Genomic DNA, 72,089 nt, shown 5'->3' with positions numbered 1-72,089 from the left:
GATATTTAGCAGTAATCTATAAGTGTTTCTGACATTACTAACGATAAACCTACCTGTATCAATTTCCTGCTTATGTGGAATCAATATCTCAAATAAAATTTGAAGGGAGGAAACATCCAACAAAAACAATAGCGACTTAGCGGTTCCCAGTCCATTGCTACCTCGCTATTGCTCCAGTGTAGCATTAGACTGGGTATGAGCTGGGGGAGATATTGTTACTACATAGCATTAGACTGGATATGAGCTCGAAAATACTGTTACCTAACTTTAGTAAATGACCGACGTTCATTGTTTCAGCGAAAAATGAAAACGCAGGATTAAAAAACCCAACAACAATGTTACATTACATTAGTATCCTGGTGGGATACTGGATTATTGAAGACTGGTATCCAAAAATAAATTCTGGTATTCCCAGGATATCGGGATACCGTTAATCTCGAACACTGCACATGCGCACTTATTCACAATAGTCCCATGAGATATTTACATCTGTTAAAAATCATGCAATGTGCGGAGCTGTAGTTAGTCTGGAAGGAGTGTCAACTACACCCTAGCCATTAAATTACCTAAACTTAACTCTCTTGTTTTTTTTAAATCATTAAATATTATTTCTAGTTCTACATATCATAAAAGGGTGGGTTTTTTTAGACGATCTGAATGTAAAAATGTTCTCGGAAATAACATTTTAGTACTTAATTCTCCATACTATTTCCATCCCGAGAAATATAAACTATGTCCCTGTGTTTTAGGATATTCCGATACCAGTACAGTCCCAACATACACTGATAAAACTATCTCAAACAGCATTTGCACGTGCAACACGAACAACTGAAATAGACAGTTGCACTGCTCCAGGACAAATTCAACAAAATGTGAGGCTCACAACGTCTCGTCCACGTTATTTTCGTTTCATTATTTACTACTTTCTAGTTATTGATCGTAATTGTCATAGAACTAATATCATAATTTAACTCGACCTAAAGTGAGGTATACGTCAGTTATACCCACACTTACTCAGTGTATCGATGAATATCCCAACAGGTTTGGTCGTGAGAACCTCCACGGCTTCGCCTCGGAGGCTCCACGACCAAAACTGTAGGGATATTCACCGATACACCTCGTATAGTGTAGGTATAAATATTACATGTTGTGCACCTTATATCTTCGTTTAACTGTTTGTTTGTTTGTTTTGGGGTTTTTTTTTTTTTAAATCATAGGGAAGACTGACTGATGAATATCAAGTTTGATATTGTTATAACATAAAATGCAGTTACTGTGAGAGAAAATGTGACTTATTTTAAGGAAAAATTATCAAAAAGTGCCATATCTGGTGGTTGTTTTGTTGGGGGGGGGGGGGGGTTCTGAACCTTATTACAAGCATCAGATTCCTATAAATGTCTTGCAACATATCCAGTTCCAAGAAATACTCTGCAATATTAATCAATTCTACAAGTTAAGAGTACTTACTGCATCAAATAAGCAAATATTTCAAAATATTTTTTTCACACATTAAAGCATTTACGGGGTTAATTCAATTTGTTGTGCAGCATTCTAACAACTACAACATCCATTTCCCAAAGCTAGACATCCATTCGGTTCAAATGAGACCAATTTCAACTTCTTGGTCAATCTAATTTTGAGGGACCACAGACATAGTTTTAAAAAACAAATCGGTAACTTTAATATTTTTTTCGCTCATCTATTTAAAATAGCACCAATTTGAACAATTTTAATAAATTCACAAATCATGGATGAAATATGCCACTAATATATGTCACTGTGGTCATCAATATATAACTCGATAGAGAGCCGCGCAAATTTTAAGTTGTGCATTTACACAAGTGGTATGTAACTAACCTTTCTAAAATACCCTAAAACGTACTTTGGCGTTTATTGTATTTTACAGTTTGTTCTAGCATCGTTATAGCTGTGTGTTCAATTAATATTTGCTCAAATCTAGTCCAGTGTAATTCAGTTCTGATATCATAGTATGAAAGATCCGTTAGGCCTACATTTAACAGGTGGACTTCGAAATCTAAGTAAATTGGTAAAATTCCAATAAATCACCTACCCTATTGCAGTAGTGTTGCCCATAGATTATAACTAGTAATTCATATTACTGATTATTTTTGTTTCACACATTTGAAAGGTACGTGAACCAATTGTATATGTCTTTCACGTCCATTTGCATTGGAAAGCGTTAATAATAGACGACATCACATGTAAACTCGTTATATACATTACAGTTGTGTTCTAGTATATTCACTTAGACTTAACAGGTTTCAAAACAAATGTACTTATATTGTGACAGTTTAAAACACCAATTTATAAGATATGCACTAAAACACATGTAAGCGTAGTCATTTTCAACAATGTCTCAAGTGAAAAGTATTTAGATCATGTTAAAACCCAAAGAGATATATATTCATAATATATTGTAAATTATGATACAATCATTATATTCAGATTTAAAACAGCTTTATTTTAGTGATATGCACTGGTTTATTGAGAATGAGTGTATATACACATTGTCAGCTCAATATCTCAAAGCATTGTGTAATTTTTTGAAGGAAAACTATATGTGGGACAGACAGACAGACAGAAGGACGGAAATGAAACATGGTTCCCTCCAGTTGGACAGATAGGGGACTAATAATAGTAAAATATGTGCGATAATTTAGCCATATGTCTAATACGATGGTGTAGTCACGTGAGTGGAAATTGACTTTGTCAAATGCCTTAATTTCCTCACTGGCGTTTTACGTTATCACTTGGGGGGTATTTGTCCTTCTCAACACCCCTTTCTTCTGTTAACAAAGTCCAGTTATTGTTTGTAAATGTTCTCTCTTGTCTTTTGTTGTTATTTGTCAATTTAACTTTGTTTCAACCCTCAGTGGTTTCATGAATAGTTCAGTCTTTATTTAACATTAGCAGCATTTTCTGTTTTAAACTGGTGGATTTGAAACCCCTACGTTGACGGTGAGGACAATAACATTTGTATCACGCTTTGGTGTCGATCCATTTGATTTTACCCAAGGTGTGTCCCATAGTTAGTCCACGGGCGTGTCTAACCTAAATTTTAGAGATTGCTGAATGTTTGAAGAAAGTTAGGCCTACAAGTCGCATATAGTTCAGCAGGAAGTAAACTTCGAAATTATTTATTGTACCTATAATAACCATAGATCTAACTAATCGTCTGTCATTTTCTTCATATAGTTTAGCGGGAAGTAAATTAGAACATTGTTTTAAAAAGTAACACTTTTACTAACATTAGTAATACAGTTACAATATAAATTTGTGAAACTAAAATAATTATTTTCTTCAAAACCCCCACCACAAGCCGGCCTCGGTGGCGTCGTGGCAGGCCATCGGTCTACAGACTGGTAGGTACTGGGTTCGGATCCCAGTCGAGGCATGGGATTTTTAATCCAGATACCGACTCCAAACCCTGAGTGAGTGCTCCGCAAGACTTAATGGGTAGGTGTAAACAACTTGCACCGACCAGTGATCCATAACTGGTTCAGCAAAGGCCATGGTTTGTGCTATCCTGCCTGTGGGCAGCGCAAATAAAAGATCCTTTGCTGCCTGTCGTAAAAAAGAGTAGCCTATGTGGCGACAGCGGGTTTCCTCTAAAAAACAGTGTCAGAATGACCATATGTTTGACGTCCAATGCCGATGATAAGATAAAAAATCAATGTGCTCTAGCGGCGTCGTTAAATAAAATAAACTACTTTTTTTTAAAACCCCCACAAATGAACTGAAATTAAATATTATTAAATAGTTTCGCTTCATTTCCCATTACATTATTGATGAGCTGCAACATTTAAAAAGGACACGTCCAGTATTCAGGGAATGTAGCTGAGATTCCTTTTGTCCGGTTGCGTTTGCGGCTCCGTTTACGACTCCGTTTGCGGTTGCGTTTACAATACGTTTTGAGTGAATCCATTTGACGGCAAAGTATACAGCCTTTTGGCAGAAAGTCATCATGGCGTCAACAATTACCGCACGGCGAAACGGATGAATCGCCCCACGGAGCGATTGAAATAAGCGCATGCGGTTTCGGATAACTAAACGCAAACGGACCGCACTAATGGAATCACTCTCACCTGGAACAAGCTGGCTTGATTAAACCGCACCGCACCGCAAACGGAGCCGCATACGCAACTGGACAAAAGGAATCTCAGCTTTAGCAGCGTTAAAAAGGACACCTATAGCAACCGCTATGAGGCAGGGGCCTGCAGATGTCATGGCAAACCACCCACTTTTCTCTGTCACTCTGTTCAGGTTTGAAATGTCATATTTTAACACATACAATTAAAAACGTTCTTTGGAAAGCATGCCCCCCCCCCCCCCTCCACACACACACACACACAAAAACCCACAAAACAACAACAAAAAAACATTACTTGAGGTGACCCCAAAAACCAAACAAAAACAACAACAAAAAACACACACAAAAAAAACACAGCAAAAAACAAAACAACAGAACACAACACAACACAACACAAAACAAACAAAACCCCAACAGGTTCGAGCCCACAAATACATGCATTTTCATCAACAGATATTTGCTTCACTCCACCCCCATTTTTAAATACACTGCGAGCCCTATATATATATATATATATATATATATATATATATATATATATATATATATATATATATATATATATATATATATATATATATTAGCAACGTGATTGGGACAATGAGGTTGCGAACAAGCTTCATGCTATCAAGCCAGTCTTGGGAGAGTGGCAGTCCTTCTATAGACAGTGCAGGAAGGATGAAATAGTATTGTGTCGTGCCCGCATTGGACATAGTTACTTGACCCATTCATTTATCTGAAAGAAAGATCCTCCACCTCAGTGTGAGCACTGTCAGTGTACTCTGACTGTGCGTCACATTTTGGTGGAGTGTCAGTTTCTGAAAGAAATTCGAAAAGATATATTTGGACCAAGAACTGTGATGGAATCCTTTCGATTCCATCCAGAACTTTTATTGCAATTTTTACGTGATACTGAGTTTTACTCTAAATTTTAATTATATCGATCTGTGATATTTGTATTTTTACACAGTCCTTTACACTGTGTTTTTATTTAACTACTGAATTTTTATATTGATGTTGATCACATTTTGTGTTGCATTTACCATAGTTTGACACCCAATACCCGATGTATTTTTCATGCTGGGGTGTCGTTAAACATTCATTCATTCATTCATATTGCAGTGGAGGTCAGCTTTCAAAAGTGTGTGAGGGTCACCAGAGGTCACTAAAGGTCAAGGGGTACAAATTTGAATAAAACATTAAATTTTAATGTTCTTTATAAATATTATATTCATAGTCCTACATTTTATGTGGGATTACTTATAAACAAATAACACAATGCATTAGCCAAACTGTTGCCTTAATTTTTTTATTTGCATAGTATTCAATAAGAAATGTCAACTTTAGCGTCACTTTTCTCAGTTCGATTGATTTTTGATTTTTTGTTATTAAAAAAAGAGAATTTCAAATAAGATATTGTTCTACCAGAGAGTCAAATGAATGAATAAGTGAATGAATGTTTAACGACACCCCAGCACGAAAAATACATCGGCTATTGGCTGTCAAATTATGGTAAATGGAAACAGTAAATGATGATCAACATCAATATAAAAATTCAAGATTTAAATAAAAACAGTGTAAAGGACTGTGCAAAAAAAAAAATATCACAGATAGAAAATTTACAATAAAAGTCAGTATCACGTAGAAACTGTAATATAAGTTCTGGATGGAATCGAAATGATTCCATCACATTTCTCTGACCAAATATATCTTTTCGTGTTTTACCAGACAGTCAAAGCAACTCTGCATCATATTCCAGTGGAGATTAGCTTTTACTTTGTTTCATAAATATACTCTGCCAAAAACGAAACGCATAGGTGATATGGAAAGAAGTGTTTGATTTTACAGAATATCGTGTTTTTTAACAATGTTGCTGAATGACCATGTTTGTTAATGTTCCTGGAATGGGACAGCATGCCCAAATGCACCCTAAAACAAATTTAACGCACGTTGTGGCATGTTGTGCGACAATTGCAGGAAATAGGCGTGAAATTGTCAGATTTTGGCGAATGCACGTGAAACTCGGGGAAACAATTGAGGTAGTGATGGGTATTTAAAGGTGCAATGCTCGCAATCATGCCTCTCTCCATTTCGACGTAGACGAGTTACAAGATACCAAGACTAAGCCTGCCGAATCGAAACATTGCAACAGGCCGCCTCCAGTTAGGTGAATCGCAGTCAGCAGTCGCATGCCACATGAACGTCCATCAGAGCACCATTTCACGTCTCTGGGACAAGTACCAGCAGTTTCAATCAGCTGAAGACAGGCCCAGAAGTGGAAGACCTCACATAACAACTGCAGCACAAGATTGCTACATGCGTCACCGAACTGCCACAGCAACGAACACTGCTGGAGGCATACCTGGTTTGAGAAGGGTGTCTGCACAAACGATTCGGAACTGACTTCGAGAAGCTGGTTTACGAGCTAGGAGGCTGTATGTTGGCCCCGTCCTGCGACGTCAACATCGACATTTACGTGTTCGCTGGTGCATGAATGTACAGGGGTGGAACTTAGGAAACTGGCGGCGAGTATGGTTCAGCGACGAGTCACGTTTCCTTCTACAGCGACGTGTTGGACGACAACATGTTTACAGACGCCGCAATGAACGTATTGCCAACAACTGCGTCACCCATGTTGACAGATTCGGTGGAGGGAGTGTCATGATGTGGGGAGCCATCTCAGAAGTGAACTTGTGTTCGTACAAGGCAACCTGACAGCTGTATGCTACTGGGATGAAATTCTTCGCCGTGACATGCTTCCCATTATGGATCGACAGAACTCTTTCAGCAGGACAATGCCAGGCCGCATACCGTACGTGTAACAATGGATTTCCTACAGAATGAGAACATTAATATGCTGCCATGGCCATCAAGATAGCCAGATCTCAACCACATTGAACATCTATGGGACCCGCAACTGTCACATGCACAGCAGGAAGAATGGGCTAGGAATCCACGTGCCCGGATTCAGAGACTCATTCAGTCTATGCCAAAGAGATGTCGCAGTGATTGCTGCTGCTGTTGGCAACACAAGTTACTGATTTCAACGCCCTAGTGCGACGTTGTTTGGTAACGAAAACGCATCCACTGCCGTCAGTCCATAGAAAGAACATTGTCACATACTCATGTCAAATTTGACTGTGATACGATCATAAATAACGAAATTATCCCACTTTGTATTAAAGCTGCAATCCCTGGAATATTTTTACTATTTAGAATAGATGATCCAGTTCTGTTTGGTACATAAAAAGTCCACCACATCGCTATAGTTTCGCAGTGCTCGCTTATCTACATTATTTAGGTCAACTACAAACGCAATGGCCAGCTTTGTTTTTCTTCATTTAGCGGGACGCCAGTAGAACTAGGACTTTACGTGATTTGCGCAGGCGCTGAGCTTTTCACGTGATTTTAAACAAATTTCTCTGTCTTGATTGAGGGGTCGTCTCATATCTCCAAAACATATTCATATCCATAGAGGTATGGTACAACATCTTTCCAGGGGTCGGTTGGGGAGTTGCCTTGAAATTTTGACAGTGGCATACGCGTTACATGTAAGGGGTGTTAATAATTACGTAACGTTCTAGGGGTAGAGGAAGAGGGAGTTGTGTTCCATTTACGTAACATTTATCAAGACTATATATTATTTCTAATCATTACTTAGACCTAAAAAGGTGTTTTTTCTAAATGTGCTGTCAGTCTAGGATCGATCCCAATCGGCAGGCTCGTTTCAGCCAGTGCGCCATGACTGGGATATAAAAGGCCATGGTATGTGATATCCTTCCTGTCTGTGGGATGGTACATATAAACGATCCCTTGCATACAAAAAATGTAGCGTGTTTCCAAGGCGTGTGTGCCGGGGTTTTAGCGGGTTGGGGGATATAGACTGTGTTGAGCGACGTTTATATGGGGCCATGCTTCTCCAGAAAATATATTTCAGTTTGTTTTAGCTTGGGCAGGTAAGGGTTTTGACACCAAATACCCTCCCCCTGCACATGCACCCGTTTCCTCTTAAATCAATATGCTCTAACATTGATGTCGTTAAAGAAAATAAACTAACTTTGCCCTTTCCAAACGAAAGTATATTTATTTGAATTTGTCGATTTTAACACACATAAAATTAAGAAGTGAAAACGTTCATTGTCTACTTTAGTAAATTTTATTACAAAATATTATACAGTGTGTTACTAGTATACAAACTAAACTTTGAAAGTTCTACTAATACTTTATAAAATATTAATTATGAAATAGGAAGGTACAATTGTCGATAATGCGTTGTCAAGATCAAACCGGTTTTGACTCTAGTACCGTATCCTCAAAAGAACGTTCTTCGTACAGCGCAAAATTTCTCATTTCATTTTTTTTTTTAGACGAACCCTATAATTTCAAATCTGCAAACGCACGTGTCAACTGAAACTGAAAACAGGCTGTCATTAGTGCTTTGCCGAGCAATGGCGGTACAGGCGACGAATCGAGCGTATACTTTTAACGATCTCCGTTCATAGCCCCTGCGCGTGCTGTAACCTCACCGTGGTGCAGGGGTGTAACATTCTCTTTGAGAATGGCCAATACAGCACAAATTGAAGTTTAGAGTAAAATTCGGTGTCCGTAAAATTCTGTGATATTTGTATTTGTATTTTTGCACAGTTCTTTACACTGTTTTTGTTTAAACCTTGAATTTTTATATTGATGTTGATCATCACTTTATTTATTTGCATTACCATAGTTTGACACCCAATAGCCGATGTATTTTTCGTGCTGGGGTGTCGTTAAACATTCATTCATTCATTCATTCATTCCGTTCATAGCGAACACACACGAGTTTTTTAAAAGTGCTTTTGAGCTTGTAATTTGTATTTAATATTTGTACATAATGTTATAATATGGTAACCAGAGAATGTAACTTTAAAGAGATAATTCCATGAATATTTCGTCTATGCGTTTCTTTTTTGACAGAATATATTATCTTCATTGTCATACCTTTTATATTGGATTACTTATACACAGAAACAACATGTTCAATTAGCCAAAGTAATGCTTTAAAATTTTAGATAGTTTAAGTCAGTTTAGGAAGTGACTACAACATGGGATCAAAGCCTGTCTAAATTATGAGAACTTAAGGGTTTGTTATAATAGCACATTGTGTGGTATACATATATAGTTTAACACATTAAACATTATTGAATATATACTAACTCCTAAACTTTAAAAATAGCTACCATTTTAAAGATAGCTGCAGAAAGAATCAACATCGACACTGCCCTGCGCCAAAATTAGTGGGACACCTGTTGAGTCTTCCTCGTGGTGTGGATTGGACCTTATAATTCTCCCCCATGAATGGGGAATTTCACGTTGATTACATGCCTATCCTTTGTACACACTGCCCGTCGCTACTACTGATTGAATGGTTTAGTGAGATCTTCGGATTGGTCCTTTCGAGGCAGGTGACTACCCCGGCAATGGCCGAGAGGTCCAACTTGATCACATAAAGGAAATAAAAGTTATAGCAAGGCTATTGTAGGTGAACTTGCAGAAGGACCATTACTGAGACTGCAAGACACACTGGTTATCAGATCAGGCTGCTCTATGCGGTCGATGCTCGTTGATCGACTGAGACTGCCGATCTCTTCTCGAAATTCTTTGCACCGGGTACCGGACTCGTTGATGGGCTTCTAGGGGAGTTTTTTGTTGCTATTTTTTGTTATAGCGATGCCCCTGCGTGTGCTGTAACCTCACCGTGGTGCAGGGGTGTAACATTCTCTTTGAGAATGGCCAATACAGCACAAATTGAAGTTTAGAGTAAAATTCGGTGTCCGTAAAATTATTTGATATTTGTATTTGTATTTTTGCACAGTTCTTTACACTGTTTTTGTTTGAACCTTGAATTTTTATATTGATGTTGATCATCACTTTATTTATTTGCATTACCATAGTTTGACACCCAATAGCCGATGTATTTTTCGTGCTGGGATGTCGTTAAACATTCATTCATTCATTCATTCATTCATTTGTTATAGCGATGAGCGTGCTCACCATAATATAGCCAGTACCCAGCTCTGGAGTCGATGAAGAGCAAATCCATCTGCGTGAATTAATGTAAATAACAGGACACATTGAGCATCGATACACTAAACACACTTTACAACCTAGGGTCACTCCCAGGGCCACGTCTGACTGAGAGTCGGCTGAACAGCAAGTTAGGATCAACAGTTCGCCGAAAAAACGTGGCTCATCCAAGGCTTAATGTTCCCTTGGTGGCCTCAAGTGCATGCAGCATGCACGTCGAACGCATGGTGGCCACAAATACAGATCGCCCACTCTCTCTTGTCTGAGGGGACAAAGCACACTGAGAAAGCGTTGTCACGCTGTCGGCATGTTACAAGCAAGAATGATGGAATGGAAAGAATCGTCAACATCCTCGACACCTTTCGTAGGGAAACTTTATGAAATAATACTCGTTGAAAATCCGACATTTGTTTAGACAAGACCACCTGCTGAACAAATCACTAAGCGGGCGAAACAAACTAAAAAGGATTACTCTCAATAACGATGAGTTATGTTATGAAGCGAGAAGACCTCAGCACCGAATATCGCACCCGTAGTGTTAGGGATGTCAACCGTCGACTGGTCATAACTGGCTGTCTTCAGGTCCTCTCCCATGGTGGGTGTCAGAGCTTTATATCGGCGCAGGACCCATCAGCTCCATGCGTCCTAAGAATCAGATTGTTTGGAAATGCAGCCCAGTGGGTGGTAAACTTCAGCAAAGGCTAAACACTATCATGAATCCGTTAGCAGGCGAGTACCACGAGTAAAAGTTGAAGAGAACTTCATATCCAAAGTAATAAAACAAATATGGTGGAGATGTTTAAAATGACAGCTATTTTTAAAATGTGAAGTTAGTATATTTTCAATAATGTTTAATATAGTAGTAAACTGTATTTACATGCCTATATTTGGGCTATATACTTTCAAAGAGCAGGCACATGTTTAATTCATTACGCTATATCTGTATATCAAATGGTGTGCAATTTTAATTTAACAACAGATACAACAAATATAACCTAAAAAAAAAAAAAGAAGTGGTACGGCTATGCTGTACCTTTTGAAAAAATGGTGCGGGCATGGCCGAATGTGCCGATCATGTAAATACAAATACACAAGACAGAGTTCAAGGCCAAAAAAAAGATCGGTCTCTGGTCCAGAATTTTTGCCCCGATGCGGCTTTTATTTATTGTTTTCATTTTTTTTTTTTTTTTTTTTTTTTTTTTTTTTTTTTTTAATCATAAATGTAAGTTTAATCATAGATTTATTTTATTAGTCGGAAACATCTTACAATGCAGCAAACTCAGGTATGTCCCTTTAAGGTCGACGACAGTCACTTTTCGCGCCCTTGTTTTGGCTTTGTACACAATAAATATAGCATATCTTACCGTAATTTCACTTGAAATCCATATTTTGTAAAAGGTCCAATTTTTTAATCACAGGATTTTCTTCAAACACATTCAGGTGCATTAATAATGTTAAAAAATTTTTTTTTTTTTAAATCAATAGGAATTTTGCATTGGATTTTTTCCAGCATTCTTAAAACGGAAACATCATGTACCCAATTTATGGTTATTGTAAGGAGGTACAAAGTGACGTCATTGGAATTCTGACGTCATTCAAATTCAAAATTAGCTATATTATTACAATGCTTCGCCAGATCAAAATAAAAACTGGTCTACTAACCTTCACCCCTGTTAAATTAAGCAGACAAAGCTGTTTACAGGTCGGTATTTTTTATGTTTCATAATTCTGCACAAACTATTAAATTTAAGTTTAAAGCCCCAGTCATAGTGTCACGTTTTGGGTACGCCGTTCTGGGGGAAAAATGAAAATTTAGTGCGGGTGCCACGCTGTCGCCTTGTTGTAGTCCCGCTGTGGCACGATTGACAGGTGACACCGAAGATCGAAGTCGGGTTATGCCTCGCTGCCTTGCCACGTTGTAGTACGTTGTGGGAAAAACCAGCGAATTTTGAACATGTCCAAAATTAAAATTTCCTGTTCACGTTTGGTCACGTTTTAGCCACGTTGTTCCACGTTTGCTCACGTTGTAGCCACGTTTTGCAACGTAGCTGAACGTGGCGGCCAAAACGTGACACTATGACTGGGGCTTTACAAGATGAAAGAAATAAAAAGTATCTTTTGTCAAATATATCATGAAAAAAATTAACGTTGGATATGTTTCATCTATTGTGTACGAAGCCAAAACAAGGGTCCAAAAAGTGACTGTCGTCGACCTTAATAATGATGAATTCACAAATCATAACTGACAATAACAATTTGTTGACCAAAAATCCGCATAATAAATAAAATATATATGTTTAATTATTGTTCTGTTCATTATTTTATTTTTTATTTAGAATTATTTCTCGCGCAGTCCGGTTTACATCAACTTGTAATGAATCACATTGCTGAATCGGTGAATGACATTTGTAGTAAAAGTTGTGGGATGTTACTGACCTTGACATTAATTATGAATGAAACAAATAGTCCCGTTATGCGAATAAGGTCGCTGTCCAACCAATCGAAATGGACTCTGTTCCCTGTTGACAAATCAAAATACAGTTTGTAATACGCACCGCTATATCTTCACCAGGAGGGTAATAAATATAGAATACTATACGAGTTTTCGCTAGATATCATTTTTACGAAACGAGTGAACTTCCCAAACCTTTCAAAGCTAATCTTCAAGGGAATATGATGCAGCACATCATCCTACATATAATAATCATGATGGTTGCTCTCTCTGGTAGAACAATATCTTATTTGAAATTCCCTTTTGTAATTGAAAAATCAATCGAAGATTTGTATTGAATAGTATGCAAATCAAAATTTTAAAGCAATAGTTTGGTTAATTCACTAAGTAATGCATGACTATGAAGATACTATTTATAAAGAAAATTAAAATTTAATGTGTTATTTGAATTTGTACCCCTTGACCTTTAGTGACCTCTGGTGACCCCACATACACTTTTCAAAGTTGACCTCCACTGGAATATTATAGAATAACTATGGTGGTCGCTTTGATTATATATCTGGTCAAACGATATCCTACATTGTGTATTTGAGACCACTTTTCCACCCAAAAAAATCAGTCAAACTGCGAATATTGACCTTAAATTTGAGATTCCTATTAAATACTATGCAAATCAATATTTGAAATCAATAGTTTAGCTAATTCAGTGTGGTATTTGTGTTTATAAGTAATCCCACGTAAATGGTATGAAGATAATATTTTTGAAGAAAATAAAAATTATTTTTTTGCTTCAAATGTGTACCACCTTGGCATTTAGTGACCTCTGGTGACCATACACACTTTTCAAAGTTGACCTCCACTGGAATATGATGCAGCATATTATCGTACATGGAAATAACCATGGTGGTCGCTTTGATTTTCTCAGGTAGAACGAAATCCATCTCTAAGCCACTTTTTGGATTCTGCCTCTAGACTATCTGTGGAGCTTTCCTGATAACAATTTTTCTGGCGTCTATCCATCAACTTTCTTTGGAAGTCTATCTTCTACAGTTTTGATTGAATTGTTAAGAAACTTGGTAGCGCCATCTTTTGTGGCGCCCTCCACAATCTAATAGAGATATATTTTGGAAATTTATATTTTTTTTAATAAACAAGTTTTTGGGGAGTTTAATTTAAATACACAATTTTAATATCTATCTTCTAGAGTTTTGATCATATAGTTCTGTTGCATTCTTTAAAAAACTATAAGAGATATTTTGGAAAATTTGAATTTGTGAATTTTTATTATATTTAAACATTTTAAATATAAATTTAACATTGAAATTTTAAAGTCTATCTTCTAGAGTTTTGATCGGATAGTTCTCAGATGTGGTCTTAGGATTCTTTGGGACACTTTTCACAAACTATTAGAAATATTTTAGATCTTTAGTTTTTTTAAACATTAGGTGGTCTTTACAAATTAATTAATTAACTGCACCTGACAAAATTGAAAATTAAATAACGGAGCTCTACAGGCGGATACGCCTCTTGTAAGTTCTTTGAAGTACATCCTGATTCTCCGGGTCAGGCCTGTTTGGAAGGTTTATGCGTTCTCATAGTCAATTGGTGATCTTTATGAAACTTAGCAAATATGTTTTTCCTGTCTTGCAGAATCATTAAAATGTCGTCACCTAACTTAAACAATATCATCTTGCTGGGATGTATAATAGCATACACATATGTGTGTGTAAAGGGAATGGATGCCAGGTCTCTACCAGTGTTATGTCAGGTATTTAAAATTAAATTGGAATTTTTGATTCAGTTATTTTTTAATTGGGTGCGAGTGTGTGTGTACAGGAAAGTAACAAAGAATATTAATTACATACATATTGACATGTACTTTCTTTGCAAACACCTTGGTATCTTTCTAAAGCCATATTATTATTATTATTATTATTATTATTATTATTATTATATTAAAGGAAGAACGAAGTTAAAGGTACTTTGCCATCAAAGGAACTCACTTCTTCTGAGGAAATTAACCTTAATATGCAATAATGTACTTTGAGTAATAGACCAAAATAATATAACATTTAAAACGTCTGTACTAGAAGCTGTATACACATGACGATTATGAATCTTCCATAATTAGCTTATTCAAAACCATATTGCTGCATACATTAGGCCTACATATTGTAAGCTACGTTGTTAACAGTAGAGATATGATCTTGGCCTCTGTATATGGTTCCAACTCCTTCTCTAGGAGGACTTCCACTTTTATAGAACTCGCTAGTACAGAAACCAAAACCCTTTCTACAGCTTCCATAAATAAAGGAATATCGTAGTGTGAAATATTGCTAAAATTAATTTGGGTCTGAAATAGCCTTAATGGCAAAAACAAAATGAATGCAGAAGCATAGCAACCTTAATTTAGTTCATCAAACTAACAATTAATATGTATGTCTAACAAAACATAGATATGTAAGAATATAATGCAACTGATAAATTACTTGAACTACAATATACATAATATATATATATATATATATATATATTAAACTGCAACCTTCTAAAATAATTTTTAAATAAATACATATACATGTGCAGTTATGCATAGTTTAAAAGTAAAAGTAAAGTGTTTTGTCACTGGAGGAACATGACGATTGTTGTAATGTTGTTGTGAGCGATATACTAAAAAGTTTGTTTAAACGACACCACTAGAGCACTTTGCTTTCTTCAGCTATTGGATGTTTGCCTTAATTAGTAAATAAAATATGGATTTTAAAAATTATTACTGTTTATTTATTTTATTAATATTATTATTTTTGTAGCCATTACGTAATCATTGTGATGCTTTGTTTGTGTTTTGTGTTTTACTTTAGCGAACCTGCTGTCTAATTATCGAACACAGAAAACTTTATTGCATCTTTTTTCTGTTTCCTTTATTCTTTTTTGTTTTTCTTTTTTTTTCAGAAATGTTTATTTCTGTTCATATTTAAATTGCAAAAATATATTACTGTCGCAGTCTGATTAAAATTAGCTCCACTGGTCTACCAGTAGATTTAACAGCACTGCTTGGACTCCCAGGTCCAGGTGTCATTTCATCTATAAATAACAATTTAAATATCGACCAATTACACTTCGCCTTTTATAACGTTATTCGGGAGCATAAAAATTCTAAAAATATCGAACGAGACTATTTATGTAATAGGCGAACTTGTTGGTCTATTTCAACATTAAAAAACAGGGGGGAAAGTGCAGTAATAAACTCTAGATTGTATACTAGTATAAACAGATTTTATGGCTATACCATCACAGGTGGGGGTTTTTCGTCTTGAAACGAATTTTACCCTCGGCATAATCCAGAATGTTTTCAAATTCTTTTCAAATCACTGGCATGATTTTCCAAATAAGGTTTTGATTGGTCGAATGAAAGGTCAACTGTACATGAGCTCCAACGGGCTGCTGTTAGATCCACATGTAATAGTGGACCTAATTTTAATTAGATTGATTACTGTCGTAACATATATGTATTATGGAGAAGGCCCAGTAAGTTGTGCATCTTGTGCCATTTGTTCTTTAAAACACAAAATATGTTTCAATCAATCTGTTTTGCTATTTTTATCGTCAGTTATTTCAATTGAGGATCCTTAATATTTAGATAGTGTTGTATGTGTGTTACTTCCGATATACAGGTATGCTGGTTTCTTTATATTGTTATTTTCTAGATCAGAGGATTTTTTGTCGTCATTGCTTTCTCTTTGATATTTGGTGCATTGCTTGCAAAGACATGGCGTGTATACATCATCTTCACGAAGGCATATTATTTACGAAAGCGGGTAATATATAAAGTTATAATGTCAGGAATATTTTTAATACTGCCGTTACCGGTATATATATACAATAAAGCCCTTAGTCATGTTTCATACCTTTATTGTGTTGTGTAGCTTTCGACAGTACGGCATTAATATAATACGAACAACAAGTGTTGATGCTTTGAATCTTTGTTTAGTGCCTCGTCTGTAGGAGGGTAGCCACTCACGAGGAGAACCGTTACTGGATAATACATCCTTCCTGTATGACCCAAAACAGGCTGCCACTTCCAGACTACTTTAGTCAAGTCAGTTGTACAAAAGACATCCGGGTGTATACAAACCAAATCAAATCCCATGAACGACAAGAGTAACAGTAACATGTTCAGGAAAGGACATTTCCTAATTAAATGTTGCTAAATCTCCTACCTGCAGTGTATCAATCGACATATAAACTACACATATAAATACTACGACCCCTTACCCTTAAAGTAAATCAGAAGATACATGTATTGGGATTGTACGGACATTGATATTTTAAACGATATAATAAAAGTAATGTCTGATTTCAATTATCAAAAACGACTTTAATAGTGTAAATATGAGGATGTAGAGGCTGTTGTAGAACATGTTCAGGAGAGGACATTTTCTAATTAAATTCGAATGTCATTAGCAGATAATTCAAGAGTTGCACTGTTTTTAAAATCATATTTATCTAGTCTAGTGTTGGGAATCGGTTGCAATTTCATCATCGATCATCGGTTATATATATATATATATTTGTTGTTTTTTATTTTGTTTTTGTTTTTAAAATGTTATTGTCCCCAGAAATATTTGGCAGTGTCAGGGTTGAGGTGCCCTGAGCTCACTGACGTACACATATTTTAATTAGATTTCATATATATATATATATATATATATATATATATATATATATATACAAACTATTTACATGTACACAATGTTCATGTTTAAAACATATACTGCATTCAAAAAACTCTCATTCACTCACCTACTCACACACACCCCTCCCCCCCCCCCCCCCCCCCCCCCCCCCCCCCCGAAATAGCCATGTAATGTACATCAGTTTTCATACACGTCGGTAGTTAGTATAAATTATTTCTGGGAGCAAGAAAGAAGAGAAAGAAGAAAGGGGAAAAACGAAATATCAGAAGTGAAAGAAAAGAACAACGGGTTGCAAATTTTATCTTTTAATGTTTGTCTCTAAGCCAATATGTTAAACTACAGTTGAAAAAGATCATGTAAAATTGTCAATAAATAAATTATACCATTTCTTCCAATATGTTTCAAAATATTCGTATTCACAGTTTTTAAGCAGAATACACCTTTGAATTTCTAATTTGTTTTTAATTGTCTGTTGTAATGATCGTAAGTTCAATTTTTGTTTTTGCATTTTTATAGAATAAATATAATATTTTATATTAATAATTATCCAATTTACTACACTGCTGGGTTTTTTCATTAGGAAAACCTAAGATAACTATATGTTTATCAAAAGTAATATGTTCACCCATAGTATTTGTTATCCAATTTGCAATAGATTTCCATAGTTTTTTAAGTGTTCCATTGTCTCTGGCAGCAGATTACAGAAAGTACATTTATTGGTATCTGTATAGTGAATAGTATATACAAAATGGTTTGTTGCGAGTATTCGATGCAATATTCTGTACTGAAACCACCGCTAATACATTTAAAGGGTATTTTATAATATATTTTCCATTCCCTTAATGAATAGTTAAAACCTTTTTTTCTGATATTTTAATTGTGATTTTGGTATTTGTGATGTTTTGCATAGCAGTTTATATTGTTCCTTGCAACCTTGTTTCTCTTTTAAAATCTGCTTTAACTTTTGTGGATAAACTGGTTTATAATTAGGGAAAAAATTCAGAGTTTGACAATTTAATTTTCCATATTTTTCAATGAAACATTTTACTGATTTAATTAAAGACTTATAATCTAAAAAATTCGTTATTATATTATACTTCACCATAAATTCGTCAACAGTTAGAAAGCAACCATGTACACCAATTAAATCATTTATAAAAATAATTCCCTTTTCGGCATACTTTTTGTAGAAAATAGGATTTTTATCTTTTAATATTTTACTGTTGTGCCAAATATTGACACCAACTATGTCGTCTATACTTTCAATGATTTCTTCACATTGAATTATTCGCCAGCTTTCAAGAACATCTTTCCAAAAAGGATTACTTATATTTTGCATTTTCTTGCTAACAAATTGATCCCCATATATAATTAAATCATGTATTGATACCTTTGTAATAGATAAAAAAATATGTATCCATTTTGAATCATTTGTAAGTAGTCTTCTTATCCATGTCGATTTTAACGCTGATATATAAATTGAAATATTAATCATTCTTAATCTTCCGTTTTGATAATCTTGAATTATAGTTTCACGTTTTATTTTCCCATATAAAACTATAAAATCTGGGGGTTTTACTTTTGGGCTAATTGTTCTGATGGAGTTGGTAATGAGATTAGTAAATGTATTATTTTGGGTATTATTAATGTTTTTAATAGCGTCAATTTTCGTGCACTCCAGATTTTCATTGTACTTTCCATTTCTAATACTTTTGGTTCAAAGTTATATTCAACTATATCTTTTAGATTTAAAGAGAAGCGAATTCCCAATAAAGTAAACTTAGTTGAACCCATTCTAATTTCCATCTAGTGTGATGAAAGACTTCATTTGAGATTTTTTTTTCTGCCAATCCATATTGTCTTTGATTTAGAATAATTTAGCTTCAAACCTGACATTTTTGCAAAGCAGTCTAGAGTAGTAAGTGTGCCGTACAGTGACTCGGGAGATTCATCCAAAATAAAAGTAGTATCATCTGCATACTGCGAAATAAGATCATCGGTTATAATTGGTTTTAACACTAATCGATCGACTTTCAATTATGCAATCGTTTAGAATGTATAGGTACTTGGAGAGGATTTGCCAAATTCTGAACTATTCATATATTTTAAAAATATATACATGTACATGTCACATGTAAGAAAATAAAAAATGACAATCATCATATCATAATTTACTTTGTGTTAATGTTAGTGTTAAAAATGTAACACGAAAGACAAGTTTTGCCTGTATATATGTCAAATCTATGACAGTTAATAAAGTTTAATATGTCTGGTGTCTTGATAAGAGCTGTTCTGTAACACAACTCAGTTTTTAACTGAATAAAACAAAAGTTGAAGGTATTGAAGAGAGGAATAGTTAAGTACTTCTTAGCCAGAACACGTAGATGCTTTGTGCTTTTTTCCATCAATTGTCAATTCCTGACTGGAGTGAGAAGAGTAAAGATAGCAGTTAACTTCTTGCAAAGCAACATCCACATAAAGTAGTTCCTAACTTATTTTAGTAGACAAATCGCCCATGGATAATTTATCCTCTTTTCGATTTTATTCAGCTCGACATGTTTTGATTTAGTTCGCTGCCACGGTATGTTGTGCATCACTCTTTGTTTCATACTTAAATAGGTCTAATAATTTATTTTTTCTTGGTCCCAGTTGTGAATGAACGATACGAATTGTTTTTAATATTTCAGTATTTGTTTTATTCTTTATGGCAAATGCGAAAATAAATAAATGTCAATGAACACACGGATTCACCAGTAAATACCGGCATAGCCTCAAAAGGTTAGAAAAAAAAAAATGTACAAAATAATAGCCCACAAATACTTGATTTGATGAATACAAATTCTGACAACGAACATGGGAATATTTACTGTGGTTAACATTTTTCGCGACGATTGATTGTGAATTTCAAAATCAATCATCAAATCGCTAGAGCCCCAACTCATCAGTCTTCGATTATAATCGATCATCGGAACACCACTAATCTAGTCTATGAATACATAGTTAGTGTTTTATACAACTGAATCGTGTACCCTACCTATAATTTTTATTATATCTAATTGTTCAGGAAAGGACATTTGTTTTTAAGTTTATCCTAATGAAGGGGTAAATGTTTATCCAGAATGTAGAGTTCATGTCGCTGGATGCTAAAAATTTTATCAGTTTATTGAGATATATGCAGCAATATTTTAATGCATGCTTTTTTTAGCTGATCTGTCTTTTAAATCAGTTAGAAATGCAATGTTCAGGAAAGGACAACTATTATTGTTATTAGAAAGTCATCTACTTTATTAAAAATAACATAACATCAAACATTTTTGGTCAATCTTGATCAAACTTGGCATATGCATTCCAAGGGATACTATGAAGCAAGTCTGCGTTTTACTTACTCTCTGTGTCATGTTTTTGTTAATTATCAAGTTATTGTATTTCGCAAAAATGTAAATGAGACTGCCAAACCTAAAAATTAATGTCACGTATCATTAATTGGAAGAAAAGACGCAATATTGATGTGGTGAAGTTTTAAAAATGTAATAATTAATACACAAAATATACAATTACCTGCCCTCTGCCAATTAATTGACACGAATGTCCCTCTCTGTCTTTATCTGTAATAATCCTAGACCACTGTCTTCATCTGTAATAATCCTAGACCAAGTGTCTCTACAACATCACGAATGTCCTACCAAGGTAACTAATAAAATATATATTAAATATGATACAACTGAGATGACTTTCACTCAATACTATAAATTTCAGGAATAGACTGTTACTCCTTCCACTTTTCTGTCAAATGACTCTGACCACCACTTTCCATCTGTTGAGTGTACCTCGTTACACTAACGCCATCCTGTGTAACACACGCACTTCCTGCTTAAAAACACCCACTATCTTCTACTGCCCACGGGTAGTCTCAGTAACACTGGATCGTACGTTTTCTGGATCGCGCGATTGTTGGCAATTTCGCAGAGGTACGACCAATCGGCAATGTTGGCTATGATCTCCATTTGCGATTGCGTTTAAGACTGGTGGTAGGTCATCGTATGATTGGTGGTACGCGTGGTTGTGCGATCAGCAATGATTGGAGAAGATCGATAGCAAGACCACACGTAGGTAATCGCGTGATTAGTGGTGGCGACCTGCGACCGCTTGCACGATTAATCGCAGTCAGTCATGAGATGGGTCGCTAGATCAGATATAAAGCTCGCGATTGTGCGTCAGCATCAGTAGTCACCTATCTCTCAAGGAGTACACTTCATCGAACTTTTCAACTGAAACTATAAGGGAACAAGAAGGGAAAGGGCTGTGGGAAGAGGATCCAGCCAGCGCCACAATCTGATGTCGGGGAGATTTTGGCTTCTCGGCGGCACTGGTACACCCGCCATAGCGATATCCTCTCTTCGGGTGTTGTGTTGGAGAGTGACCTGAACACCAGAAGCCACTCCAAATAAACTGGCCTGCGAGCTAAAGACTGGTGGTACCACCAATCGTAAGGTGTGCAACCAGTCGGGACAGGTTGTGACTGGTCGCACTACCGATCGTGAGGTCGTACGACAGGTGCCACTACTTGACCCGAGAGCATGCACGACTGGTGATGCGTCCATGCGCGACTGGTGGTATGATCATGTAAGAACCGTCTGCGACCTCTTACGATTCAGGTCAGGAGTTTTGAACATGACCATCGACCTTGCTGCGACTGATTTTGCTCTGCGGCCAGTATCGCGCTTTTTCTACGATTTGGCCGCGATTCCAATATTTTTCGCTTCCAACCTGGTCACAGACCCGGTGACTGGGGCCTTACACAAAGCCCTTGAACTCACGCGCAGGGTTACTCGCTCTTGCTATCGTCCATTCTAACCGCCATCCTTCCTGTCTTCCTATCTTCCTATCACTGCTTATATAACATCACTGTTACTTGCCCCAGCCGTCTCTGTGATAACGAGAATACTTCCCATCGTTCCTGAATGAATGAATGAATGTTTAACGACACCCCAGCACGAAAAATACATCGGCTATTGGGTGTCAAACTATAGTAAAGGCAAAAGCAATGCGATGATCAACATCAATATAAAAATTAAACAGTGTAAAGAACTCTGCAAAAATCAAATATCACAGATAGATAAAATTTAAATTTAGAATAAAAATTTAGAATAAAAGTCAGTATCTCGTAGAAATTGCAATAAAAGTTCTGGATGAAATCGAAATGATTTCATCACATTTGCATTGTCCAAATATATCTTTTCGATTTTCTTTAAGATAAGTACACTCCACCAAAATGTGGCGTACCGTCAGAGTACACTGACAGTGGTCACACTGAGGTGGAAGATCCTTCTTCAAGATAAATGAATGGGTTAAATAAGTATGACCGATGCGAGCACAAGACTATTTCATCCTTGACTGGCTTGATGGCATGAAGCTTGTTCGCAACCGCACCATTCCAATCATGTTGCCAAGTCGAAAAGATAAATTCGTTAATATTATGTAAAATCAGTATAAGGCACACCAACCCTTGCATGAGACAAATCCAAAGCAGACTTGGCAGCAGAATCTACCTTTTCATTACCCCTGATACCAACATGGCTGGGCACCCAACATCTTTATTGGCAATAGATAAAAAGACACACTTTCGTATCACCATCCCAATTAAGGGATGGCCCAGCTTCATATTGCGTAAAGCTTGGAGAGGCGAAAGTGAGTTGGTAAAAATAATAAATTTGGATGCACTAGAATCCTTTATTTCCTCCAAGGCTTTAATGACTGCCCAAACTTCAGCACTAAATATCGATGCTGAGTCGGGCAGTCTCATGGAAAGTAGTGTGTCTGATGAAAAAACTGTAACACAAGCCACAGAATTCCCATCCCGTGATCCGTCTGTATAAACAGGAATGTAATCGCGGTACCTGTCTTGAATTTCCATGAACAATTGTTTATAGACTACAGTATCTGTACGATCTTTCTTCAGATGTGCCAGATCAAACAATTTTAGGTGGTGTAAACAAGGTTCGTGTGCATCGACGTACAAGCTCTCTACAAGAGATGTTCTAAATGCACCAAGACAAAGCCTAAGTCCCTGGTTGTGTATAGGATCTAGCATCTGCAAGTAAGACTTGCCTGCTGACACATACACAATACATCCATAATAAATTTTTCATCTAACCAAAGATCTATACAAACGGAGCATAATCTTTCGGTCTGCTCCCCATTCCGTATTAGCAATAACTTTTAAAATATTGAGAGCTTTTAAGCCCTTCTTTTTAACATATTTAGATGGGGCACAAAAGATAGCTTCCTGTCAAAGATAACCCCCAGGAATTTGGTCTCCTCCACAAGTGGAATTGGATTTTTGTCCAGAACGAACTGTGGATCTAAGTGGAGACCTCGTGTCTGGCAGGTATGCATACAAACCGTTTTTGCCTTTGAGAATGGAAAGCCATTGTCAGTTGCCCATTGATGAAATTTATTCAAACAAAGCTGCAACTTACGTTCAATGATACTCATATTGGACGATCTATAGCAAATCTGAAAATCATTGACATATGACGAGCAATCCACACCAGGTGTTAAACACTGGGTGATGCTGTTAATCTTCACAGAAAATAAAGTTACAGAAAGGATACTACCTTGGGGCACACCCATCTCCTGTGGGTGAATGTGAGACAAAAAATGGAGAAATAGAAACTGGAAGTCAACCTCTAAGACCCATGCCAAAATCCCATACTTCCACGTGAGATTATGGACGAAAACTTCCCTACAAAATGTTTCAAATCTAACAAGATGATCAACCGTGCTACGTCTAGATCTGAACCCACATTGCATGTTAGTAAGCAATTTGTGGGATTCAAGATACCAGACGAGTCTACGATTCATCATTCGTTCCATTGTTTTACAAATGGAACTTGTCAAAGCGATAGGGCGATAACTGGTAGGATTGGTTGGATCCTTACCAGGCGTAGGAATAGGAATGATAATAGCTTTCCTCCAATCAGAAGGAAAGTCCCCAGAAATCCAGATATTATTAAAAATATTGAAAAGAACCATTAAAGATGATTCAGATAAATGTTTTAATAACTAATAATGAATTTCATCTGGTCCTACCGATGTATCGTGGGCTCTACGAAGAGTATCCTGCAATTCCTCCATAGATGAAAAATTAATGGACTGCTTTCTAGCTTTAGTTCTCACAAATGTAAATGTATCTGTACTGAAAGCAGAAGATGAATTGTGAGAAACATTGCCTGCCAATGCATTGGCAATGTCACGATGAGACGTAACATCCGTATCACTGATAGACAAATGATGAACTGTATTACTAGATTCCCTACCTTTGATTTTATTCCAGACAGATTTCACTGATGTTTGTGAATTCAACTTGGAGACAAAAGTTCTCCAAGATGATTTCTTACTCTGTCTAATCTCTCTGCGGGCCTTAGCCCTAGCAATACGAAATGCATCCAGGTTATCCCCAGTAGGTTCACGTTTGAACCTCTCAAGGAGCCTGTTTCGTTTATTGAAACACTTTGGTACTGCCGAAGTCTTAGGAATAGTTTCATCTGCAATGTCCCTCAAGATGGAAGTGAACAAAGACATGGGATCATCACAATCAGTAATGGCAAATAGTTGCAGTCGAGTGCTGTACAGATGCTGAAACTGATTCCAATTTGCCTTCGCCAACTTCCAACTTTGAACCCTTTCAAGCGATGGAGTTCCATCATTCTCCAGAATAATGGGAAAGTGGTCACTACCACAAGGGTCTGAACCAACTTTCCAGGAGAAGTCAAGAAAAAGTGAAAGACTACAAAGGGTTAAATCTATACAAGTGAAAGAACCACAAGCAGAATGAAAATATGTATGACTTTTATCATTAAATAAAAGGAAGTCATTTTTGAGAATTAAGTCATCCACTTGTTTACCTCTAATATTTACATCTTCACATCCCCACAAAGTGTGGTGCCCATTAAAATCTCCATAATAAAGGGAGTAGGGAGCTGGTGAATACGATATTGAAGATCCCTTGGATTAAAATTAAAATGATTACGAGGAGGTAAATAAACTGAACATAGACTAATAGTTTTATGAGCCGTGAGATTTACAGCCACAGCTTGTAAATTAGTATTTAATGTCACTATACTCTGAGGAATGTTTTCATTAACAAGAACGGAAACATCCCCAGATGCCCTATTTTCAGTTTCTTGAAACTTGTGATAGAGGTTAAATCATCGGTGTCCTTCAAGAAAGTTTCCTGAAGACATATTGAAAGAGGATTATGTTTTATTAAAAGACTTAATTCATCAGAATTGAGCCTAACCCACGGCAGTTCAACTGTATCACTGAATTAGTCATCAGAGAGAAGTACAGGAGTTAGCGTTACTTTTTCGTTTGATGTTGATCGTGAACGACGTTCAGATGAAAAATCCATCTCGTCAGTCATATCAACAAGCAAAGCATCAAAGGAATTGCTAACTGGAACAGGTTGCATTTCAATCTTTTTCAACCTCTCCGAAGAGCGATCTTTTTTAGATGAAACTTTATGTTTTCCTGGCTGAGAAAGACTGCCAGGGCCCATTGTTCCTTGTCCTCATATACAGACACCGTACATCAATTTCAATAACTGTTATGTATAAATCAGGAACATCTTATCCCTATTAAAGCAATGAATCCGATAACCAATAGTGCACCCCACCTTACCAAGAAAACTACAAAGCCAGCTTGTCCACTCACTATGACCACAGCCGGTAATTATCAGATAATAGACCTATAATCAAGGGGCATGCTAACTTCATGCCTGAGTGAACTTACAACTCATTAAAATCACCGAGTATACTGGTCATCATTAAATGTATATACTAAACAACACCAGTAACGCATAACACTTTAACGTTACATATAAATGTGAACGTGGCACGTGACATATATATGCTCGTAAATTCAAAACCCTAATAGCGAATGCTCTCAAATTGTTCATGAAAATTCCTGTACCTATATTTATATAAGAGATATAAAGAATGTTATTTAACCGTATTTGTCTGTGTATTATACGCTGTTTCGAAATAAGTGTCAGTTTGCAAACTTTCCCCTTCAAATTGCCCTTCAATAGCTTATGTTTCCAACATAATTTCATTTCCAAATATTTCTCAAATGTATTTTATTCACACAGGCACCTAAGGATTTCCATCTGTTTATACAAATTGGTGTGATCACTGGTATTAATGTGACCATCATGGTCTTGTGGGAAATACTTTCTCCTAGTTACCCCAAGGAAAAGAAACTATATAATTCAGTAAGTCATGATTTGTTCATTATCTGTTGCTTTTTTTCTTAATGGCAATGTATCTACTAACTCATTTCAAAATACTCTAGTTCACCTATAACCTCATAATCTGTACGATTTATAACAATATTTATAGTTTTTTCATATATACAGTGAAATTCCACTATTGCGACCATCGGCGGGACTTATTAACATTGGTCTTAATGGTGAGTGGTCCTAATATTGAATTACCAACATTGAAAATGATGATTGTTTGGTAAATATGTATTGTGAAGTTTTACGTCTCCTCTGAACAAAATGGAGGATGTATAATATTGAGGTAATATTCAGGTCATCTCGACCTTCAAATCCAAGATGGCCGTTATCCACCATATTTAAAATCAGAACATGCTGGAGTCCTTAAACTAATAGGGTTAGAATAATAAATAAGATATCTATTTACACCAAACAGGGAATTCATAACCGTTGCTGTATGGTCGTTTTGCAATTTGAGGTAATTTTGACCTGAAAATGTAATATGGAGGGCGTGGCAGCTGTATTGAAACATTAAATTGGGCTATGTAAAATGTGTTGAGTGCGTCGTTGAATAAAACACGTCTTTCTTTTTTTCATTAATTTAGTGGAGATAGAAAGTGATGATCCAAAGTGGCGCATGATAGTTCGAGCTTCCATATACTCACACTGCACTTGTCAAATATACACCTTTTATGCTGATCTGATAGACCAGCGTTACTAGTGCACAATCACGTTGTGTTTGAATGAATATGATGATCATCCGTGTCTTGGTCAAGGCGTTCAAAACTCTTGTATGCTTGTTTAATAACAAACTGATAAGGCATTACTCATCAAGCTTGCCCTAGACAATGGACTACTTATCTTATTCTCTTATTTTCTTATTCTCCTGGTGTAAAATATTTCTGACAGTAGAGGACGTCCCATCACTGCAACGTGTGATCAAGCTGAAGTAGATACATCAGTATACATCAGATATACTTATTTACTGATGTAAATAGTCATCGACACTAACGATGCTCATATGTCAGATAAGACAGCTAATTCCTGTATCTTCTATATGTAGAGGATAGGTCCAAACATATACATATGGAAATAAATTAAGCAACACCCAATTCATAGACCTATAATTCTGTGAATTAAGAAAACAGAGCATTTTCTTGAATGATATATTGACATGTGGCATCTTGCTGAACAGCATAACATTTCCATGGAGATATTCAATGCACGTGCAACGACGAACAATGCACGTGAAATGCCATACCCTCAACAGTGTTGAAATCATGTTTGTAATGATTACATGTCACACTCTCTCTTGTCAATTTGCATTGAATATTCAGTACCATAATTGTCATGGCACGTCGTAAATTGTCAGAGGCTATAAGGTGGCAAATTATTGGCATGAGAAATGCAGGAATGTCCCTCAGACAAATTGGACGTTAACTTGGGCGCAATATTTCCATCATTTCAAGACTGTTAACCAAACACTGGGCTACCAATGATGTTAAAGATCGTCCAAGACCTGGCAGACCCCGTAAGACAACAATAAGAGAGAATAGAGTATTGTTGAGACTTGTTAGGCGTATTTCATGGGACTCAAGCACATCTTTAAAAGAACAGTGGTTACCAGGGAGAGCCATTTCCTACAGGACCGCCAGGAATCGGCTGAAAACAGCAGGATACAGGGCCAGAAGACCCATCAAACATATAAAACTGTCTCCAGCTCACAAAGCACGACGACTTGCCTGGTATAATCAACGTGTTCGCTGGAACACTGCATCATGGCGGAGGGTTCACTTTTCTGATGAGAGTCGTTTCTTATTGCATATGGTGGATGGTCGTACACGTGTCTGGAGACAAAAGAACACAGCCATGGTTCCCCACAATATTCAGGAGACGGTTCCCTTTGTGGGAGGGTCAGTCATGGTATGTGGATGCATTTCCTTGGGTTGCAAGATGGACCTCATCATCATTCGTGGTAATCTTAATGGGCCTCAGTATCAACAGGAGATCCTTGAGAGAGCTGTTGTCCCCCATTTTGATAATCATCCTCTAGCCACAAGACCCATCTTCATGCATGACAATGCCAGGCCTCACAGAGCACGTGCTGTCACCCAGTTCTTGCAACAGAATGCTGTTGAGACCATTTCATCGCCAGCCATGAGTCCAGATCTCAATCCCATTGAACATATGTGGGACATTTTAGGCCGTCGTGTTTGACAGAGAGACCCACCTGTCCAGACTCTCAATGAATTGACTGCTGCTTTGCATGATGATTGGAACAGGATTCCTCAAAATCAAATCCAGAGATTGATCCAAGGAATGAGGAGGCGTCTTGAAGCAGTTGTTCGTGTGCAGGGAGGTTACACGAAATACTGATGGAAAGTCAATATTTGGACTTGCCAGACATTATTCTTCACTTTCCGTGAACCAGATGTATGCATGGTACTGACGGTTAAGTCTGTGCAACAACAGTGAAATTCGTAATGTTTTTGAATGAAATGAAATCATTTTCCAAATCTGTACCATCTTCAAATAAACCACATTATGTCATGGTATTATTGGCTATGTTTCTCCTCATCCCTTTCTGTTCACTGAAAATATCATATGGTATGGAAATCTTTGACACATTTCATGCACCAGTTCATTAAAGTTGCTCAGTCTGAGCAAATACGGGTGTTGCTTAATTAATTTCCATATGTATATGTCACTTTGTAACGAAAAAATCACACCAGCTGTCATTATCGCTTGATTGGATCTGATAGGAACTGTCGTATTTCTGGTCATGGTAAAAGGACTATATACAAGAAATGTACTTCGAAACAAAGAAGCTCGAGCTCTCCCAGATCATCATTTTCCATCTCAGTTGAATCCATAAAAGTCTTTAACACGTTTGTCGTGAACTTTGTGCACTGTAACATGAGTAGCTAAAACCTTTCAGAAACTTGGGATGAAAGTGGCACTAACAAAAGTAAAAAAGAAACAATGAAGCTCTCGTCAGCCCGTGATTATTTCGGACAACACTGATTAAGCACCAGTTGCCTAGCCTTCGTCTAGCTCTGCCATTCCTTTCTCACACTCCTCTCTTCTGTTGGTCCTGGTTGGTGCTAGCATCCAGTACACCGGCGGTAACAGGTTGACAGCTCAGCATCAGTATCTGTTTCAGTTATAACCTATATTCAAAAGAGTGTGAATGCCCTGTTTAGTAGAAATAGAAATCTCATTTATTATTATATCTCAATTAGTTCAAGGGATCCAGCATTTGCTCATTTTAAATATGATGAATAACGGCCATCTTGAATTTGAAGATATGGATCATCTTAAATTTCAAAAATAACATCACATTTAGTGTACATCCACTTTTTAGTGTAAAAACACTATTCACTATTGATCTAACCCAAATATTTCAAGACCTCTGACATTTTGTAATTATAAATGTGGTGAACAACGGCCATCTTGGATTTCAATGTCAAGATACCTTCAAATTACAAAAATAACCACACCCGTTTCTTATGCATCCTCTTTGTAATGGGAATATATTAAGTGAGATATGGCGTTTTTGATTTTCAATATGGCTGGCGACGGCTATCATTGATTTGGCCCCGTGGTGGAGTTAACCGGAACGTTCGCGAGGTACATGTTTTCTAAAGGTCCTAAATACTTGAAATCCACCGTCATACTTTGGTCCCCGAAAAATGGACTCGAGGCAGCCAAATATAACCCCACTAGTCTGTCTCACTTGACTGATCGCAGCTAAATGTTGCATTTTTGTCAGTTTTTGTGAGAAATAAAGTACTAGGATGGTACTAGTATGACATTTGCTTTCATAAAAAAAAAAAAACATGCTACTCTGTGTAACTGCTACTTTTCAACATTATTGTGTTCAAGTTATACAATAAAATTACTGAGCGTCGTACCTTTCAGAAATTAACTACGACTTCCTAGTTCGAAAATAATACCTTCTGTATTTCGAACTAAATGAATATAATATTATTTCAATGCTAGTTTGAGCAATTAACTTTAACACCATGGCGCGGACAACTAGGCAATATTTTACCACATTATTTATTATTTGTCCCTTATGTGACGTCACAAGTAAATGTGGTCGCATTTGTAGGGTCCAAATACTCTGAAAACGACCATTGGGTCTGACTTTACTGGTCGTAATCCGTAATTATGGGGTGGTCTTAACACTGGGGTGGTTTTGCTATATAGTAATAAGGAAATATTCTAGTCTTTAAAATGTTGATCTTTATAGCAGGGTGGTCTTAGAAACGGGGTGGTCGTTATGTGGGGTCTCTCTCTCTCTCTCTCTCTCTCTCTCTCTCTCTCTCTCTCTCTCTCTCTCTCTCTCTCTCTCTCTCTCTCTCTCTCTCTCTGTGTGTGTGTGTGTGTGTGTGTGTGTGTGTGCGTGTGTGTGTGTCATCGCTAAACTAAAAAAAACTTCGTATTCCTTCAGAAGCAGAAATCTGTTATTCTTTTTGTTCTTAAAAGTTCTTACATACCCAAAAAAATAAGGAAAATGTCATAAATAACACATATTTAAAAAAAGAAACCTACTTGTCTGTCATGAAAACCTCGTATCTACCACATGATTTTGTATCCTTCTCATATTTGCGAAATTTTCTATCAGGTAAGGTATTGGTGATCAAAGTGTCTATATGGTATATGTAATCAACTGGTGGTCAAAGATATGTAACCCCGCCAGAAAAGAAGTGTAGGTCTACAAGGAGTTTCTGTATTTAAGAGCTTAAATAATAAGCTGAAAATAGTTACACTATACATGTACATAATAAAGGGGAAAAGTCCAACTTAGAGTAGTATCAGAGAACATACATGTAATATCATTCAATGGCAACGCCAAGCATGTTTCGGCATCATTATATAAGACAGGAGGGACAGTTATTAAAGGGACATTCCTGAGTTTGCTGCAAGTTTTAAGATGTTATCGACTAACAGAGACTTTTTGATGATTGCAATTACATATCAAAGATATTTTTCTGCATAAAATATTAGTGGCTGTATATTAAACGTGTTTCTGATCATTCTACTATTTGTATAGGTTAAATTTCATTTTATTTCCTTAAACAATATTTTTTCGTACGTACGAAATTATTTGAAGACAGAATCCAGTTTGGGCTTCTTACAAATATTAACACGACCAGAAACACATTCAATATGCAGACACTGACATTCTAAACAAGAAAATATATTTAAAATGTAAGTTTGATCGTAGAACTATTTTATTAGTTGGAAACATCTTACAATGCAGCAAACTCGGGAATGTCCCTTTAATTTGAATTTCCACTGATTAAGGGCAGTGCTTATATGTATATTCTAGACACGTAGCTGTTTCACAGTTGATGAAAGGGTAGGAGGTACGTCCGACTGCTTTGAATATGAGTCATGTCCCAGACGAAACATTTTAGTGTATTGCTGAAAACGCGAGACAAGTATACTACTCAAAAGAATTTAAGGGTCAAACGATATTTTCAACATTATTTTCTGAATGTCAATTATATTAGCTAGACCATAATGTCACGCATGGTATTGTTCCATTTTGACGAAAGTGGGTCTAAGCAACCCATAAATGAATTAAAATCCACTGTCATTGACACTGTCGACTAGTTCTAATGGCGAAAACATGCTTACATTTGCACGTAAATTAGGGCGAAAGCGAAAGGTCTGCGAAGTGCCCATAACTTGCTTTTTCACAAAGCGCTTCATTTGCACGCTTTGCATGTGTATTCCATGTTCCCAATGCTGAATTTCCGTATAATTGGAGCTTGCGTTCGTGTACGGTGCACACTCCAAATTCGACAATGGTATGACGTCAACTGACTATCGAAGATCGAGGAAGGGCTATTGCTTGGCTTCAGGATGGCAATACCCAAAGAAATGTTGCTCTGAGACTTGGTGTCAGTCAGAGTGTCGTTGGCCGACTGTGGCAACGGTACCAAGCAACGAATTCTGTTCGAAATCGTCCACGTTCGGGAAGACCCCGAAGCACTACAAATAGAGAGGACCGCTACATCACCAATATGGCTCTACGTCAACGCACAACCACTGCACGCCGATTACGTGACAATCTGCGGACTGCGACTGGAACTCGAGTGTCTGCTCAAACCATACGCAATCGTCTGAGAGCCAATAATCTACGCTGCCGTCGCCAGGCTGTTCGACCACCACTCCTACCACGTCACAGAACGGCCAGACGTCACTGGTGCACACTTCATCTGCGGTGGCAACGTGTTCAGTGGGGTCGAGTGATGTTCACTGATGAGTCCAGGTTTAGTCTCCAGTTCAACGACGGTCGGGTTCGTGTCTACAGACGTCCTGGGGAGCGCTTCGCTGACGTTAACTTTAGACAACGTCACCGGTTCGGTGGTGGCAGCGTCATGGTGTGGGGTGGCATCTCTATCCACCACAGGACCCCCCTCTATGTGGTGGATGGCAATCTGAATGGAATCCGCTATCTGAATGAGATTATCCGGCCGTTGGTTCTCCCAGGCCTTCAGCAGATTGGCGGTGGGGCAGTTCTGCAGGATGACAATGCCAGACCCCACCGCGCCAGGGTGGTAACGGACTTTCTCAGACAACAAGGTATCGCCAGGATGGATTGGCCAGCGTATTCGCCTGACTTGGCCCCAATAGAGAACGCCGGGGACGAATTAGGCAGGAGAGTTCGGGATAACCATGCCCCTCCGGCCAACCTTCATGATCTGGGTCAACTTCTTATGGCAGAGTGGCAGGCCATTCCCCAAAAGTTCTTCAGACGTCTGATCAACAGCATGAGGCAACGATGTGTCGAGTGTATTCGCGCCAGGGGTGGATTCACACACTATTAAACGAATGTTTTAATGTGTAAAATCCATGTTTGACAACCTTCAACTTTGACAGCATGTCATGTGACTTTCTTGTATACAGTGACGTTTATTTGTGGTTTTTTGTAAATATGGAACAATAAATTAAATTTTTGGTGTAGTTTACATCATCAATCTAATACACTCTGAAACTTATTTGGTTATAAATTTTTGACCCTTAAATTCTTTTGAGTAGTATATGTTCAGCTAAAATGAAATATATTATTTTGAAAATAGTGGTAGAAATCTCATAAAAGACACATTTTCTAAACCATTCATGAATATGCCTGTTAGTTAACTTGACAATGGACAATGAACAGTTGTTATCATTGTTATGGCTAAACCTATATATGACAAAGTTGACTGTCCATGATGTAGATTAATGGGATAGATTGACACAAAACTATGTTTGAGACAAACGTTCCAAAATCGTCTTTTAACCTTGGTTTTAACCATGGTCACGGGTGGTTAGGCCTATTGGTTAATATTCAGTGATTGTGTTCTTGGTCTACATGCATATCTTTTTTACTTTTTACTATATGTCTTTCCAGAAAGTGCTAGATCCAGACAACGATAGAGAGGTGGTCGATATTGTATGGCACTGCGTATCTGACTATGATGAACACTTCAGGTTCCTTGTTTTCGGCTTTCAGGCCACCATCCTGCTGTTTGGTGTCTTTTTGGCTTTTACCACCAGAAAGGTACAATAAAATGTATTATCATAAACTTCCATCTTGCACCAGACCTACCATCACCACCAGGTGGGGATGGGCCAAGTTTAAGAGGAAACGGTGTATGTACTGTCCACACTACTTGAGACAGTGCAGGAACTTTGGAGTTGTGCGTTGCTTGTGACAACAACAACGAAGGTTGCACCTGAATGCACTGCTTTTTTTTTATGTGACGAAAAGTGTTAATAGATTCAAATTTGTAGTGATTCAATGAAACTGACAGCAACACTAGTAACATGAGCAGAAAGAAACATCACGTAAACATATAATAAGCACTGTTCGATTTGAACTGTGTTCTTGAATGAAATTTTCAGTGACTTTAATTTGCATATACACCCATTATGGTGGCATTATGCCTAAACAAGGACAATGTTCACTGTACAACAGTCAAGCGTTTTAGAAAGCTTATGATATACCAATAAATATTAATGGTCAGACTAAGCCCACAGCTAAAGCTAATGGGAAATGGCAAGTGTGGCTCGGTTGGCCACAAGAGATAAACAAATGTCGCGTTGGAGGAACAGAGACCAGGATGTGGAGGTTAATAGCAAACGCAGTTGAAAGATTGGTGGACCTGCCAGATCGGCAAGACATAAGACGTAATTCAAAGGAGAGAAAAGAAAGGAGGAAGTGGGATAAAAAAAAAAAATAATAATAATAAAAATATATAATAATAAACTTAAGACTCGTACACAGTACAGTTTTCTTATCAATTAGCTATTGAAACTGAACCCGTGGTGTATGGATTATTTAAAAACAAAATTGCTGTAGAATTAGTGAATATCAATTATCTCCACCTGAAGGCAACCGATTTCTTCACCAGTTGAATTGTCTGGCCGCTATTGCTGTCTTGGACAAAATATGTGATGGCTGAATGTGTCCATGCGTACGTGTATGTGTGTGTGTGTGTGTGTGTGTGCGTGTGCGTGTGCGTGTGTGTGTGTGAAAATGAGAAAGAGGAGAGTTGGGGGTTATTACCATTAATACATATTTTTTTATTCCTAATAAGTGATATTGAAGATACTGAAACACGGGGATAATCTATTTATCATATATAATATCAAGCTTTCATATCCAAATTTGTTTATTTTATCAAATATTCATAATAGGTTTAATATACCACCTCGATATTGTATCACATTTTTGTCCAAAGAGTTTTCTTTGTAGTGAATTAGTTTTATATTGTAACGTTTAGGTCAAATTTGCATCAGTATTCTCAGTCACAAGACGAGATATTTATTCCCATGCTTCCTTTCCTACGAATTTGTTATAGTATGTCATTCACGTGAAAATCATTTAGTGGTAGACTAGGTTTAGTTATATCAAGTTGAAGACAGTGTAATACATTTACAGAACTTCATATAGATTGTTGTATTCGCATGTTATTTACTGTAAGTGCTTATTGTTTTATAAATGAGTGCAGTAGTAAGAAACTACAGCCATATTGTTTTAGTTAACTTACCATCTGTTCAACACACTTCCAGTTTCCACGTTACCTTCGACAGCTTTTAAAGGGTGTTTTAGTTTTATATAAGTAAATAATATATGCTGTAAACTAAGGCATATTTAGATTACTACAAACACGAAGACGAAAGCCCATACTCGTTATACAGCTGAACCTCGATCTAGTTCACATATTGTTCAAACACAAAGTTCACTAGCAAAAACATAGAAGAGGGTGGGGAAGTTGTAGGGCTATTGTTCTGGTATTATATTAATACTAAATATCTAGTATAGTTCTTGTATTGTATTGAACAATAGTGCACTACAAATATTTTATTAAATGGGTCAAAAACACATGTATTACTATATTAAAAGTAAATTCAGGTAAAGTATGAAATAAAACTTGATTTAGCCGTGGCTTTGTAACTTTTTTTTATTTACTGTTTGTTGTCTTTACCTGCAGGTGAACATTCCAATACTGAACGATTCCAAAGTAATCGGACTGTGTATCTACAACGTGATTGTCCTATCAATAGTAGGGGTACCAATATCATTAGTACTGAATGACAATTTTTCTCTCAAGTATGGCCTTATTTCTACTATCATCATTCTTGGAACTACAATTACCCAATGTCTTATATTTGTTCCAAAGGTAAGTGTTAAAATGTGTTGTATTTTTGTTTATATCGGTCTTAACTCTTTATTATACTCCACACAAGTACTGAAGGGCTGCTTGCTTTCTCATAGAACGGCGTGTTTTAGGTAGCGTTGTGCATCGCGATCGATTGGAATTTTATTATTGATCATCATTTCTAATCAGTTTATATAATCAATAAGAAATATAAGAACTTCAGAAGATTTGAATAATCAGGATCTTTCATCCTTTTCGAGTTCACCATGATGAACAGCTAATTTTCCCTTTGATACCTATTCAATATCCTGTGTAAACAAACATAAAACATAAACCTCGGCATATTTATATCAATTCCATCATCTTAACTGTAGGAAAAATATGTTTGAGAATTATAATAACAACCAGGGTACCCACGGATCAGGGAAAACAGGGAAAACGGTTTTCAATAATTCAAGGAATTTGAAATTTTTGTCTGATTCAGGGAAAATACAGGGAATTTGATTTGGGTGTAATGAAATTTGGAAAAATATCAGGACATTTTGTTAAGTCCCTATTGTATATATATACATGGATATGTATACAGAAGATATTGGTGTTTTGGATTCCTTTGTCTTTTTCATTAGGGTATTGAATGATAGCTACTGGTGATTTTTAGTTTATGTTTCAAACACTATCTATTTTTAGTGAGAAAGTATCTAGTCACTATATTAAATTGTACCACCGAAGGAAAATATCATGTCTATATGATCTGCATATAGCTCCCAAAACACTAAAATTAATGAATGTTTAACGACACACTAGCACGAAGAATGCATCGGCTATTGGGTGTCAAACTATGGTAAATGCAACAATAATGTAAGGAGAAACATCAGTATAGAAATTCAAAAGTTAAATAAAAACACAATGTAAAGAACTGCGCGAAAATTACAAATATCACAGGTAGGCAATATTCCAAAACACTAGGAGTCAAGTGTACACGGTTATATCAGACGTATTGCTATATTTGTAAACCATAATCTTTATATTCAGCATGCATCTTTTACATGCAGTTGTAATACAACACAATGCCTAATGTTTTCCACAAGGACCACAATTAACATTTGTAATTTTTTTATGGCTAGACAATATTAACTATAACTGGAACACTGGGAAAACAAATACTAATGAGTTGAAATGTACTCACGCACGCACGCGCGCGCGGGCACACACACACACACACACACACACACACACACACACACACACACACACACATGTAATCGTAATCAGTAATCGTAATCCATTGTAATTGATTACATGTTTTCATGTAATCGCAATCGTAATCGATTACATTGTTTGAGAATGTCATGTAATCGCAATCGTAATCGATTACATTGCTAATGTTATCGTAATCAGCGATTACTTTCATGATTACTCATAATTATTTACTAAACTTAGATGTGTTTAGCATCAACTCCAGTAACAGTGCCTATAGTATAGTTAAAAGCAGTACTGGTCAGTCAGTAGAACTCAATCTAATTAAAATTAGCTCCACTATTACATGTGGATCTAACAGCAGCCACTTGGAGCTCATGTCCACCAATCAATACCATACTTGCAATATCATGCCAGTGATTTGAAAATAATTTGTTATATATATTTGTTTTTATAATAAAACACTTGCGTTCCTCTGAATGTATATACAGCGTTATCACGGGTCTGAATTCAACTAAGAAACTATTGACAATATCTCGTTTTGTCACAGATGTGAAAGTCCACCAATGGTACCGTTGCAAACTTTCTTTTCTTTTGTTAGTGCTTATGACTGCAGACTGGCAGCCAGCCAGTCGTATCAAGCTTGATTCTATGGGCAGTCATCCTCACCCTGTCGCAGACACAACCACAAATAATGTAACTAATTAAGCAAACATCCAGTTGAAAGTAGTCTATCACGATAAACCTTGGTTTATTTTCCTTTAAAATAGCTTAAAATATTAATACGTCTGATAAAAATTCCCGAAAGCTGATTTTAATAGATGTTCTACGAAACGCGGCGCTTCTAATGATACCAAAACAAACACACCCAAACCAAGATACTTGTAATTTTCACCGATACAGTTGGATCCTTATAATATGGCACAAAGCAAGCATGACTGCAGATCGATTCATTAATAATAGTCATTTTTAGAATGTCAACAATTAAATGCAATGAGCCACTTGTGCACATGTATATGTATGCAGATATCAATTTATTTATTTATTTATTTACTTGTTTGTTCTTTTCTTTCTTTCTTTATTTCTTCATTTATAGATTTAACAAAAAACATTATATTTTAATTTATGGATGATATTAAATGATATACGTTCTACAAACAATAAAAAAAAAACAAGTAATAGTGATCAGACAGTTTGCAATTACTAATTATGGCTTATTTCAATAATATAACAAAATATATATGTTATGCATCGATACAATAATTATACCTATGGTTATGGGTACCTTTTCGTCAATAATCCAAATTTTATACTGATTCCCTCCCTGCAGTACATACTTACATGTTTGAAATAATTTAATAAATAATCCAAAATTATCCATTATGTCTTTAAATGAATGAAATCGGTATGATTGTAAAATAAAGTGCATAATTTCATGGTGTAGATTTGTGGAAATGTAATCATGATTGTAATCATGATTGCTAGACAATGTATTCGCAATTGTAATGGATTACTTTTAATTATCTTGTAATCATAATCGTAATCGTAATCGTAATCGTGACATTCTAAAGTAATCGTAATCGATTACTTTTGTCAAGTAATCGCCCCATCTCTGATATATATATATATATATATATATATATATATATATATATATATATATATATATATATATATATATACTACTCAAAAGAATTTAAGGGTCAAAAATTTATAACCAAATAAGTTTCAGAGTGTATTAGATTGATGATGTAAACTACACCAAAAATTTAATTTATTGTTCCATATTTACAAAAAACCACAAATAAACGTCACTGTATTCAAGAAAGTCACATGACATGCTGTCAAAGTTGAAGGTTGTCAAACATGGATTTTACACATTAGAACATTCGTTTAATAGTGTGTGAATCCACCCCTGGCGCGAATACACTCGACACATCGTTGCCTCATGCTGTTGATCAGACGTCTGAAGAACTCTTGGGGAATGGCCTGCCACTCTGCCATAAGAAGTTGACCCAGATCATGAATGTTGGCCGGAGGGGCATGGTTATCCCGAACTCTCCTGCCTAATTCGTCCCAGGCGTTCTCTATTGGGGCCAAGTCAGGCGAATATGCTGGCCAATCCATCCTGGCGATACCTTGTTGTCTGAGAAAGTCCGTTACCACCCTGGCGCGGTGGGGTCTGGCATTGTCATCCTGCAGAACTGCCCCGCCGCCAATCTGCTGAAGGCCTGGGAGAACCAACGGCCGGATAATCTCATTCAGATAGCGGATTCCATTCAGATTGCCAACCACCACATAGAGGGGGGTCCTGTGGTGGATAGAGATGCCGCCCCACACCATGACGCTGCCACCACCGAACCGGTGACGTTGTCTAACGTTAACGTCAGCGAAGCGCTCCCCAGGACGTCTGTAGACACGAACCCGACCGTCGTTGAACTGGAGACTAAACCTGGACTCATCAGTGAACATCACTCGACCCTACTGAACACGTTGCCACCGCAGATGAAGTGTGCACCAGTGATGTCTGGCCGTTCTGTGACGTGATTCGGAGTGGTGGTCGAACAGCCTGGCGACGGCAGCGTAGATTATTGGCTCTCAGACGATTGGTATGGTTTGAGCAGACACTCGAGTTCCAGTCGCAGTCCGCAGATTGTCACGTAATCGGCGTGCAGTGGTTGTGCGTTGACGTAGAGCCATATTGGTGATGTAGCGGTCCTTTCTATTTGTAGTGCTTCGGGGTCTTCCCGAACGTGGACGATTTCGAACAGAATTCGTTGCTTGGTACCGTTGCCACAGTCGGCCAACGACACTCTGACTGACACCAAGTCCCAGAGCAACATTTCTTTGCGTATTGCCATCCTGAAGCCAAGCAATAGCCCTTCCTCGATCTTCGATAGTCAGTTGACGTCGTACCATTGTCGAATTTGGAGTGTGCACTGTACACGAACGCAAGCTCCAATTATACGGAAATTCAGCATTGGGAACATGGAATACACATGCAAAGCGTGCAAATGAAGCGCTTTGTGAAAAAGCAAGTTATGGGCACTTAGCAGACCTTTCACTTTCGCCCTAATTTACGTGCAAATGTAAGCATGTTTTGGCCATTAGAACTAGTCGACAGTGTCAATGACAGTGGATTTTAATTCATTTATGGGTTGCTTAGACCCACTTTCGTCAAAATGGAACAATACCATGCGTGACATTATGGTCTAGCTAATATAATTGACATTCAGAAAATAATGTCGAAAATATCGTCTGACCCTTAAATTCTTTTGAGATATATATATATTGATTATGGTATTTAGAAGTGAAGACGTGGCTATTGGGGGTCCTTGTATACAATAACAAATTATGGATATCAGACGGAATTAATTAATTAATTAATTAATATTTATCGACACGCCAGCACGAACAATACATCGGTTATTGGGTGTCAAACTATGGTAATTCAAAACATGAAGTGGGATACCAGACGGGGAAATCTTTTACAACAGGGAACATTCTGTGAAAATACAGGGAATTTTTATTTGAAAATTCTGTGGGTATCCTGAACAACAAACTATTAACTGTGTAGGGTACATTGTGAAATATCTGTGTGGTCTTCAACCATGTCTGACACCATATAATCATAAATAAAATGTGTTGAGTGCGTTGTTAAATAAGCATTCTTTCTTTCTTTCTTTATACATTGTGAATAAAGTAATTATAAATCTTGGACTACTTTCAAAAAATAGGTTTTGTCGTTAGTATCTACTAAACATTTGACTGATTTGAGGCCTGTAACATTAAGTGTCGAGCCAAGCTAGCTAGCGTTTAGAAACGTCACGAAGCGCTCGCATTAATCAGTGACATTGAGCGAATGAGCATTCTGTCAGAATGTGTGGATTGGTAGCGCTACAGTTAAATAGAAAGCCATTATCTTTCTTACTAATCCACCTCTTTAAGCTTGTTTGGTCAAATGCAGACATCTTCTGAATTGGAAAGCCGGTTAAATATCTCCTTGCATGATGGTCGTATACGAGTCGTCGTCGATTTGGTGGTGTTTTGAATAATGATTTTGGGGCTGCATCACGGAACGTGTCGCACGATATTCACATTTCTTGTTTGTTTATTCCTGCTAACATCTACCTGGAAAGTCCATTTGATCTGGATGCTAAGGAGCATCATGTAAGCTACACACCAGCTGCGTGTGCTTTCCCAGAAAATTGTTACATGTATGCCATTGTTTCGATTAAATATTATTTTGCTGCCATTGTCTCATTTATATCGTTGATGATGATTTGGCAATGCATTGATATATGGGTGACTCTCCAATAGATTTGCCGAGTCTATATTATACAATGAATGTAACGTGCTAACTCTCTCAATAAGATTACAGAGTATCTAATTTTTTCCTTACGTTTTCAATCTTTCTTTCTTTCTTTTTTCTTTTTTCTTTTCTTTTTTTTCAGTTTTTTGTGATAGACAAGCTTACGATAATATTATGTTAATAAAGTTTTCAACTATTAGTAATAAGCCACAAATCACCTGTTTGAGGAAAAGGAACAAGGTTTACCATCTGTATTGTGAATTAAGCAATTCACGGTGTTATTTATTTCTTCTCATCTTTTTTTTTTTCTTTCTTTTTTTTCTCCAGTTTTTTTTCAGTTTTTTGTTTTGAAAAAAAAAGAAAAACATATATCAACCTTATTGAAAATCGAAAATTCCTGGTGATACCAAAGATATATTAATTTGACATTCGGCTCTAGATCATGTAAACAACTCGTTCTGTAACCAAATAAGTAACACACGAACACATGAACTATTTTGCCACTTACGAAAGTTAACACTTCTTAATAATACTCATTTCACACTTTCCTGGGTGATTGGACTGAGAGCAGAAGAAAGCTGATGGCAGAAATATATTTGGCACAAATGTATACACCAAAATACTTTATTTCCATGTTCGACACAAATACTGGAAGGTAGAGCATGCTAACAAAACAAAAACTTGCTGACAAACAGGAAGAAAACAAAAAGTGGAGAAATAGAAGTTCAAATGGGCTATACTAGAAATTACAAAATCATTGTGTTTCATGGCAACGCATTGTGGCATTCGTGTATATAATTTACGTTACAACTCTGGATTTACAGAATTGGCAAAATTGTATCAAAAGGTGTTTTTTTTTATCTAATAAGAATAGTCTTATTTCTCAAATATCAATTTCAGTTAATAAACCAGTATCTGTTCTTTTAAATCTCTCAATATTTTAACAGTTATACGGATTCATTAATCTGATTTGCCTTAAATATATTAAAAACATTTCCTAAATATGATGCAGCACTGACCAAAATAATGTCTGATGCTATTCTATATTTCGAACTTGTGCATACTTGTCCATCTCTTTGGTAAAACTCCTGTATATTTTTCCATCATTTTAGATGAAGTGACGGACTTAACAGCTTTGTGCCAGTACTCATGACTGGTGCCACATATGTGATAAGATATCCTTACGTTTCAAAAACGCCTGATACTACCATTGTTTTGACAATGATTCATAAGTGCATGTCGTCACGGAAATATTTATTCCAACGAGCTCTATCCTGGCTAGTTGTGATTTAGTAACCTAGTCTGGTATAGACATAGAGAGAGAATGGCTGACGAACAGTGAGCCATTTAGATAGTATCCTTCAGAATTTTATATCGAATTGTCATTTCTGTATTTATGGATGTTTCTAATTATTTTATCATGTAAAATTTTCTTCTTCTTGTGTATGAGTTACTAAATTTGATTATTTAATTTTTATAGGTGCTTGCGTTAAAGAAATATTTGAAAGGAGACGAATCCGAATGTCATTCTACCTCGACAAATCGATGAGTGTTCATCGATGAGAATATGAAAAACAAATTCTAAGTGTTAAAAGCAGGAGCATTTTATCAAATGTTTCCAGTATGATCAGCAGAAACAGTGTCTAATTAACATTTGTCAGATTACAGAGTTATGTCAGAGTTGTTAAAAGCTGTTAGTCAGGGGCCAGAGGCAATACAAATGAAAAAAGGTGTCCGGAAAGATATACTTTTGCATCATATATTTTCTGAACCAGAAACATGTCTAGTTTATGGAAAGTAATGATATTGACGTAAATGCTGTTGCCTTAGGATGTTACAGATCAAATTGTGACCCAACCCTCGAGTGCATTTAAATTAAATTTCATTGATAACGTATGAATCAGTAATGACTTAATATAAATTTTGACAAATAAGAACACAATTACTTTTTGTACCAAAATGTTCTATAAAAATAACTAAACAAATTATAAAGAGAATTAATAAATTAATTTGGTATAAAAATGTAATTTTTGGATAAATAGTGCGATTTCATGAGAAAAATGAAGGAAAAGTGGAGATTTAAAAATATATATATAAATCAAAAAGGCTGGTTTGAATACAGTTTGTTTTATATTGCTGTATGGAATGCCCTGTAAAATATATTACAAATATTTTGAATTTGTGTAAATCTGCATAGCTTTAAATTTTAAAGAAACACGTTCATTTTCTAAGAATTCGGAAGTAACGTGTTTTGTCACAATACTCAACACGCTGAACTGCGTAATGCATACACCTTTCTATGCCCTTAGTTTAACTTTGGATATTGGCTGACTATCCTCCACTATTAGAAAAAAACATTTGCTCACCATTGTGGATGACATTAGTAAGTCCGCCATGTTGAATTCAAGATGGCGGCAATTGTTTTTTTTACAGAAAAATACATATAAACTGAATATAATGAACAATAAAACTATCAAATGCATGTAACTCGTTATATTTCACCATTTTCACGTTTCACCCCAATGTTGATATCTATCACATTAAAATATTGTTGACGGTTGCACTATATTAATTAGAATATCATAAAATATACCTCCCCAATATATTCACTGAAATTATTTTCGATTTTCTGTATAACAGGATGTTGTCACAACACCCATATCTTCTCACAAAATTATATTACTTAATTGTACCGTGGTACATGATGCGTGTGTGTCAAGCACAAGGATACTTGTCACAGTGGTACTTGATGGAATGAAATTGCATACATTTATTGCAGACACAAAAACAGTTTTTGACAACAATTACTGTCAACAATGACGGGACTTGGCGTAGTATTAACTGTGTTATTTAAAGTTACGTACACTTCTAACTCTGACTCGGCCTGATGAGGTGATGTTATTCGGCATAATGCTACTTACAGACTAAATATTTTTTTGTTTTTTATAATGACTGGTCATATTTCAACCAAATTATTTTACAGTATTTATTTACTTCAGAAGCGCCAGATTTGTACCCTCATAGCAAGTTGTTTTTTGGTATTTTTTTTTACTTTGCATGTACCGCAGAATTATCAAATGTTTGATATTGAGTAGTTGACGATGAATAAATCAACATGCTAATAAGCCCACGAGACACGGAATAGGTGATGGACAACTGCCCTCCTAGTGCTGGAGCAAATCCTCAAATTCGGGCAAAACCGATGAAGATATTCGGGGGAAATGTGCTAATCTAAGACTTTTTTTACCATTTATTTTCATCATTCTACTCTTAATATCAGTTGTACTCCATTGAAAAATGCTTGGTAATTCGTTTGGAACACTATATAGCTGTTTGGCAGTAATGCTAATACCAATAAATGTTGTTATTAGGATGCGGGGAGCATTTTTATTTAATTCGGACAAAAAACAGTCGCCCCCCCCCCCCCCCCCCCCCCCCCGAAAAATGGGAGTCCGTACGACTATGAAGGTGCTCTAGTGGTGTCGTTAAACAAAACATAAACGTATGGACAGACCATCGACTGAACATTTGATAAATGGTAAACTAGTATATACAAAAGCCACTAAATATTATATACTCTTCAAAAAAAGAAATGCAAAAGGGTACAAATGGGTTATAACTCCGATTTTATGTTTCCTACCGGTTCATGCTTTGTGAATATAAGGTCATTGCATGTCCCAAACACATTCCCACGGTTACATTCGATAAAACGCAGCTACTGTACAATAAAGTTCCAAAATGTGAATATTCGCAAAAACGCAGCCACGTGCAAACCATGTCACCACTGCACGTGCGTTGTCTGCACGTGCAACATGAACACCGACAGTATAAAAGTGCAGGGTGTTCGCTTGCCTGGCCACTGTATCTGGCCGACAGTTGACAATCCAGGACATGCCACGTCTCAGTGAACCGCAGAGAAACAATGCCATCGGCCGACTAGACGCAGGCGAATCCAGAACGGCCGTTGCCAGGGCATTCCATGTGTCCCCAAGCACCATCTCCAGACTGTGGGACCGTTACCAGCAACATGGATCAACACGTGACCTCCCTAGATCCGGTCGACCACGGGTCACTACCCCCGGGCAGGACCGCTACATCCGGGTACGCCACCTTCGGGAACGATTGACTACTGCCACCTCCACAGCCGCAGCAATACCAGGTTTGCGCAGGATATCCGACCAGACCGTACGGAACCGCCTACGTGAGGTAGGAATTCGTGCCAGACGTCCAGTTCGAGGTGTCATCTTAACACCACAACACCGTCGACTCCGACTGCAGTGGTGCCAGATTTATCGACAATGGCCTCAACTGCGATGGAGACAGGTGTGGTTCAGTGACGAGTCCCGATTTCTGCTCCGACGTCATGATGGAAGATGTCGCGTGTATAGGCGTCGTGGTGAACGTTATGCGGCAAACTGCGTGCAGGAAGTGGACAGATTCGGCGGGGGTAGTGTCATGGTGTGGGCAGCCATCTCACACACTGGCAGAACTGACCTGGTCCACGTGCAGGGCAACCTGAATGCACAGGGCTACATTGACCAGATCCTCCGGCCACACATCGTTCCAGTTATGGCCAACGCCAACGCAGTGTTCCAACATGACAACGCCAGGCCTCACACAGCACGTCTCACAACGGCTTTCCTACAGAACAACAACATTAATGTCCTTCCTTGGCCATCGATATCACCGGATTTGAACCCAATTGAGCATCTATGGGACGAGTTGGACCGACGCCTCCGACAGCGACAACCACAGCCCCAGACCCTGCCCGAGCTGGCAGCAGCCTTGCAGGCCGAGTGGGCCACCATCCCCCGGGACGTCATCCGTACTCTGGTTGCTTCAATGGGCAGGCGGTGCCAGGCAGTTGTCAACACACGCGGAGGCCACACCCGGTATTGACTCCAGATGACCTTGACCTTGGTGGTGTGTCCTATCACTTACTCACAATGGACTAGAGTGAATTGTGAACAATCCTGCAACATTTGGTAATTATCGGACTCACCATTCAATAATTAAATCAATTCTCCAAATGTTACGACAATGTGGTTTTGCGTTTCTTCTTTTGAAGAGTATATCATCACTTGCAGTCGTAAACGAAAGATGTCCACTCTGCAGGATACTCCTTTGTTGCACAATATAGAATGAGAAAGAATGTCCTGGAAATGTGTCTTGTAGATGTCTTACTCTAATGAATCTGTCAGTTGATGATGCTCGCTAATAAACTTGGTTGCAGTGAATGGTGGATGAAAATGTTGGTACTGGATTGTTTTGTGAGCCAACTGGTAAAATGTCTTGTAGTCGTCCAGATACCAACTCGGCTGGAACATTTCCTCAACCTACGGACTGCCTTACTCAAACAAACATTCGGCAATCTTTGATATATTTTTTTTCAAATAAAAAGCCAAATACTTGGTGTTTTCTTTTTATCACTTGATCACCAGAATCATTCTAATATGATAATTATTTATTTTCTTAAGGCCTAATAGATGCCAGAATCATTATAATAGGAGATTTGTGCCATGTTCTAAAGGCCTAATAGATAGCTGCCCTGGAACATAATGAATTGCATGTACCGTAATAGTGTACTAATACATCGTTTTAGAGTGCTGTTATACTTAAAATACAAAAGAAATGTAGGACAAATTATTAATTATGATCGTGAAAATGGCAATAATACAAGACGTATTCAAAGTATTGCTTGTTGAGTTTCGTCTTGATAACAAGTTATGTTATTTTCTGAATTAATCTGTAAGAATATCAAATGAGCAACAAGATAAACAAATGAGGACTGGCTATTTAGAAGTTAAAACATATCGAAAGTACAGAACCAACTGGCATATATATATATATATATATATATATATATATATATATATATATATATTTATTTTTATCGCACTGCCCCTTTCCTGTTACTTGTTTGATTCCATCTCATTTCTTCCCGATCTGATAAATCATCCTATATTTCGACTTCTTTCGCTGTCCACCACCACATCCCAGTCCTTGTATCTCCAACCGCTACAGGTACTTGTCTCTTCTGGCTATCCATGCCACACACCTGCCATTCCCCATCAGTTTTTAGCTGTGGGCTTAGTCTGACCACTTCGGAGAGAGTTCAATATTTACTTCTGGCATTGTTAAGAGGCACTTGTAACCACCTTCTATGCTCCCCTACTACCGGCGGCCGTTAGTGCCGTGGGTCAGACCAGCTTTATTAGTGGCAGAGGACGAGGATGTCAGGTGGGTGCATGGAATTCAATAACGATTGCACCTGTGGAGGACGTTGAGACAGGTAGACGATGGTGTGGACAGCTCAAAAGACAGAGTTGGAGGAAACTGACAGAAAGGATCGAAACAGATTGAAATCATGACAGAAAACAAATATCTTCTTCTCTATGAGTACTGCAAAAACGTCAGATCATATCTAATAATGTAATAATAATGTAGGCATTGAAGGTTATAATTTGGTTGGCATTGGATAGAAGAGGTCTCCATTGCCTATCTGTTGGTTATAACAGCTTATCAAGATATTATAGCATATTATGGCATTATGTAGGAGATATAGTGAAATACAATTATCAATACTACATTAACACAGCACACTACTGATGGAGGTGGCATTCGTCAAGTCCCAGTACCACCATCTGCCCAAACTTCAAGTTTCATTCAAACCTCTGTGGACAATCAAATACAATATGATATGAAATGTACTCATAATACAATTCCAATGTTACAAAATCCTAAGTCATGTAGATGATTAACGCAATTCAGATATGGTCATAGAAACCACGTTCAATTGGAAATAGTGTAGGTCCAACAATTTGGACCTGGACCACTAGGTGAGAGACAAGATATGAATAGTACAGCACATATAGGTACTTGGTTCATCAACACGATTTATTACCAAAGTATACACCTCGTAGCAAGTGTTATATTAGAAAATGTCTATCCATAATTCATTATTTTGTTAGTCAGTGAGCACCATCTACTGACAAATATGAGATTGAGTCCAATTATACCTAACTCAGTTACTGAGTATAACACCACAAACATCTGTGTGAAACCGTTCTTCGATATTTTCATAAATAAATAAAACAAGAAGCAAATATTAAACAAAGCAGCACGAAATAATTTTGATTTTTCACCAACATGCCTAAAACAATGTCCAGTGAATACATTTTCATACAACATCCCGTTATATCAAAAATGGGCAATGTATTTTCTTCAGTAAATATTTTACTGAAGAAAGGTGTAGGTGTAGTATGAATATTTAGGGGGGTTGGGGTTTTGTGTTTTTTTTTTGCTTCATATATTACATATATATTATTTTAACGTTAACATTGTCACCTGTGGTATTTGTTTTGGTATAGTGCAACCTTTAACAGTTTGCTGATGTTCTAGACGTCTATTTTGGGGTGGAACGCGAAAATTATTAGACCCATATATGATACTGCATATAAAAGTGTATATTTGCAGTAATTATGATTCTATGGTATTTAGGAAAACAAGATTATACAAACGATTTAATGTGCATATAAATAATTTATTTTGATATTTATTTCACCTACTATTAAAATAAATGTAATTAAAAAAAACATATTTCTACTTCAGTATAGGCATAATCACTAATGTAATGCAAATAAATTAACTATTTCTCCCTAAGTATTGCATAACACCGGACTTAGCATCAGAGATCAATCAGAATTATCTGTCCAAAATTCCATTTTTGCTTCCTTAACTCATCACTATAAAATATGGTGTAATATATTAAGGAAATCTTTTTTGAAAAAGTATCTTTTGTTTTCATGCTTACCAATGATAGTACTAATGAGATATATTAAAGCCTGTTTGTTTGTTTGTTGTTGTTTTGTTGTTGTTTTTTGCACGATAGCTCGATGTGGCCACCTTACTATGTTTAGGATTTCCTAATATTAGAATGTCTAATAATTAAAATTATACTTTGAGAAGTTAATCCACAGCTTTGCAGGTCTTGTTAAAACATAATAGTCCATGAGCCGAGACCCAATTTGATCAATTGGTACCATCCGAGTTCACCAAACTTAACTATACATTTTTGATAGGTGTATGTATCTGGATCTCAAAAAAGCATAATGGACTTGACTGCAGAGGCATTACAACAATATTGTAATCCAAGATGGCCGTCAATATATAAGCAAATTATACTTTATAACAAGCAAATCGTAATTTATCGGCAAGATATTTTTATGTTATTAAATTAATTTTGTGGACCTAGGAATTCATTTATAACAACTTATTGCTAACTAACATATTGCATTATAATTTCAATGCAAGGTGGTCACGAAACTGGCCACCAATAGTAAGAAGTGGCCATATCTTACAATCTACATATATTCCCCAATGAATAAGTTATACTTAAAATAAAGGGTATTTTTAAATGGAAAGCATTTCAATTCTAGTCATCACTTTGTAATACAGATAAATTGTATCACTACATAAATTCAAGATTCAAAAATGGTTGCAGAGACAAAGAAATGACCACTGCATTTGTTAAGTATCACCTAAAACAATCATTTTGAAACAAACTGCTATGGTTTAAGGGTAAACCAATCCTTTTTCCAAAACAATCTACATATAAGTTGCTTGACATGGATCAAACAGTTCACAATGCAAGCATAAATGGGCATATGCACGTAAGTTACCAGTTACTAGTGTTTATATGAAGGCTGACCGAAACGTTCTGGTATTAATTACAAATGATGTATTGTACACTCATACCATTTGAACCAAATACATAATCTTGTAGCATACATCTACAGTCATCAAAGTGACTAGATATTCTCTGCGCTGTCATTAAGTATCTCCAATTGAAAGGACTACCTCCAACAGCCAGCCATGCGGCATTGGTATCAACTTTAACGGATGATTATCCCTCCTTTGTCACTGTTAACAGTTAAGCGGTGGGCAGTGGAGTTCAAGAGCAGAAGAGAGCGTCGAAAATGATCCAAGCCCAGGACAATCTTCAACTGACACTACCAAAGAAAATGTTGATAAAATACAAGGATGATGGACGACTCACCACACATCGCATAGCCAATGCAGTAGGCATTTCTCATGAGAAAGTTAAGAAATAAATTGGGTATAACAAAGGTTTCAGCACGCTTGGTTCCAATACACCTATGCACCTACTGTTGCCATGGCTGCTTTGTATGACTGTTGCTTTGAACTTATTAATTTTCCACCGTATTCACCACATTTGGTCACCCCAGATTTCTACCTTTTCTCAAAACTGAAAAAACATATATCGTAAGCATTATGCAAATGATGATGATATCATTTCTGCTTGGGTTTACCTTTTAACCCACCAGGAGGAAGCCTGCAACATTAGTATGATCCAGGCACTCGAGCATCGTTGGCAGCAGTGCGTAGACCGTGGAGAGGATTATGTTGAAAAAATAAAAACAAACTCCGTCAGCGTAATTTATCATAGTTAGGCTCAGAACCTTTCAGTCATTCCTTATAGTTTTATTATTCCCATTTTTTATCTCTATATAATTGATATATACTTTATCCTTGTATTTTGTCGACCAAGACAATTTATCTAACAAAATGTATAACCGTGTGACGCCAACATTTCTTACCACAACATAGCAATTACTAGAATACTAGTATGCTTCAGCAATACCAGGAAATGATCTGCCATCACGAAATGAACTTAGTGGCTAATTATTAACAGAATTAAACAGGATTGCTGTTGTTTTAGCATTTGTTCCATAACACGTTCATTTTTCATTCAAAATTTGGTATTGTTTTATTAAGAGCTACACCGACTTAGTATAATTTCAGAGATGCTTCTTCTGATTTCCTTCCATATGATAGAGCTACTAGCAAGAACTGCAATGGGCAATGGCAAAACAGCGATGAACAAAAAACTGCTTCTCACTTGATGATCCATGCGCTTCCAGGCTGCAATACTGCTGCTATAATATAAAGGGTTACAAAAGCAAGATTTTCCAAAATTCTGCCTGAGGTATTTAAACCTACTAAACCTGGGGACTTAGATGCTGATATGGATAAGTCACCAGAAAGGCTACATGTAGATGGTACAGACGTTGATTGGTGAAAATACGAAGCTTCAGACCACATCCATAAGCAACTATTCCACATGGAGTGAAACCATGCACCCTCTGAAAGCGTCCGATTCAATGCAGCTTTTTAAACAAATTTCTCCGACTGGGTAATGTCTGTGTTCAAAATGTAGCAAGTGGATTCAAAACGGTTGTTTCAGGTGATCCATATAACACATTTCTTTGTTTTTGTAGCCATTGTGTCAAACATCTTGAATTCTGGAAACGATAAAATTTCGCAGTAGAAAGTTAATGCAATAATTTAGTTTCCTGCCCGCTATAATACTTGAAATAGAATGTAAGATATAGCAACGTCTTACTCCTAACGACCATTTGCGGGGCTATCTTGGATTTGAATGATGATGCAATATCTCAGTTATCATATGTTGTAAATGTATTCCTTGGTAACTAAAAAAAACCCCTCAATTTCTAACTTCAGAATCTTGCTATAGTTGATGTAAAATGAAATAAATTTTAAAGGTACTTGTTTTGACTGCTATAGTGGCATAAATAATGTTGCAATGTATTGCTTAGCTGGTAGTAGTTCAATATGAATCCTCTGATACCTAAAACACCGTCATGAACATCAACTGTTTCGTCATTATTGATAAAGTATTGGAGATGTTTCCAGTTCTGTTTTGACAGCCATCTTGGACGCCATCTTTAATATTTTAAAGTGCTCAAGAATACCAAATTACACCTCTCTGGTTCTTAATCAACACTCACAACAGATGCAAAAGCGGCAAAGAACATTGTGGGTACAGATCTACAAGGTTTATAAGTGCTTTAGTAAACACTAAAACACTGATTTCTCAGATTTTTCATCCACCTGGATGATACATATTAAGTGTGATAACTAGCTAAAGCTACCCTATTGAAAAGCCCATCATGTATTTTTGTTTTATCCTAGGGTATACTAAAACAATTATAACAGTTTTATTTGGTGCCCTCAGATGGTACCAATTTTTGGTCCGGCTCATGGACTATGACCATGATATCATTAATACTGTGGCACGTATAATTAAAATACATCTGTATGTTTGATATGCATGTATACTGGGAAACAGTACATTATTAAATTATACATAGTAAATAATGTTATAGTTTAACATGTTTGATATGCATGTGTATTGGGAAACAGTACATTATTAAATTATACATAGTAAATAATGTTATAGTTTAAACATTTTCCATTATTGCTTTATACGATTTTTTATGTTTTCTGTTTGTGATGATGATGATAAGTTGTTTAACGTGATCATATACCACTTGGGTTTCGAACACGTCCATCCCGAGTCCGACCTCCGATAAGATCGGTGACCTGACTCGGGATGGATGGGTGGGGTGCGGTGGGGGGGGGGGGGGGGGGGTTCTGTTTGTATCATTGTGTTGTTTAACTTTATGAAATTGCAAGAACAACATTTGCGTCTTCTTTTTTTCTTTTTTCTTTATCTTTTTGCTTTATTTTTAGTGTTTGTAACGAGTGTCATACAATGAAATGGGCTCCTTTTAATATATTTAGCGTAATCAATAAATAGTTTACGCAAACGTTTTCTTCTCAGACATTTGGGTTAAAATATATATATATATACATATATATTATTCATTGTTTATATTCTGTTTGTATTCCATTGGCAATCGTATATACCTGTTGCGATACTATTAATTATAATACATTTGCAGTTATTGATAAAGCATTTATGTTATGATTAGTTTACCTGTTGTTTTAAAATTAAAGTTGGTGTTTTGGGGGATTGTTTGTGTGTTTGTTTGTTGTTGTTGTTTTTATCTCTGTACATGTTCATATTTTATCCTCACCCAACCAAATGTCCAAATAACAACCATACCTATGTTAGACATCAAATAGCTGTATTTTAAAATGTGCTAAGGCGTCGTTAAACAAATGTTCCTTTCCCTTTTTCGATATTTGTGACTCCATTATATGTTCAATAGCTGCACGTTGGGGGCAACCCACGCTGTGGAATTTCCCCCGGACATCTTATACTGACAGCTGCCATTAACCCAGTTAAAAGCGCACCACGTCGAGATCGACGTCCCTACACCATGACGTCAGCACAGCTGTTACTGATAGCCTTTGTTCGGATACCCACGCTGACAGCTGATAAAGTCATTAACCCAGTTTATCCCCCGATGCGACGCTTCACGGTTGTTGTCCCCACGCTGTGACGTTAGCACAGCTGTTACTGTCAGCCTTTGTCTGGATACCCACGCTGACAGCTGCGAAAGTCATTAACTCCACACCAACGTCACGGTTGAAGATCAGCGTCCCCACGCCATGACGTCATTAGGCCACGCTCATCACGCTTAGAGATCAGCCAACCAGAAACGGCCACGTGTCCTAGCTCATTTGTATATTTGAGGTTTCAATATGCCCTTATACTACTTATACTTATCTTTGTGTCTGTGATGGTGTGTCGTTAAACAATCGTTCATTCATTCATTCAATGGTTGTCCTGCCGTTGGTATAAAAGAAGGATCCCATGAAGATAATATCTGTAATCTATTTGTCTACACCTCCAACTACCTTATTTCGAGTCCTGCCTTCCTGGATGACTTTTTCCCAATTATTTTAATTCATGTGTCAATAAGTTTGTTTTGTTTAACGATACCACCAGAACACAATGATTTACGTGATACTGGCTATTGGATATCAACTATTTTGGTAATTATGACATTATAGTCTTAGACAGGAAACCCCCTACATTTTTTCATTAGTAGCAAGGGATATTTTCTATGCACCATCCCACGTACATGATAGAACATATCTTTGAAATACCAGTCATGGTGAACTGTCTGGAACGAGCACAAACTCGTACTGAGTTGACTACTAACATTAAGATGACTTGAAACGCATATAATATACACATTTTAATACTCCATGCATTAATCGCAAGTTAATTGTATTTGCTGACTGCACATATTTTAATGGGTACAAACTCAGGATAACCTATTTAAATGAAATGCTTGGTAGTGTAAAATTACAAAATTATATAAGTGGCGTGGTACAAGTCGGTTACCTCGTAAACGTAGTTGTGGTATGCATAGATATTCGCACGCTTTATATAAACATATTCATAATTGTTATAAAACAATTTAGAATGTTTATCAATGAATGGATGTTTAACGACATCCCAGCACAAAAATACACAACGCCTATTGGGAGAACGTTTATAGTCCACTCTGGTCGCATTAAAATTCACATTTAGATCGCCTTTCAACTGATTTAGGGAGGGTCCCCTCGCTTCCGGTGCCTATGGTTTCAGAAAGAAAAAAAAATTCCAGGCAAATGCCTAATATTGGAATCTTAGCATATAATATGAATATTAAGAATCTATGGTGGCATTTTTTTTTCACTGTCACAAGTCAAGGTTGGGATCTAGATTAATTGTGTAGTTGGGGGTCTCTTGTGACAAGAGGCAGGTCTATCTGTATATTTCCAGGTATAATATGTACATTGTGGGTTTGGACTTGTGGCAAGTCTATCATTATTTTGTTAGTATGTATTATGTACATTTCCCCAAAGTAAAGGAGTACTGAGCAGGAAGGTTTGGTTGCACGGGCGTATCGCTTGAGGCAATCTTGCTGCATTGCAGATATTGGTTAGCCAATGGGAAAATGGGTTGGGTTAGTCCCAAGGTATAAAAGTAGTTACAGTATTAGAGTAGAGCGTGCACTACATAGGTCGGTGAAAGAAACGTACCGGAGCAGTTATCTGGGTTAGAAGTAACCGTGAGTAAACATTAGTATTGTTTTGTGTGTATACGCTGTTGGTGTAACTTGATATATAAGTTGTGTGTTTATTTGTCCAGTTTGAATATTGTGTATAACCAAGATTACCAGAGATTGTTATAAAATGTGTATAGAATTGTGATGAGGGTTACACTATTACAGTGACCGTCTGATACCCGAGTGGAGGGGTGCATAGCGCTGTGGGTTGACATCGGCCCATATGATGGTAGACGGTTGGTGACACAACAAAAACGTCGTCGCAGTGGATGACAACGTAGTCGTCGCAGTGGATGACAACGTAAACGTCGTGGTGGATGACAACATAAACGTCGTCGCAGTGGATGACAACGTAAACGTCGTGTTGGATGACAACATAAACGTCGTCGCAGTGGATGACAACATAAACGTCGTCGGGGTGGAGGATAACTCAACTCGTCGGGGTGGAGGATAACTTAACGTCGTCGGGGTGGAGGATAACTTAACGTCGTCATGGTGGATGACAACTTAACGTCGTCGTGGATGACAACTTAACGTCGTCGTGGTGGATGACAACTTCGCGCTGTAGGATGCGAAACCGAACATGTTGTGTTTTGAACTGTTAAGAACTAAAAGGACTAACTGACGTAATGATATATGACGGATTTTCTTGGGGTTGTGTAATTTGTTTGTGATTAGCGTTAAAGTATATGGGTATTTTGGGATTTGAATGGAAGCGAATGAATGGAATAAGTGTATGCTTGTGTGTTGCTTGTGTGTTTTGTATGTGATGCTTGTGTGTTAGTTATAGGGTAAGTGGGGATTTTGTTTGTTTAGTGTAATAAATTGTTTTGTTTTTTAAACTTCTTGTGTGTTGGTGGTCTTTTTAGTTATCAGTTCGTAACATTCACAAATAAATTACTTTAAAACATTTTCATTTATTAGTTCAAAATGCACACTCATATTAAACTGAAATAACTTGTCTAAAATAAAATTGGCAAATACTCAAAGCTTAAAGATTCCTCACACCCATAGTCTTTTACCCACCTGTTCATTTCTTTGTGGTATTAATATCTTTTGATTACGTAAAAGAGGCCGATCCTTTTGTTGGGTTACAAACTTATAAAAGGCGCAACTTTGAGTTTGTTGTAAGTAAATGAGACGAGCTCCCGAAAGGAGCATATCTGTAGGGGGTTGGTGCAAGGACATGCTCTCCCGGAATGAATGAATGAATGTTTAACGACATCCCAGCACGAAAAATACATCGGCTATTGGGTGTGTCGAACTATGGTAAATGCAAAAACAATGCGACGATCAACATCAATATAAAAATTCAACAGTTAAATTAAAACGCAGTATAAAGAACTGTGCAAAAATACAAATATCAGATAGATAATATTAAAATTTACAATAAAAGTCAATATCACGTAGGAACTGTAAAATAAGTTCTGGATGGAATCGAAAGGATTCCATCACATTTCGTGGTTCAAATATATCTTTTCGAGTTTCTTTCACATGCTTACACTCCACCAAAATGTGGCGCACCGTCAGAGTACACTGACAATGCACACACTGAGGTGGAGGATTTTTCTTCAAGATAAATGAATGGGTCAAGTATGTATCTGCTCTCCCGGAGTTTTTTAATTTTTTAATATGCATGCACGTTTCATGATCAATTTATTGTCGTTTTAGTTCTGTTTTGTATGGAACATTTTGTGTGCAAACAAATTGTGAATTTTAGGCTATTGGGAAGTTGAATGCAAATCAAGAAACAAGAAGTAGCACCATAATGTAATATTGTTCTAGACTCAACTACCAGGACAAAGTTGGCCAACATTCTGCTCGCACGACTTTTAATACTGTCCGATCGCTAGTCTGAGCATTGGTAGTGCCCACAAATGTCGCAAGATTCACAAATGTCATTTTGACCACATAATAATGTCGCAACCACAAATGCCCTAGTCAATGAGAAATATTAGTCGGTGACAAATGTCACAAAGGTATAAACCACCAACGTCGCAACGCTGATTGCCACAAATGTCACACCGTCAAACGTCGCAACTCGGACCCCAAATGTTATAATTAACATTGGCGTTTTTGTGATATTTGTCTTGTTGTGTCCTTCTGGAGCGATACCCATAGCTGACATACAGTGTCACTTGCTGAGCAGGATCATACAATCAATCCACTAAAATGTTTCACTATTAGCACCAACTAGGTGGTCTGAAACTGCGGTATAACATCAATCTTACAATGTAAAAATTCATTGTTGAATAAAATCACTCCCGTACCATGTCCATTACCATATGTGCAATGTACGTATGGACAAGCTGTAATGGTTACCTTCTTCATTTATGCACAATTTTAAATTGTTTATTTACTACAGACATAAAACATTGTGTAGTGTATTTCAAATTATGCCCCTGCGTGTGCTGTAACCTCACCGTGGTGCAGGGGTGTAACATTTTCTTTGAGAATGGCCAATACAGCACAAATCCCCTTTTGGGGCACCTTGTTGGCCGTGAGGTGCATCCCGTAATGCTGGATGATGGGATCCTGGTGGTTAAGTTGGGGGCATATCTGCGGGTATGTTTTCTGGCAACACACCACTTTGGCCTGGAGTTCAGCCAGACGGGTGGTCAGGGAGGCCCGACCTGATTAATTGGCTGGTCATGCCAAGCTCTAGAGCAAACAACCTTTGTTTTGTTTATATAGCCAAGAAAAAACATTGTTTTAATTACCTTTTGTATTTGTTGCTCTTAGTGCGGTGGCTAGGGTCAATCAGGTGATTAATTTTTTCTTGCCCGAGTATATCAACCATGTATCCCTGGCATGAGTGCCTGCTGGTTATCCGCAGCATCATGTCCCCTTGTTGGACTCCGTGGTTGGTGGGGGCATGGTTGATGAACCATTTGATTTCTAATATGGATATTAACCAACCTCAATCTTTTGATGGGACCCTGAAAAGGGTCCACACCGAAGTTTCAGATTCTTCATCATCTGATGAAGAATCTAAGTCTTTGAATGTTAAGAAATCCAAAGTGATTTCTTTGAAAACCTGGCCAAGGTTTGTCGTCATCGGGTCTTCCGATGAAGGGGCCTTGAAAAAACTGTCGCCCTTTGCAATTCAGAAAGGGCTCGAAGGCTTGGCATGAGAGCCCAAAACTGTCAAGAAATTGAGGAATGGCTCATTGTTGGTTTGAATGTTCAACAGAGAGTCATTCCAGAAATCTTCTTAAATCTAAAATGATATGCAACATTTCTATCATTGTGAGTCCTCACGCTACTCTAAATTCATCTAAAGGAGTAGTTCGATCTCTGGATTTGGAAGGAGTTAGTGAGGATGAGATTTGCGAAAATCTCTCTTCACAAGGGGTTACATCAGTGAAGTGGATTAAGGTTCGTCGGAATAACGAACTTGTGCCGACAAACACCTTGATCCTGTCATTCAATGTGCCTACACTTCCAACTTCAGTTAAAGCAGGTTACCTGAATATACCAGTTGTACCTTACATCCCCAACCCTTTACGGTGTTTCAAATGTCAAAAGTTTGGACACGGACAGAATACATGTCGCAACTGATTGACATGTGCTCGTTGTGGTCAGTTTGACCATGATAGCAAGACATGTCAGAATGATATGACATGTACGAATTGTAAAGGGAAACACTTTGCGTACTCGCGAGAGTGCCCAAAGTGGAAAGTGGAAAAACAGGTGCAGCAGGTCAAGGTAGAAATGCGCCTGACTTTCATTGATGCTACAAAACTTGTAGAGTCTTCGACAAATGTGGTATTAGGTAAATCATATGCCACAGCTGTCAAGGTTTCTACAACGAGTATAGCTACTCAAACTGATTTAACTTGGCCCAACAGTGAGGATACATTTAAGAAGATTTCTCATCCAAAAGATGTCAAAAAACAGACTGTTCATAAACAAGTTTCAACATCTACTCAAGTGTCTTTGGATTCTAGGAACCCATCAAGAGGCTCATCGCCTGGGGAGCCAGGTCCCAGTAAGCCTCCGTCAAGAAAAGACACCAAAAAGCAGCATAAGGATTCTTCTTCAGGACGACTGAAGAAAGCTGAAAAACAGTTGGTTTCGGCCAACAATCCATTTGAAGCTTTGGCTGATTTGGATGATCAAATGGATATAGTGCCAGATGACCGTCCACACCCACAGATCTCATAAGCCAAAGATAACTCCTGTACTTCCCCCTAATGACTAATTCAGTCATTCAGTGGAACTGCCGTGGGCTTAGGCCCAATTTTGATGAATTAAGTCTTTTAATTCAAAAACATAATCCTCTTGCAGTGTGTCTTCAGGAAACGTTCTTGAAGGACACTGATCATATTACCATGAGAGGATTTAACCTCTATGCTTTGTGGGGATGCGAGGATATCAATATTAGAGGTAAACAATTGGAAGACTTAATTCTCAAAAACGACAATAGAAAATAGAGCATCTGGGGGTGTTTCCATTCTTGTTAATGAAAACATTCCTCAGAGTATAGTAGCTTTAACTACAAATTTACAAGCTGTGGCTGTAAAGGTCACGCCTCATAAAACTATAACTCTGTGTTCAGTTTATTTACCTCCTCGAAACCATTTTAATTTTAATTCTAGAGATCTTCAAGATCTCATTAACCAGCTTCCTACTCCCTTTATTATTATGGGAGATTTTAATAGTCACCATACTTTGTGGGGATGCGAGGATATCAATATTAGAGGTAAACAATTGGAAGACTTAATTCTCAAAAACGACTTACTTTTATTCGTACATATTTTCATTCTGCAAGTGGATCTTTCACTTCCATAGATTTAACTCTTTGTAGTCCATCACTTTTTCTTGATTTCTCCTGGAAAGTTGGTTCAGACCCTTGTGGTAGTGACCACTTTCCCATTATTTTGGAGAATGATGGACCACCATCACTTGAAAGGGTTCAAAGGTGGAAGTTCGCGAAGGCAAATTGTGGTCAGTTTCAGCATCTGTGCAGCACTCGTCTGCAACAATTTGCCATTACTGATGCTGATGATCCCATGTCTTTGTTCACTTCCATCTTGAAGGACATTGCAGATGAAACTATTCCTAAGACTTCGGCAGTACCAAAGCGTTTCAATAAACCATGGTTTAATGATACGTGCAAAGATGCATTCAAAGAGTGAAACAGGTTGCTTGAGCGGTTCAAACGTGAACCTACATCAGACAACCTGGATGCATTTCGTATTGCTAGGGCTAAGGCTCGCAGAGAGATTAGACAGAGTAAGAAAACATCTTGGAGAACTTTTGTCTCCAAGTTAAATTCACAAACATCAGTAAAATCTGTATGGAATGGGATCCGTAAAATCAAAGGTAAAGAATCCAGTAATACAGTTCATCATTTGTCTGTCAATGATACGGATGTCACGTCTCATCGTGACATTGCTAATGCATTGGCAGACAACTTTTCTCATAACTCATCTAATGCTTTCAGTACAGATGCTTTTACATCTGTCAGAACTAAAGCTGAAAAGCAGTCCATTAATTTTTCATCTGAAAATGCTGAAGTGTACAACAGGCGTTTCTCTATGGAGGAATTGCAGGATGCTCTTCGTAGAGCCCATGATACTTCAGTAGGTCCAGATGAAATTCATTATCAGTTATTAAAACATTTACCTGAATCATCTTTGATGGTTCTTTTGAATATTTTTAATAACATCTGGATTTCTGGTGACTTTCCTTCTGATTGGAGGAAAGCTATTATCATTCCTATTCCCAAGCCTGGTAAGGATCCAACCAATCCTACTAGTTATCGCCCTATCGCTTTGACAAGTTGCATTTGTAAAACCATGGAACGAATGATCAATCGTAGACTTGTCTGGTATCTTGAATCTCACAAATTGCTCACTAACGTGCAATGTGGGTTCAGATCTAGACGTAGCACGGTTGATCATCTTGTTAGATTTGAAACGTTTTGTAGGGACGTTTTCATCCATAATCAGCACTTGGTTTCAGTGTTTTTTGATTTGAAGAAAGCTTACGATACCACGTGGAAGTATGGGATTTTAAACGACCTCCATGGCATGGGCCTAAGAGGTCGACTTCCAGTTTTTATATATCAGTTTTTAAGAGATAGATCTTTTAAAGTCCGGGTGGGGTCGACTTTGTCCGACATTCACCCACAGGAGATGGGTGTGCCTCAAGGTAGTATCCTGTCTGTAACTCTATTTTCTGTGAAAATTAACAGCATCACCCAGTGTTTAACACCTGGTGTCGATTGCTCGTTACATGTCGATGATTTTCAGATTTGCTATAGATCGTCGAATATGAGTATCATTGAACGTAAGTTGCAGCTTTGTTTGAATAAACTTCATCAATGGGCAACTGACAATGGCTTTAGATTCTCAAAGGCAAAAACGGTTTGTATGCATATCTGCCAGAAAAGAGGTCTTCATTTAGATCCACAGTTGTTTTTGGACAAAAATCCAATTCCAGTTGTGGAGGAGACTAAATTTCTGGGGGTTATATTTGACAGGAAGCTATCTTTTGTGCCCCATCTTAAATATGGTAAAAAGAAGGGCTTAAAAGCTCTTAATATTTTAAAAGTTATTGGTAGTACAGAATAGGGAGCAGACCGAAAGGTTATGCTCCGTCTGTATAGATCTTTAGTCAGATCAAAACTAGATTATGGATGCATTGTGTATGGGTCGGCACGCAAGTCTTACTTGCAGATGCTAGATCCTATACACAATCATGGACTTAGGCTTTGTCTTGGTGCATTTAGAACATCTCCTGTAGAGAGCTTGTACGTTGATGCACACGAACCTTGTTTGGGTGCTAGACGTGCCAAGCTTTCTCTGCAGTATGCTGCCAAGATAAACTCGTTACCAACACATCCAACACATGATGCGGTGTTTGACAACAAATATATGAAGTTGTTTGATGCAAGGCTAAATGCTATTCATACATTTGGTCTTCGCATTAAGCGTTTTTTGTTGCTTTCCAACATTGATTTAACTGACACTTTGGAAGCTCCTTCATATTTTGTTTTACCACCTTGGTGCATTACACCACCTAAAATTGTGTTTCATCTTTCGCATCTAAAGAAAGATCATACAGATGCTGTTGTGTAGAAACAGTTTTTCATGGAAATTCAGGACAAGTACCGTGATTACATTCCTGTGTATACAGATGGATCATGGGATGGGAATTCTGTGGCTTGTGCTACAGTTTTTCCATCAGACACAATACTTTCCATGCGACTGCCTGACTCAGCATCGATCTTTAGTGCTGAAGTTTGGGCAGTCATTAAAGCCTTAGAAGAAATAAAGGATTCTAGTGCATCCAAATTTATTATTTTTACTGACTCACTTTCGTGTCTCCAAGCTTTACATAATATGAAGCTGAACACCATCCCTTAATTGGGATGGTGATACGAAAGTGTGTCTATTTATCTATTGCTAATAAAGACACTGTATTTTGTTGGGTACCCAGCCATGTTGGCATCAGGGGTAATGAAAAGGTAGATTTAGCTGCCAAGTCTGCTTTGGATTTGCCTCATGCCAGGGTTGGTGTACCGTATACTGATTTTAAATATGGTATTAACAAATTTATCTTTTCGATTTGGCAACGTGATTGGGACGGTGAGGTTGCGAACAAGCTTCATGCTATCAAGCCAGTCTTGGGAGAGTGGCAGTCCTCCTATAGACAGTGCAGGAAGGATGAAATAGTCTTGTGTCGTGCCCGCATTGGTCATACTCACTTGACACATTACTTTATCTGAAAGAAAGATCTTCCACCTCAGTGTGAGCACTGTCAGTGTACTCTGACTGTGCGTCACATTTTGGTGGAGTGTCAGTTTTTGAAAGAAATTCGAAAAGATATATTTGGTCAGAGAAATGTGATGGAATCCTTTCGATTCCATCCAGAACTTTTATTACAATTTCTTCGAGATAACGACTTTTATTGTAAACTTTAATTTGATCTATCTGTGATATTTGTATAGTTCTTTACACTGTGTTTTAATTTAACTGTTGGATTTTTATATTGATTTTGATTATCAAATTTGTTTTGCTTTTACCATAGTTTGACACCCAATAGCCGATGTATTTTTCGTGCTGGGGTGTCGTTAAACATTCATTCATTCATTCAAATTATGCACTGCTTCATTGGTGAGAAACACATTTTATTAAGTATTTCAAAGTGTTCACAGTGAAAATGGTCTTTCAATGCTTAGGTGCGTCGATACACCTCACAGAACTGTATGTGGAACTTTCACCTGACATCCCACACCTACGCTGACAGCTGCCACAGCCATTAACCCAGTCAATAGCGACGCCACGCTTCGAGGTAGGAGTCCCCACGCCACGACGTCAGCAAACTTATTACCGACAGCACGTGACGTTTTCAGTCCATGCCAACCATGCTGAGTGCAACCAATGCTGAGTGCAACCAATCAGAAGCGGTCACGTGTCCTTTCTGTTACTAACATCCTTTTTTGGGATACCCACGATGCCGGCTGCCAAATCCATTAAATCAGTTTTCCAATACGCCACGGTTCAAGGTCAGCGTCCCCACGTCGTGACAACAGCACAGTTGTTACTGACCAGCCTTTGTTCGGTACCCACGCTCACAGCTGCCATAGTCATTAACCCAGTTCACACCGACGCCCCGCTTAAAGGTCAACGTCCCCACACCGTGACGTCATCAGGCCACGTCCACTAAGCTTAGATGTCAGCCAATCAGAAGAGGTCACATGACTTAGGTAATTTACATATATTGGGGCTTAGTAGGCCCTTATACTACTGTGAAGGAAAGTCCACCTTTATGGCACTTTACTTCATTCATAAGTTTACGAGATTTTGTTATTTGTTTTTTGCTACGTTCATTCTGAGTTATTTGGACTATTTTTAGCTTCGTTCATTTCCGGCGATTGTAAATGAACGTAACTAATTATATTACATTTGTTTGTTGAATGGTTGCTTTGAAAGTTCAGGTTAGTACCGGAAATGGCAGTTGCGTCAAAACAAATACAGCAAAGCGAAACTAATTTCAAAACGTAAGTCTCGCAATGAGTAGACCCCCTGCCAGTCCTATCTGTATCTCATTATTGATGTGTACGGTTAGAATACCGGACAGGGTTCCCAGTCATTAGGGCTATAAACTGTCATGGTTTATTATGAAGTGGTCTTATATACAATCTTTTTTTTAATAAACATTGTAGTTGGCCATTTATTGTTGAGTGCATTTTGCGTTATTTCTATTACTATTGTTAGTTCGGTAGTTATATGTGGTATTTGATTAATGTTTATTAATATTAGTAGTATAGACGTTGAAACACCTTTGAAAATGTTGTATAAAGTTAAACTGGATTAATTATAAAGTGGTCAGAATCGCAAGTTCATTAATGTCATGAATATTCATAAGCCTATAAGAATCGCCACTTTAAATAAATAGTAATAAGGCTACGAGCTATTTCCCTTGGTACATCAGTAGAAATTAAAGGGTCATTCCTGAGTTTGCTGCACTTTTTAAGATCTTACCGACTAACAAAGACTTTTTAACGATTGTAATTACATATCAACTATATTTTTTCTACATAAAATATTAGTGGCTGTATATTAAACGGGTTTCTGGTCGTTCTAATATTTGTACTAGGTTATATTTCATCTTATTTTCTAAAATATTCTTTTTTCGTACGTACGAAATTATTTGAAGACAAAATCCAGTTTGGGCTTCTTAGAAATATTAAGACGACCAGAAACACATTGAATATACAGACACTGGTATTCTAAGTAAGAAAATATATTTAATATGCAAGTTTAATCGTAGATATATTTTATTTTTCGGAAACATCTTACAATGCAGCAAACTCAGGAATGTCTCTTTAATAGCAAATTAATTATTTTTATGAATAATATAAACTTACATTGTTTTTTCTAACAAGTGTATTATAGAAGGTTGTAGTTGATAAATACGTTTTAGTAATTAGACGGTAATGATTTATCTCTAATTTTCAAACAGGAACTAATCGATATGTTTGTGTGGTTTACACCAGTCTGTTCCTTTGTACATCACCCGGGGGCGAGTTAGGTGATAAAGAGTTGTTGACCCAGTATTTTAGAGTTCTTTGTTTTAATTTGTATTCAAAATAGTCATGGTTATCATGCTAAAAGGTTTTATCAGAGATTAACATAATAATTAGTAAACATATAAATTAACATAATATAAATGGTTCTTAAAACATTTAGCTGTTCAAAGAGTTTGCATTGGTGCTGTGTGTGTGTCTGATCATTTAAAGTGTGTAATATCTTTACATTACTTGTCAGTAAGTTGTCGAGGCTTCAATGTAAAACACAGAGAACATTGTTTTAATAAGATTATTGAACTATTTTAATAAGATTATTGAACTATCATATAATACGAGTAATGAAATATATTTTCATCTCATATAATGATGTAAAGTTCAGTGAGAGAACATATTTTGTTTAAGAAACGAGACCAAAATATTGCACTTCGTCTCGATTCAGGTCATCATTTGGTGCATTTTCATCATCTTCAACTCTGATCAATAAACATGTCATGATGCCGTCTTGTGCTGACAATCCACGTTACACTACTTATACTTACAATCGTGTCTTTTTGTGCTGGGGTGTCGTTACACATCCGTTCGTTCATCCATTCATTCATTGGTTACTTGTGGTCTTGCAGCTGGTACAAAAGAAGTATCAGTAGTAAGGAGGCCTGCCGGGTGCCATGACCTACTTTTCCGTGACCTTGACCTTGGTATGATTCATAGGAGTGACGTCATAGTCTGACATTGGCATAGGTGTTTAGGTGTGTGACCTTGAGGAGAACAACACCCCGCCCGTTTCCCTGACCAACTTAGGTTGGTACTGATGTCCTTGGACTGGCCCTGACCGATTTGTTTTAGCATTGACCGACTTAGAGGACAGTGACTGTTATACCTGGTGCAGGTGCGCGGCCGTGACTCATATGTGCTATCCTGTCTGTAGGAAGTATAGGATCCCTTGCTACTAATGGGAAAGTGTAGCGGGTTTCCTCTCTAAAACTGTCAAAAGTATGTTTGACATCCAACAGCTGATGATTAATAATTCAAGGTGCTCTAGTAGTGTCGTTAAACAAAGCCACTTCTAAGGACTCAGCCCGACGCGAGGTAATGTGTGTAATTTTAGCGCACTGAATGTTGAATGGTTATAACTGCTTACATCTGGGAAGCGGTATCCTATTTTATAGTCGGTCATAATACTCGACGGAACATCTAAAGGTTACATTCTCAAAGACGTGAAATATGAAATGATTTAAATAGGTGTAAAAAAGAATTCTCGTCACACGAAGTCTCCCGCACTAGCGCATTCACAAGATTATTATGAACTATTTTAACATGTCCAAAGAGCGCGCTTCGCCGCTTCGTCGATCGCATACATGTATATGTGGTTTAAATGACAGGCTATATTACGTGTGTGAAGTAGGTGAATCGGGAGCGAGTTCGATGAACTGAATGGCATGAAAATGAAGGCGAGATTGTTACATTCGGACAGTAGTGTTGTTTCGTTTCTGCACTTGCCAGCATATATTTCGGACGAAGAGATAGAGGAGAAATTGAAATCGATGAACATTGAGTTAATAACACCTATTTACAGGCGATTCTACAAAGGTACTCGCATTGCGAATGGAACCAGGTACGTGCGTGTTAAATTTCCACCTGACGTAAAGAGTTTACCATATTCAATGAAATTTAACACTGTTGAAGGTGTGGAGGTTTTTCGTGTTTTGCATGACAATCAAATAAAGGTTTGCTATAACTGTATGTCGGATAGTCACGTGATTCGGGATTACCCGAATATGACTTGTCATTTTTGCAAAGAGAAGGGACATATCGCCAGAAATTGTAAGAAAACATTTCTGTGTGAAAAATGTGGATATAAAGAAGATGTGTGTATATGCAGTGTGAATGAATACGACAGTTAGCATGTGGATGACAGTGACAGCGACAGTACTGATGATGATAGAATGCAAGAATCAACCCAGGCAAGCCATGAACAAGTCGAAGGAAGCAAGGATAACCAAGCAGAGTGGAGAAATGCTCACAAAGATGCAACACCAAGTTTGAGAAATGACAACCAGCACGCAAACTGTAATATGGAGGAATCGGTGAAGGAAGTGAAAGCAGTCGACATTCGTGACAAGGACGCGGACACCATGACAACTGAAACGAACAACTTTCAATTACGAAAGTTACGGCGTCGGTCACAGATGATCAAACTCCCAGCGAATGAATCGATTCGTCGTGTTGTGGTAACTAGAAAACAAAAGAGACAAGCTATCCGTGCAAAAGGTGTGGAATAGAGTGAATGAAGGATGAGTAAGATAATGTGATTAAATTTATAAATAATAACATGTGCTTATTTAATGATTTTCTTTGTATTACAATACACTAAATTGTCTTTTTGTTTAGATTTTTACTTTAAATATTAATAGATTGAATGGGATTGATTAATTAAATGTAGGTTTTGTAATTATTTAAACGTAAATAACCTTTAGTATTCCTTTTTCTGTACAAATGTATTTTTGAATCATTATTTTATTTAAAATACATAAATACTTATGGGAGGGAATGCCAGTTTAAAACAGGTGTGTGTATATCTGATATAATAATATTAAATATTGTTTAATTATGTTTTAGGTTTAATGGCTGTCATACTAAAGGACAATTTGATTTTAAGATGTGCAAAAATCATTTATTATGTTATGAATATTCTTATAGTTTGAAATTACATGTGAGTATGAATGTGTGTGTGTGTGTGTGTGTGTGTGTGTGTGTGTGTTTATTTTTAAGTTGTGCTTTTATATTTATATGGTTATGCATGTATGTGTATTATATTAATATGTTGATGTTCTGGATAAAAAAAAGAAAAAAGAAAAAAAAAGCGAGTTCGACTCCAGCGCAGAAGGTACGCCGTTCATATCTGGAGTGGGGATTTTTTTTTCTTTTTCTATTTAATTGTTTAAATATTTATAAAATGTTTTGTTTTTTTTAATTTATTTATGTATTTATTATGTTACAAATTTTTTCAAGCGGCCTCCTTTTACCTTTGTACAATCAGCCTATATATAACCTGTAGGGCGAGGCCTGTATAGGTAGGTTGTTTTGGAATTTAACATTTCATGTTTAAACAGCAGTTTAATTAATTTATATTGGATTTTGGTGTACATATATATTCAAACTCGTATATACGGACATTTACGCTTTAAAACTATACCATGTATACAGAGAAGATTTTAAACTAATATGCCTTTAGAGGTGTATTGTGATTTTGTTTTTAGTCAGTATATGTGGATGTAACCTATTAAATATAGAGATTGTGTTGTTCAATGGTACCCATCATGTGCACATCTAAAATTTATGCAACTATGAGACTATGTACATCCCCACAATTAGGCATGAATGATATACAGTGGATTTACTTGACATATGTTTTTCCCAATATCCTAAATGAAATTTGAAACTTTCATTGGCAGTATATTGCAATGAAAACAAAACACAGTACCTACATCCATCCGTCCATCGTTTTCAGCGGAGGGACACTGGTCATACGTATCACACCCATTCATTCAAAGACTCCTGTACCATACCTTTATGCGCCAGAAGGTATATAAGTAAAAGGGTAATGATGTTCGTCAATTGAGGCAGAACCTTCAGAGGAGCAACATGTCAGATCAGTACAAGTTATATGTACCCGACGTGGACAAATGGTCTCGTTTTTACAAGCTGCAAGCACAAGGCAAACTTCAGTCTCACTACGAAATTCAACGTGGTGGGAAAAGTCAGATCATGTACAGCGTGGATCGGTGTCTAGAACTCTATGATCCCACGTGGAAAAAAAGAAAAAGAGGAACAGAACAAGCCCCCGGCATGCAAAGTCGTCATGGTCTCCCCAACACAACAGGCGGTAGAGCAAGCCAAGGCCGAGCAGAAACGGAAACGAGAACAGAGTGGCGTGGAACAGAAACGACGAGAGCAGACTGGCATGAGTCAAAAACGGCACAAGCATTTCTGAGAAGACTATAAAAGGGGGCATGGCAGTTTGAACATCGCCAGTTCACGTTGAACACTTCAACAGTCAACATCATGAATCAGTGTCGCATTTGCGAAAAAAATATGTTTTGACCCACGACCTAACTCGGCACGTACGAAATAAACATGGACTCTTGGAATCTGAAAATAAGCCTTCCCAGCAGCAGCAGCAGCAGCAGCAACAGCAGCAGCAGCCCCTAATATTGTTCACCATGATCGAGTCGGGACCCACGTCGTGTGGAAAAAAAAAATTGTTGTACAAACTGCTAAGGGATTGTAAGATCTTCCCATTGACTCAACGCATTATTTGGCTCTACAAACGATGGCATCCCCTCTATGATACGATCAAAATGGTTGCTCGAGTTAAATTTGTTCAAGGCATACCCGAGAATTTGGAAAAGAATCGTTATTTGGATCCCAGAGTCAGAAATCTCATGGTGTTGGACGACCTGATGTCTACAGCTGGAAAAGACCCTCGCATCACCGACCTGTTCACGGAAAGAAGTCACCACAGAGACCTCTCTGTGATTGCCATCAACCAGAACCTCTATAGCAGCAAGGACCCGAAACAAAGAAGAAACTGTCATTACATGGCACTGTTCAACAACCACATCGACAAGCAACAAGTCCTAACCTTGGCACAGCAGATGTATCCTGGAAATACTCGTCATTTGATGCAACGGTTTGAGGAACCTACCCACAGGCCCTATGGACATCTCTTGGTGGACTTGAAACCAACCAAGCCCGAACACTGGCGCCTTCGAACAAATGGTTTAGAGACGGGGCCGTTCGAATGGTATAAAAGCACGAACGTAACGGCGAATGTCTCGGAAGAGGTTCAACCACCGTCGGAGAAAGAGCTCTACGTGCAAATCATGCAAAGGGACGCATTCAAGAGAAAACTACCAGGCATACCCGCCTACGAAAGTGACCACGAAGAAGAAGATGACGTAGAGCCCTATCTGAAAAAAGGATACAGTCAAGAGGATACAGTCAAGAGGATACAGTCTTGCGATACGTGTGGTCTGGTCTTTAAAGACGGAAGCGACTTGCAGTGACATCTGCATTTCAAGAGAAACAGAAGAGCCGTCGCCCGATCTGGAAAATGAAGGCGTACGTCTTATGGTGGAACTATCTCGAATGCAAGAGGAAACGCTACGAAGAAAAAAACATGTCCCAGGATGCCATCAAAAGAAACATGAAGACATTGCAATGGAAGTTATTTAAAGACACGTAATCTCGCTTTCTGACATATATGCATTACTTTGACAAAGGACCCAACACGAGGAAACTTCTACAGTCTGTGAATCCTAACCGAGATGTTAGACCACAGATTCGTTCTAAATTAAATCAGTATCGTTCCTGGATCAGCGAATATTTGGACGAAGTAGACGACAACGATACCGATGATGATGATACTGATGATGAGGACGAAGATGACGAAGAGAAATGAACACAAATACTATTCACTTGTCGCCCTTAAGGCCTCTCGGTGTAACCCAATGTGTGTCCATTTTATATATATATATAGTTGTGTATAGTGATTTGTAATTTAGAAATAAATGAAAAACCAAACCAAACTTTCGCTTGTCCACACAAGTCCCGCTCGAAACGATGGACGGATGGATGTAGGCACTGTTTTGTTTTCACTGCAATATACTGCCAATGAAAGTTTCAAATTTCGTTTAGGATATTGAGAAAAACATGTCAAACAAATGCACTTATTGTATATCAGTCATGCATAATTGTGGGGATGTACATAGTCTCATAATTGCATAATTTTTAGATGTGCACAAATTGTTGGCATATATTTGGTATATATAAAGGTTGAGTAGTATATGACGGGTATTCAGGGTAGCATTGAACCAATGATTGGGCAATATTGCACAGTCTCTGTATCTTTAATAGGTTAGATCCATATACTGACTTTAGAAAAAAAATCACAATTTCTAAAGGCATACTAATATGTGTATTTAAATCAAATCTTTATTTTACAAAGAACATGGTATCGTTTAAATAAGGACATGTATGCGTGTGAAGACATTTTAGACAAGTTTCTGTCAAATATATGTTGGTAAGAAAACTGATGTTTAAAATTCTTCAAAGCACATGTCTGATTTCAATATATTTGTTATTACATAGTATATAGTTTTCGTTCTCAAAGCCTGCAGGGTTATAGAAGGAAATGTTTTATTTACTCAACACATTTTATACGTACATATAGTTAAGGACCACACAGATATTGAGAGAGGAAACCCGCTGTCGCCACTAAATGGGCTACTCTTTTGATTAGCAGCAAGGAATCCTACACCATCCTACAGACAGGATAGTACATACCACGACCTTTGTTACACCAGTTGTGGAGCACTGACTGGATATAGACCAATGGGCCGACCAACGGGAATC

At 37.3% G+C, this 72,089-nt stretch overlaps 1 protein-coding gene across 1 annotated transcript; it reads left to right on the top strand.

Moving 5' to 3' along the window:
* Positions 1–14,278: 14,278 nt before the first annotated feature.
* On the top strand, positions 14,279–44,708 carry LOC121372259 (gamma-aminobutyric acid type B receptor subunit 2-like). The gene is made up of 6 exons (XM_041498550.1): positions 14,279–14,394; positions 16,334–16,444; positions 26,475–26,597; positions 34,015–34,164; positions 36,101–36,289; positions 43,258–44,708. The coding sequence occupies exons 1-6, from the start codon at positions 14,287–14,289 to the stop codon at positions 43,324–43,326; spliced, it is 750 nt and encodes a 249-aa protein (XP_041354484.1). The 5' UTR covers positions 14,279–14,286; the 3' UTR covers positions 43,327–44,708.
* The last annotated feature ends 27,381 nt before the right edge of the window (positions 44,709–72,089 follow it).

This window comes from Gigantopelta aegis, chromosome 4 (assembly GCF_016097555.1).
Source record: "Gigantopelta aegis isolate Gae_Host chromosome 4, Gae_host_genome, whole genome shotgun sequence".
Classification (NCBI taxonomy): Eukaryota; Metazoa; Mollusca; class Gastropoda; order Neomphalida; family Peltospiridae; genus Gigantopelta; species Gigantopelta aegis.
The sequence above is the reverse complement of the archived record's forward strand: the minus strand, read 5'-3'. Positions and strand labels throughout refer to the sequence as shown.

Bases quoted from the DNA above. Each gene is read 5' to 3' on its own strand.
- LOC121372259 (XM_041498550.1), top strand. From the start codon at position 14,287: ATGTCGTCACCTAACTTAAACAATATCATCTTGCTGGGATGTATAATA. The intron at 14,395-16,333 runs GTATTTAAAATT...GTTATTTTCTAG, and splicing joins CTCTACCAGTGTTATGTCAG to ATCAGAGGATTTTTTGTCGT. The intron at 34,165-36,100 runs GTACAATAAAAT...CTTTACCTGCAG, and splicing joins TGGCTTTTACCACCAGAAAG to GTGAACATTCCAATACTGAA.